Below are 72,089 nucleotides of genomic sequence, written 5' to 3' on the forward strand. Positions count from 1 at the left end.
AAGGTTTTTGTTCTGTGGAACCCTCACACTAATAAATGAACATCCAGATCTAAAACAAACAAAAAATTATATTGCAAATAAGATATCCTACATAAACAATTTTTCCAGATAATTGACATTTACTTTTTTAAGTATTAACCTTGAAAAAATAATCATTTTTGGATTTGAGTTTTTTTAGATGTATTTTTACACATTTCTGCACTGCCTTACACAGTAAATTAAATATGATTTTACTTTTCCCCCCTCATTTATCATTGAGAAAGTATGGTCAGACTGTCTTCCTGAGAGATAGAAAGGGGGGATACTTAGTTAGAAATAGAGTGACTAATGAATCCTGAAGCATATCTACTAAACACCAAAGGAATTTGCCCATTCCCCCCATACTCCCATCCTTATGTAGCTTATTCAGTATTGGAATACTTAAAAGTACCCGAGAGGAAGGGGGAGTCATTAGATGGTACAGTGGATAGGGCACCAATCCTGGAGTCAGGAGGAACTGAATTCAAATTTGACCTCAGATACTAAGCTGTATGATTCTGAGCAAGTCACTAAACTCCATTTACCCAAAGAACCTAATCTCTCCCTAAAAACCCTATCACCTGGGTCTGATCTAGAGTGAATATGTAAAGTAAATCATCTTTCTATACTCTCTAATCCTTCTTTTAATTTAATTTAATTTTTTCAGAGAAAACAACCCTGCTTTTCATCAGGGCTTTTGTCTCGAACATGGAGATGTCATCTTGGTCCTCTTCAAAGGAGAGACAAGACTCAACTATACCCATATCTTCTAAGTTCAATTTCTTCAATTCTATTCAACCCTTTAAGTATCCTAAGAGAAATAAAGTTCTCAAGAGTTAGAAGTGTTATATCTTCCTTTATAGGGTTGTATGCAATTTGATGGTCTTGACTAACATTTTTGTTTTGTTTTATCCTTCCTCTTTTCATTTACCTTTTTATGCATCTCTTGAGTCAGGTATTTGGCAACTGAATTCTCTTCAGTTCTAGTCTTTTTGTCAGGAAATTTTGGAACCCCTCTCTTCCATTGAACATTCATCTTTTCCCCTGACTGAAATTTTATGTTGAATTTTTCAGGGTAGTAAATTCTTGGTTGTAATTTCAGGTCATTTGCCCTCTGATATAAGGTATTCCAGGTCCTCAGGTTCTTCAATGTTGAGACTGATAAATCCTGTGTAAGTCTGATTGTGTTTCCTTTGAGTTTAAATTGTTTCCTTGTTGCTGCTTGCAGTATTTTCTCTTTTTGAGAATTATGGGATTTGGCTATGACAGCCCTTGGAGTTTTTATCCTGAGGACTCTTTCTGGGGGAGTTCTGTGTATTCTTTCAAAGGCTATATTGTTTTCTTGTTCTAGCAGATCTAGACAGTTTTCCCTGATAATATCCTGAAAGATGTTTTCCAAGTTCTTTTTTGATCTAGGCTTTCTGGTAGTTCAGTTATTTATAAATTTTCTCTCCTGGATCTATTTTCCAGGTCATTTGTTTTTCCTAAAAGGTATTTTAAATTTTCTTCAATTTTTTTCAACCTTCTTATTTTGTTTGATGGAATCTTGTGGTCTCATAGATTCATTGGTTTCTATTTGTTCAGTTCTAATTTTTTAGGGTTTTATTTTATTCAATTAACTTTTGTGGTTTTTTTTTCCAATTGGTCAATTTAATTTTTTGTAGAGTTGCATTTTTTTTCCAGTTGGTTATTTTTACTTTTAAAAGAGTTGATTTCTTTGGTCAATTTTTCATAACTTTCCTGAATAATTCTCATTTCTTTTTTCCATTTTTCTTCTTCCTCTTTTCTTTGGTTTCTAAATTCTTTTTAAAAAATTCTTCTATGAGCTTCTGGATTTGAGTCCACTCATAGATTCTTTTGAGACTTCCCCGTGAGTAATTTTTCACTGATTTCTTCTTCTAAAGTGGTATTGTTATCATCCTTATCTGAAAAGTAGTTTTCTATAGTGAGTACTCATTTAGTTTTTTTGCTCGTCTTTATTGTTTGAGCTCTGCTTCTGGGATATAGGAAATATAGATCCAAGCTTTTTATGCTAGGACTGGGGTCTGATCCCTGGCTTGTGGTCAGCCAGGATGTTGCCTATTCAGTCCAGGCCTTGACTTGGCAGAGTTTTATTTCCTCCTTTATGTCCAGGTACTTACATGCAGTGGTTTGTTCCCAACCCAGTCTTGTCTTTTGTCCCATGTTCCCAGGATTCAGACTTTGTTTGGGGTTGGGACTCTCCCTGATGGCTTACTCTCTAGCTTCTGGGACCTATAATGTTGTCAAGCTGTTGGGACCTGGACTGCACTGTGGTTAAAAGACTGCCACTGACTTTCCCATTCTCTGGTCTCACTGGGCTTTACTTCCCCTTCCCCCGCCCCCCCAAAGAGACAGACCTTTACTGAAGATCCTCTTTGTTGTCTACTAACTATTGAAAACTTCTTTGGATCTTCTCTTTTTGTTGAATGTCTGCAGCTTGAATGTCTGTGCAGAGTTTTCATCTAGCTTTGGTAAGGAAAAGCTCCTGGAGCATGCTAGTTTCACAATGGCACCTTGGCCCCACTCTGGAAATCTTTCTATACTCCTAGTCAGAGCTATTTATAAGGACAGGGCAACTGGGCTTTAGGACTGATAGCTTTATTATTACAGTGGATGGAAAGTACTGAGCTTAGCAACCAGTCAGCAAGAATAATAAGGAAAAATAGGAATCTACCAGACAGTCATTCTGTTGACTTTATAGGCATGGTCCATGGGATCTTGTTGTTCTCAAATCTGAGGCTTTTCCCTCTGATCCCAACGGAATTTGTTTAAAAACTTGATTTGAGGGGACAGTTATGTAGCACAGTGGCTAGAGCACCAACCCTGGAGTCAGGAGTTCAAATCCGACCTCAAACACTTAATAATTACTTAACTGTGTCAATTTGGGCAAGTCACTTAACTCCATTGCCTTTCAATAAACAACAACCCCTCCCCCCCAAAAAAAACCAATTTGAGTGTACCACTCACTTTGCCCTGGGCTCTAATATTGGGTATAAAAGAGTTTTAGTCTCAATTTTAAGTAACCACTCCAGTAAATCTGTAATCTTGATGTGATAACTCTTGTTTATATTCCAGAAATCTAAACAAAAAAGGACCCAAGGGTCTAGTAAAGATACAATTTTTTTAATATCAGTATATTATAATTGAGTTCCCTATAATTGTGAGCTATGTTTGTTTTCTGTAAATGCAAGCAGATTATAGTCATAATTATGAATGTCAATTATAGTGTATATATAGAAAGATAGACAGAAATAGAGAGAAAATGAGGGAGAGAGGAGATGGATAGATAGAGAAATACACAATATTGAAATATAAAATTCTGTCCTATAGCTAATGATTCAAAACTGAGAGACTTTGAGTTCTCTAAATAACTTTTCATAGTTATTTAGTTTCTTTCAATATCAGGGGGTTATTGCTCTTAGAGTCTTTGTCTCTAGCAGATCCCTCTTCCTGATTTGTCCTGACTAGCAAGCAATCAAGTTTATTAGAATTACATTTATCTCTTCCACATTGAGAGAGTTAAGGATGCAATGGAAAATCTACATATAATTTTTAGACCATCCCTTCATATCAGAGAAGATATATAAATTATTATGGTATTAAAAGATAAAAAAGGTTGATATTATACAATTCTGTTTGTTTGTATTTTTAGTTTTTGCAGGGCACTGGGGTTAAGTGGCTTGCCCAAGGCCACACAGCTAGGTAATTATTAAGTATCTGAGGCTGGATTTGAACTCAAGTACTCCTGACTCCAGGACCTGTGCTCTATCCACGTGCCACCTAGCCGCTCTGATATTATACAATTCTGTACATGTATTTATTTCTGAGTTTCTAAACTTTTTTTTTTTTAGGTTTTGCAAGGCAAACGGGGTTAAGTGGCTTGCCCAAGGCCACACAGCTAGGTAATTATTAAGTGTCTGAGACCAGATTTGAACCCAGGTACTCCTAACTCCAGGGCCGGTGCTTTATCCACTATGCTACCTAGCCACCCCATTTCTAAATTTTTTCTGTATTATCTGCTGATCTTAATATGTCATCTGTAGCTTCTGCAAAACTCCCCTCCCCACAAAAAATTCCCGATTAATTTCTTATGCCGCCCCATGATATATCAAAACCACAATGTGTAAAGGTGCAATGTGAAGGGATAACTGCATATGCAAACTTGAGACTGATAAAAACCTAGACATTCTTATTGGTAAAAATTTATCTAAAATATTTGGAAATTGGCATCTCAGAAACATTTTTATTTCTTTTCCAGATAGCTTGGGTTTGCCAAGATAAACTTGAAGATTTAAAATCCTATGATTATACTGTTGTTGTGGAGTTGTTTTTAATCATGGCCTACTCTTCCTGATCCCATTTAGGGTTTTCAAGGCAAAAATACTGGAGTGGTTTGCTGTTTCCTTCTGAAGCTCATTTTATAGATGAGAAAACTAAGGCAAACAGTATTGAATGACTTGCCCAGAGTCACACAGTTAGTTAGTGTCTGTGACCTAGCAGCCCACTGTATTATGTAACCTGTTTGTTCATTTATTTGTTTTCCATAATTCATAGCATAATGAGAAGAGGATTGACAGTGAAATCTAAAAACTTTGGTTTAAGGCCTAGATTTGCTCCTTACTCATTGGTGAGTGTAGTATTCACAATGCTGAAATCATATTTATGTGAGTAATTTCAAGTTGGCAAGGCAGATAAAATCCCTCATGTTGATATTATTCGGTTGTGTCTGATTCTTTGTGACCCCATTTGGGACTTTTTTGGGAAAGATATTTAAATTGATCTGCCATTTTCTTCTCCAGCCCATTTTACAGTTGAGGAAATTGAGGTAAACAGGGTGAAGTGACTTGTACAGGGTTATATAACCAGGAAGTGTCTTAGGCCAGATAAGAACTTATGAAAATAAGTCTTTTGACTCCTGGCTCAGCACTCTATTTACCTAACCACCTAACCAAATTTTCAACTGTTAATGCTGATCTGTAAAGAAATTTTAGATATTTTATCTTTGAAAATATCTTTTCACACTGATATATATATACTGCTAAATATTGATATCAATTCAGGAGCATCTGGTTTTAACTGAGCATACTCACTGCTTGGAAGACATTCTTTTTTTTAGGTTTTTGCAAGGCAAATAGGGTTAAGTGGCTTGCCCAAGGCCACACAGCTAGGTATTTATTAAATGTCTGAGACGGATTCGAACCCAGGTACTCCTGACTCCAAGGCTGGTGCCTAGCCGCCCTGGAAGACATTCTTGATAATTGATTTAATATATTACATTAATTACATTGCAGATGAATCACTCCACTTGAAATCATTGACTACTTGATCATAGTCTTGAGAACAGTTTTTCATGTTCCAAAAAAGCCAATCTGAGCCTCCAGTTCAAAAAAATTATAATGAAATTGTTCCTCTAATTTTCTTGCTTTGGCATGATGGGTATTCACTGGTAATGAAAATAAATCAATCAATTATCTTGGTAAAGCAATACACTAAGTATTCAAAATGCTACCCAGTTATCACCTACCAAACAGTTGGAAGCGAGGAGAGACCACATATGGTCTCTGTCTCAATTAGAATTCTGCCATGGTAACAGTGAAAAAAACATAATATATATATATGGCTCTGCTCCAATTAAACTTTATTTCAAAAAAACCTATTTTAGTTATATATTTATTTTCTTATTACTTGTATATTTTTTATTTTAAAATCCATTTTCAGCTTGCAAGTCTGCAGGGCCTAGTTTGCTGCTCGAAGTAGAGAACAAGGTATATATTTATGTGACCACTAGAGGGCCCTCATTTTATTCACTGTTGAGTTTAACAGTGTTATAATTTTGATTCCAGAAAGCCTAATTCTGACTTGTCCTAGCTATGGCAAATATAACTTCCCTTGGGGAATTTTCTAAGACTTGTCTACTAAATTGTTGATAGGCTGACCGTAAACTGAAAAAGCCCAGTGTCATTTCACTTGTTTTTGGCAAAGAAAAGTCCTTCATTCAGCCTGTCTTCCCCCTCTACTGAACAGGTTATGCCTATACAGAGGCTTCTTGTATTTCTTGAAAAACCAGTTCCTAAATAATAAGAGGAATGCATATCAAAATACTTTCAAGATTTCATTCAATAACAAACATGCTAGCAAAGATGAGAAAAGATGTGGAAAGTTGTGTTGGAGGAGTTGTGACAAGAAAACTTCTGATACCCTGTTGGTTGAGTTGGGAAGCAATCCTGTCATTGGAAGGGGTTAAGAAGTGACCCCCGCCCTATCCACCTTGGAAGGCTAAAAGCCAGACTGGTGAAGGAGGGGATGGGAGAAGGACTGAGGTTGCTTTCTATTATCTCAGTGAATTTGAGAAGAGGATTAAAGCTAACAATGGAGGCAGAGTCAGAGGTCCATAGGAATCATCAGACAAACAGTAAATAATTCCTCAATATTAAAGGAGAGGTTAGGTAAATATTTCTCTAATATTTCTCCTTCAACAGGCCCACCATTCTGTAAAGCAACTTGAAATTATACTGGCAAAGTGAATATCCATACCCTATGATCCAAAGAGCCTATGGCTAAACTTGAGGTTGAAGACAGAAAAATCCTCCACACACCAAAATATTTATTGTAGCAATTTCTATAGTAATAAAAATTGGAAACAAAACAGCTGCCCATCTACTGAGAATGGTTCAACAAATTGAATATATTGGAATATTATTAAACCCAAGAAACAAAGAATATAAAAAAATACAAAGAAGCACAAGAAGACAATGTAATTCAAAATGAAGAAGCCGAACCAGGAAAACAATACCAAATAATTATAACATGTAAATATAAATAATAACAAAATGAAAAAAACTAAGCATCTGGGCATGGAAGAAATATGAAAGAAATGTATCCTTAAGTATCTAAGCATGGAAGAAACATGAAAACATTGTATCTCTCTCTCTCTCTCTCTCTCTCTCTCTCTCTCTCTCTCTCTCTCTCTCTCTCTCTCCCTCCCTCCCTCTTTGCAGAGGTGGGGGCAATAGGTGTACAATGTTGCAAAGAATATCTCTGGGCTTCTGGCACCGCCAACCCACCCAACCCCTTTTATTTTTTTCCTTTTAGTTAAGGGTGGTGGGTTCAATATGTAGAATGAGTGTAGTACCACCCCTAGGAATCCTTTCTCAATATACATTATATTTCAAAGGGAAAAAAATATTGCAAAAGTTACCCAGTACATACATATTTAAAATATACAGTTTCAAAGTTCAAGGACTCTTCCCTTTAATTTAGAAAAAAAAAACCTGATATGTTATTGTCTGATCTTGTTATCTCTTAGACTTTTTGTCTCTTCCTTAAGGATATGATTTCTCTCTCATCACACTCAATTTGGATCAACGTACAACATGGAAACACTGTAAAGACTGACAGATTGCTTTGGGGGGGAGGGAAGTAAGAGGGGAAAATTTGTAAAACTCAAAATAAATAAAATCTTTAATTAATTAAAAAAATGTACAGGTTCAGAATGTTTGACCTAAATGATATTTGGATACTGAGATGATTCACTGGATAGCGAGCTGTGCTTACAGACTGGAAGAGTTCAATTTCGACCCTCTGTGTGCCCGGGGCAAATCCCTTTGCCTCAGTTTAATCATGTGTAAAATGGAGAAAATAACAGCATCTACCTAGCAGGTTTGTTGAATCTGACATGAGACAATATTTGTATAATGATAATAATAAAAGCAATAATATTAATTAATGACATCAATAATGTTACTAATTAATAATAATAATAATAACAATAAAAATAATAATAATCTTGTTGATTCTCCTGTAAGATCTTGGAAGGGAAGCACCCTCTATGTCTCACAGAGCACCTAGCACATAATTAGCTTTTTTTTTTTTTAGATTTTTGCAAGGCAATGGGGTTCAGTGGCTTGCCCAAGGCCACACAGCTACGGAATTATTAAGTGCCTGAGACCGGATTTGAACTCAGGTACTCCTGACTCCAGAGCCGGTGCTTTATACACTACGCCATCTAGCCGCCCCTAACATAATTATCTTTCAATAAACGTCACATGAACGACAGAATCCAGATCTCAAGGCTGGCAGGTACCCACCCCCCCCAAAGTCAAGTCTCTCCTTTCTTTCCCTGCTTACTTTAAACTGGAAGGACTCAATTAGCACGTGAGAAAATAAGGCTGAGACTACATTTCCCAGCGGCCTGTGCATCATCTCTCTCCCCACCCCCTCACTACGGACGAGACCATTTGTCACAGACGCTTTTAGTAAAAGAAATGTTAAAATAAGGCAGGCTTCCAAAGTCCTTTAGTCTTTTAAAAGGTGACCTTTCTTCATTCTTCATATTTAGTGACTGGAGGACGGAAGTTAAAGGAATGAAAGATCTGCTTCCTCCCCTCGAAGTTTCTTCCTAGTGAGTTCTCCGACCTGACTTCCGTTACCAATCCGAGTCGGAACACCTCCTCCCCTCCTGCCTCTTTGACCCGCCAGACCCACCTTCAGCACACACTTCCATTGGCTCTGGTTTCCCTCGGGTCCCGCCTCCTATTCGTTTCCCCTCCAATGAGAACGAGCGGTCGTCCGTCAGAGGCGTCTCCAGGTAACGAGGGGCGGGGAGCGGCGTTCGAGGCTGCGAGTCTAGTCTGGTCGCGGCTGGAGGAGTCGCCGCATGGGGCCGGGACGGTCGCCCTCGGGGCCGGAGAGCATGACCACGGGCCCGAGGACTCCGGGAGAGGCGAGTCGGGGGCTTCTGGTGGGTTCCTCCATTAGGAACCTGGGGCTTCTGATCTTGAATATTCATGAGGCCTCATGGTTATTCATTGGGAGCCCCCCCGCTGGGCCGGGGTGGAGTGGGGGTGGGGAGGAAATGAGCCGAGCTGTCAGTTCGGTGCCAGGGCCTGGGCTGGGTCTGAAATGAGGGGGGGCCTTAGTTTCTATCACTAGCTGCGTCTTTTATTTTATTTTATTTTATTTTGTTTTATTTTATTTTACTCTATTTTATTTTGTTTTATTTCATTTTATTAAATAAATAACCACTGTTTAATAAACGCCTGCTACAATATGTAACAGCTAGCCTTCATGCTGCGCTTTAGGGTTTGCTTTTAAGGTCATCTCAGTTCGAAACCCACAACCATCGTGGGAGGTGGATGAAACGAGGCCCCCGAAAGTTAAGGTGATGCGTCTTTTTTAATAAGTGCCCCCAAGTCCTGGACCAAGTGGATGAACGAAATAATTTGCTGAAGTCTATTCTAAAATATTAACTTTGTACATAGATTTGTAAATATGTTAAAACTTAATTTTTAAAATTATTATTTATGTTTTAGCATTTTTTTTTTGTTTTGAGTCCTTCCCCCCCCCCCCCATTGATAAGGGCATCAATTATATCCTGAACTCATATAGACTTTTAGGTTGGAGTAAGTTTTATATGTACCTTTTTCTTTTGCAAAGGTTTAAGAATGAGAGGCAGCCAGTTGTTTCTGATTGAGTATTTAGTAGGGATAGAACATTATCCTGAGGATGTGGGCAGGAAGTAAAATTAAGGAGTCCTTTGTCCTAGAGATATTCATACACATTGGCTAAAAATGTCAAAATATAGTAAATTTCCTATGTACCTCGTAAAAGATTGATTTCTTTTAAGAGTACTCAGTCTTCACATATCAGTAAGAAATTAAGACGGGGCAGCTAGATGGTGCAGTGGATAGAGCACTGGTCCTGGAGTCTGGAGGAACTGAGTTGAAATTCTGTCTCAGACAATAATTACTTAGCTGTGTGACCTCGGGCAAGTCACTTAACCCCATTGCCTTGCAAAAAAAGAAATCAAAAAAAGAAATTTAGACTTCTGGGTATCTGTCTCCCCCTAAATTAATTACAAATTGGTAGATTTGTCCTGCCAGGAAGAGACAACAAGAGATCAGATAATAGTGTACAATAATGATAGTCTTTAAGGAACAGTTTTGGCAGAGATATTGTTCAATCTTCATTGCCAGACCACAAAAGAGGTTAATAATTTCCCCTATTTTCTGTTTTTGCATAAAAGTTTCCCTCTTTACCAGCTTGGGCATGATCATTATCCTTAATAGCCTCCACCTTAAGGATTAGATGGTAAATCACAGAGAATAAAACTTCATGTCTAATCTTTACTTTCTGTGAATTTTGTTTTAACCCAGTTTTTAAAGGGTTAAACAGAAGATAATGCTAGGAGGACTTACGGAGCAGGTAAAGATTAGTTTGACAGTATATTTACCAGTCACAAGAAGAAACATTTATCAAGTTAGTATGTATTGCGTGCTGAGGATGCAAAGACAGCAGTGAAAAAAACAGCCTGCATCTTCAAAGAGCTTGCATATTCTTGGGAGTATTGCATTCATACAGATTTCTAAGTACAAGATAACTTACTTGAAAACAGTTTGTAAAGGGGGTAATGTGAAATAGAAAAGGACTTCCAGTCACCCAGAATTGAAACCTTAGAAGCATCTCTGCCATTTCCCTCCCTCTCTCTCAGTACCCATCTCTGCCTCAGAATCTTGGTTTCTCAAGCTATAAAGTAAGCGAGTTACATTCCATGACCTTGATGTTTCACCTTCAAGCTCTAAAAGTCTGTGATTTGTTTTGTGTAGAAATAAAAGGGGCTGTTTCTTATTTTAACCAGACCAAATCTTTGTTTGGAAGAGAGAATAACTGGGAGGGAGAGCCCCAAGTTTTGCAGACTGGGCTAACACCTTTGAGCAAACTTAGGACAGTTATTTTAAAATTTTGCAGACCTTGCTTGGACAGGACTCTTAATCAAATAGTGTCAGCTTGAGTTGGGAGGAACCTGGGTTTGAGTCTTTTGACATATCTGGGGTATGCCCCTTGTCTTCAGGGACAAAATAAAATAATTAGGGGCTCTGACCACATTCAGATCCTGATCACAGTCTAGGCCCCCCATAGAACAGCAGGGCCCCCCCCCCACCTCAGCCCTGTGGCAGAGGGGGGCGTATATGGTCATTCACAGACCAGGAGGGAGGACAGAGGGTAGAGCCTCACACACTGAGACCCTTGTGGGAGTGTCCCAAAAGCTCAGGAAGCACCCCAAAACCAGGCTCAGGCTGGGAAAATGAGCAAGCAGAGAAATAAGAGGAACACCATTGAGAAATATTTTGCATATGAGTCCAAGAAGGATCAAAATACTCAGTCTGAAGATGAGGAAGCACAAGCTCCTGCATCGAAAGACTCCAAGAAAAAACAGAAATTGGGCTCAGGCTATGACAGAGCTCACAAAAGACTTTGAAAATCAAATGAGGGAGTTAGAAGAAAAACTGGTAAAAGAAATGAGAGAGATGCAGGAAAAACATGAAAATGAAGTCAGCAGCCTAGTCAAGGAAATCCAAAAAAATGCTGAAGAAAATAGCATGCTAAAAACCAGCTTAGGTCAAATGGATAAAACAGTTCAACAAGTTATTGAGGAGAAGAATGCTTTAAAAAGCAAAATTGGCCAGATGGAAAAAGAGATAAGAAAACTCTCTGAGGAAAACAAATCCTTCAGACAAAGAATAGAACTCAGGGAGATTGTTGAATTTACGAGAAACCAGGATTCATTATTTCAAAACCAAAAAAATGAAAAATTAGAAGAAAATGTGAAACATCTCATTGAAAAAATAACTGATATGGAAAATAGACTTAGGAAAGATAATTTAAAAAATTTTGGAATACCTGAAAGTCATGATCAGGAAAAGAGCCTTGACATCATTTTCAAAGAATTACTACAGGAAAATTGCCCTGATATTCTAGAAGCAGAGGGCAAAATAGAAATGGAGAGAATCCACTGATCCCCCAGAGAAAGAGATCCCAAAAAACCAAGCTCTAGGAATATTATAGCCAAGTTCCAGAACCCCCAAGTGAAAGAGAAAATATTACAAGCAGCCAGAAGGACACAGTTCAAATATCGTGGAGCTGCAGTCAGGATCACACAGGACTTAGCAGCAACTACATTGGAAGCTTGTAGGGCTTGGAATATAATATACTGGAAGGCAAAAGAGCTTAGAATGCAACCAAGAATCAACTACCCAGCAAGGCTGAATGTCCTCTTCCAGGGAAAAAGATGGATTTTCAATGAACCAGGGGAATTTCAAATGTTCCTGTTGGAATGGCCAGAGCTGAACAGAAGGTTTGATCTTCAGATACAGGACTCAGGTGAAGCATAGAGAGTGGAGGAGAAGGGGAAAATATGAGGGACTTAATGATGATGAACTACATGTATTCCTGCATAGAAAAATGACACTGATAATACTCTCATGAACCTTCTCAATTAATAGAGCAGGTAGAGGGAGCTTTTATAGTTGAAGCACAGGAGAAAGCTGAATTTGAAGATAAAATATGGTGTAAAAATGGAGTCAATAGAAAAAAAGGGAAATGTAATGGGAGAAAGAAAAAGGAAAGGGGAAATAGACCAAGATATCTCATATAATAAGTTTTTTCTTTATTACAATGAGCTATTGCAATGATATGGAAGGGGGAAGGCAAGGGGGGATGAGGGAATCTTCGCTCTCATCAGAGGTGGCTAGGAGAGGAAATAGCATATATACTCAATGGGGTATAGGCATCTGGAGTAAGAAGGTGGGGGACAGGGGGAAGTGGGGGATGTGAGTGATGGAGGAGAGGATGGACCATGGGGGGGGAGAGTGGTCAGATATAACACATTTTCCTTTTTACTTCTTTCAAGGACCTGGGATTGGATGGCCTGTCCAGGACCATAGGGCCAGGTGGATGCTGGGCCTAAGGGGTGGGAGGGGGGCTCGGGGTCTCTTGGCCCCAGGACCAGGGATCTGTCTGCTGTGCCACTCAGATACCCTACAGCAGAGTCAGAGTGAAAGGAGAGAGAAAATATAGTACATGGTAGTGGAGAAATACAAAAGGAGGGAGTTGGGATCAGCAATGGCAACAGTGGAAAAATGTGGAAGTAACTTTTGCGATGGACTTATCATAAAGAATGTGATCCACCCGTGACAGAGTTGTTGGTGTTGGAACAAAGACTGAAGCACATTCTTTATTATTATTATTTTTTGGGGGGTGCAGGGCAAGTGGGGCTGGGTGGCCTGCCTGGAGCCGAATATCAGGGTGATCGTTGGGTGTCTGAGGCTGGATTTGGACCCAGGTGCTCTTGGCTCAAGGGCCAATGCTCTATCCACCACCCAGCCACCCCTACTATTATTACTATTTTATTTTATTTAGGGTCTTTTTTTTTTCTTTTTTTGGTTTTTGCCAGGGCAGTGGGGTTGGGGTGGCTTGCATGTTACATGGCTGGGTGATTGTTGGGTGTATGGGGCTGGATATGGGCTCGGGTGTTCCTGGCTCCAGGGCTGGGGCTCCGTCCATTGTGCCACTTGGCCATACCTACAATTATTACTATTATTTTTTTTAATTTTAATTTTTTTCTCTCCCCTTTACTTTATTGCTCAAGCAAGTCTACATTTATTGGGGGGGGTATTTCATTTACTCTTAAACAAGAATATTTTATTAATGTATAAAAAAATTTGTATGAAAAGAGAATAAATAAATATAAAAAATAAAATAATTAAGCATGTGGACTTCTATGATAAGCCTTACAACATTTCATATCTTTAAAAACTTTATGTAATATGTCCCCCTAATGCTAGAATCACATTTTATATGATTTGACTTTGAGTTCACAAGATTTTGACACATATTCCTTAATTATCATGAAACCATACTCATCACAATGAATATGAGGTGAACCTTTGACCAATAGTCCATTTTCCCTAGCTAGCCTTGATTATTGTCCATTGGTTTTCAGTCAGGTGAGTTCCCTGATTAATGAAGCATATTTATCTCTTATCTCTTGGAGAAAGTGATTAACCTTTGGTACATGTTGGTGGATTGTAATAATCTGTTTCCATTGGGTAATCTTTATAATTTAGTCTGTTAAAACTGGAGTTCATAATTTTTCAAGAGAGGTCAGAATTCCAGGCCCTCTGAAAGTAAAAAAGTTATTAGGGCCACATTGTATTTGCTTTTTGCAGTCTGAGGATGATATTCAGCTTGTATTGGCTCCCATTGGCTCCCAAAGCCTTGCTTGCTTTCTTAGCATTAATTAGACTCTCTTTGTCCTTTGTTGTGACTGATTCTTTGTTGAGATGAGTTTGAAACTTTGAACTTGAATCCTTGAAACCCTTGATCTTTCCTTACTTGCAACTCTGCAGCGTTGCTTATGATCGGTACTGTGGACTTTTTAAGATCTAAGACAAGTCCACAAGCATTTTTTTAAGCCTCTACCTTGTACTCAGGTACTGCTGAGCTAAGGGGCTGAAGCTACAAAGAGAAGCCAAAAAGACAGTCCTTGCTGTTGAAACTCCAGTCTGATGGGGAGATACCATACAAATATGTACAAACAGGATAGATTCAGTATAAACTGGAGAGGGTCACAAAGGGAACCACTAGCATGAAGGGGGTAATCAGAAGGTAGGATTTGTACTGGGACTTAAAGGAAATCAGGATATGGAGAGGAAGAGAATTCTAGACCCAGGACAGTGAGGAACCCCCCCCCCCCCCCCCCCCCAGTGTGTGGCCTCGACTGTGACTGGATAGAGGGGAACAAGAGGTAAGTAGACTGGAAAGGCAGGGAGGAAGAGGTCTGGTGATTCAGGGATTTTAAAACCAATTGGAATTTTATTTTTGATCTGGAAGCATCAGGAGTTGGCTTGAGGGTTACAGCATAAGTCTTGTGTTTTAGGAAGGATTCTTGGTGGGTGAAGAGCTCCAACTTTTCCTTGGAGCAATGATGTTATTGAAAACAGTAATAGTGGTGAAACAAACATGCGGCATTATATCCAACATTTGAGAGCTAACTAAAGGTGGAAAAGCGTGTTTAGTCTAGTTTCTATCAGTGCAGGTCACTATTGTAAGTAGAAACACATATTTTTGACTGCTGTTATTCTAAGAAAATCAAGCCATTACCAAATTCTTGCCTGTTTGGAGTAGTTCAAATAGCAACAGACTAAGCAGATGACCATGGGGAAGCTGGAAGTCTCTCAGTTTCTTGACCTTGGTTGGACAGCCTCATCTGTAAAATGGGGATAAGGTAAGGTTGTTTTGAGTCAGTCAACTTGTATTTAAAAAGCAAGCTGTATGTCACCCATTGTGTTAGGTACTAAAGATGTAAAGAAAGACAAAAAAGAGAAAGGAAAAACTCCTGCTCTCAAATAGCCCAATATCTAATGGGGGGGGGCAACTAAGTAAAAACAAGTGGTATATTGTATAAACTTGGTAGTAATGTCAGAGGGAAGGAATGAAGATTGAAGAGGATTAGGAAAAGAAGGTGGGATTTTATTGGAAAATAGAAGGAAGCCAGGAGGCAAAGGTGATTAGGAAATGTTTCCAAGAATGGAGGACAGACATTCCTGTAGACGCTGTTTCTGAGTTAAGAGATGGAGTATCTAAAGTGAGGAATAGCAAGGAGACCAATGACATTGACTGGAAGAGTAAGTGTTAGGGACCAAGGGGGCCAGGATGCAGTGCTTTGAATGTAGAATAGTGTTATTTGATCCTGGGATTATAGAGAGCCACTGAAGCTGATTGAAAGGAATGGTGGGGGGAGTTGATTTTGCTTCAGTACGACTAATATGCTGCTGAATGAAAGATGAACTGAAGTGGAGAAAACCATACACAAACAGTCAAGAGAGGGGAGCAGGAGCCTGCCCCAGGATGGTAATGGTGTCGGGAAAGGAGACTCAGATATTGGAGAGATAGCGCTTTGATAATAGTATGCCCATAGAAAGAGTAGACATGAGGATCAGATGAGAATTGAATTGTGTTGAACTGAATAATTATACATAAGATACTTTGTAAATCTGAAAACCAATACATGTTAACCATGGCTGTATTGGGAGGTAAGTCTCATTTACACCTGATTAAAAACTCATTCTTTTTATTACCTTGGAGCAGAGTTAAATTACCCAAGTGGAAAGTGTCTATTCTTAATGGCTGGTCCAGAGGGACTTGGGGCTGATGGATTTTTAAAGTCCTTGGCTTGTAGTTCCATCTCTGCTTTCAAAGGAATACCCTGTTATCAGTGATGGGGGAAAGTATGAGTTGTCCTCTAGCCTCATCACTTGGCTACTTCCATTGTTTGTGTCTGTAGGAGTTAAATTTGACCACAATAGCTCCCCGCCATTTCTCTTTATTCATGTGTCAGAAATATAATCATCTTTTTCATTTCGCGAGTTGTAAACTAGGCAGTTTCTTTCAACCAATAGATGTTATTGACTTCATTTTTCTCCTGTTGTATTATATTAAATGAAGATTTCATGTTTAACGTCTCAAACTATAGACAAGTCACCAAATCTCTCTGGGCTTCTGTTTCCTTATCCATACAGGAGGGAGTTTGGACTAGATGGCCTCTCACAACTGCTCTCAGCTCTAGAACTACAATCATTTTTATTTTAGGTTTTTGCAAGGCAAATGCGGTTAAATGGCTTGGCCAAGGCCACACAGCTAGGTAATTATTAAGTGTCTGAGACCGGATTTGAACCCAGGTACTCCTGACTCCAAGGCCGGTGCTTTATCCACTACACCACCTAGCCGCCCCAAATTCTTTTTTTTTTTTGGCAAGGATTAAGTGACTTGCCCAAATCCACACTGCTAGGTGATTATTAAATGTCTGGAGCCCGGATTTGAGCTCAGGTACTCCTGACTCCAGGGCTGGTGCTCTATCCGCTGCGCCACCTAGCTGCCCCATACAATCAATTTTTTTTTAATTAAATTTTTGTCAATAAACAAGCACCTGTTTTTTCTTCCTCCCAACCCATTTCTCATTGAGAAAATAATAAAAGTGAAAACAACCCCCATGCAACAAATCGATATGATCAAACAAAAACACATTCATTCCTATATGTGCATATCTAGTCTGTCTCTTTTCAGTCAGGAGATGGACAGCATTCTAAATCCAGGCTTGAAATCTCATTTCATTTCCTAAGAGTTCCTAAGACTTTCAAAAATTGTTTTATAATGTTGTGATGCTATGTTATTCTAGTTCTGTTCACTTCACTCTGATTAGTTCAAAGTAAGCTTCAAATGACAGCCTGCCCTTCCTTCCCCTTCCTCATTTTAAGAGTTCTTGTTCATTCATGCCAGTTTGTCTGATTCTTTGTGATCCTTGTTAGGATTTTCCTGGCAAAGTTACTGGAATGGTTTGCCATTTCCTTCTCCAGGCCATTTTACAGGTGAGGAAACAGGTAAATAGGGTTAAATGATTTCCCCAGGGACACATAGCTTATAAATGTCTGAAGACAGATTTGAATTTAAGAAGATGGATCTTTGGGATTCCAGGGCTAGTGCTCTGTGCACTATGGCGCCACCTAGTGGCCCACTTGGATCTTTCCAGATGACCCATCGTAGCTGTTCTTTCAATATCCTGTTCACCACTCAGTCAGCTGTGTAGAAAATCGTTAATGGGAGCTTTGAAGGTGAGATGGAGCTGAGTCATCCTCTTTTTTTTGCCATCTTGGCTAGTCTTTGAGCTGTGATCTTATGGGGGAAACCCCCTCTTTATGTAGACTTTAATCCTGCATGATATCTGTCATCTCAAAAGTGGATGTTTCTTCCAACTGCATGAGTGGTAGCCTGCTGTGCATTTTATCCTGTGTAGCTCCTGTCCTTGTCATCTCATACACCAAGGACCTGCCCTCAGATTCTTGGTGTTATGTGACCAGATGCATTTTGTCAGAGGCATTCTGACTCCAGGTATGCTAATTGCCATATGTATAATGAATTAACTTTTTAATAATTGAGGGAAATTCCTCAAAGACTAATAAAATGCTTTGAATCAGGTCCATGTGGGAGTTTATAAAAAACTTGACTTAGAATCTTAGTTGGATATGGGGTCATCTGGCTCTCCTTCCCCCTGTCCCTCTGCCCTTATTCTATAATTGAGGAAACTGAGACATAAGGCAGCAGGTAGCAGAGGCAGGATTTGAACACAGATCCTTTTATTCTTGACTCCTATGATCCCACATAGAATGTATGAGAGCCTTAGTCATTGTCAGCCATGGGACCCTGGGCTTTGACCTTTTGGAACTTATATTTTCATATGAACAATGAAAATCATATTTGTACCATATATTTCACATATTTTTTGGGAAAGTGCTTTGCTGTCTCTCCCCATTTGACTGTATGCTCCTGGAAGGCAGGGACTGCTTTTTGCTTCTTTTTGTATCCCCAGCACTTAACACTTAAAAGTCTAGCACATAAGTATTTCCCATATGTTTATTGGCCGAATGACTAGAAGTGCTATATAAAGGGGTTGCTCTGCAAAGCACTTTCCCCCCCCCAAATTTGTGAAGTATATGGTGCAGAAGTTCCAGGAGGTTAAGACATGCCATATATAGGAGAAATTGGAAATACTTAACTAAGGAAGGCTTCCCATAGGAGATAAAATTTTAGCTGGGCCTTAAAGGAAGCTAGGGAAGGCAGTAGTTGGAGCAGAGGAGGGAGAAGATTTCAGGCATGAGGAACAACCAGAGAGAATGTCTGAAGCTGAGATATGGAGTTTCTTGCTTTTGGGATAACCAAGGTTTAGTGGCAGTAGATTGAAGAGTACTTGGTAGAGAGTGAGGTCTAAGAAGACTGGAAAGATAAAGGGGACTAGGTAATAAAGGACTTTGAATGACTAACAGCATTTTGTATTCAATCCTAGAGGCAATAGTTTCTCTGAAAGAAGATCCAGAAAAGGAAATGGAAAGAGTAGTCAGGTAGGAGGAAAGACTAGAAAGAATGTTCTCAAACCTAGAGAGAAGAGAATATTGAGGAGAGAGAGATCAAGAGTCAACAGACTGCAGAAAGGGCAATGAGAATGAAGACAGAGAGCAGATTATTAACTTTGGTAACTAAGAGATCATTGGGAACTTTGGAGAGAGCAGTTTGAATAGAACAGTAAGGTTGAAAGCCAGATTGTAAGGGTTAACAGAGTGGAAAGTTGAGGACACCTATAGTAAACAAACTTTTTGAGTTATCTACAAAGGGCCAAAGAGATACAGGGTGATAATTACTGGTGATGGAAGGATCAAGTGAGCAGCAGGGAATGAGTACCTAGATAAGGAGAAATTGAAACTGTTAAAGAATGAGAATGACAGAGGAGAAGTTTTTTTGGAGGAGACAAGATGGAAAGGGATCTCTTGAACAAGTAAAGTGGTTAACCCTGAAGTTAAGGAGTAAGACCACTTTTTCATATGAGACAAGGGTGAAGGAAGAGAGAAGGCACCAGAGTACTAGCAGATGAACTACTTTTCCCCTTTCCTCATAACAAATGGCCCCAGTATTTTCAGTAAAATATAAAGCAAAGTTCTCAGCTGGGAGGGTGGGTAGAGGGGAAGTCATGGGAGATTTGAGGAGGCATGAAAAGGGTTAGTAGTGTCACTGTGGAGAGTAGGATAGTGAATTGATAAGGGAAGTGTAGTGAGATTACTTGGCAGCAGTGAGGGCCCAGTTGAGGCTGTATACCATAAATTTGTAGAGGATCCAGTGAGAATTGTTGTGTGACTTTTCTTTGCCTTTGTTCAGCAGCACCTGAGTAGGCACTAAGGTCAGAAATGCAAAGAGTAATCTTAAGACTGAGGCTTGCTGGGCATAATCAGTTTTACAAGGGAATTCAAGAGAAGAAGATAGTATAGAGTTGAATTGGTTCACCAATGGGTCAAGATACGGAAAAAAATAGAATGGCTAGTGTACATGAGATGGCTTGGGAGAAAATTGAAGGGTTAAGAGATTGGATGTTACTGTGTGGACAAAAATAGGGTTTTGTAAGGCATGGCAGAAGGAGAAGTGAAAAGCCATTAGATTATGGAGGGATAAGGACATTTCGGAATTCATATAAAGAAGTGGTATATTTATAAGTGATAAGATCAGGGTATGATCATGTTTGTGTGTAACGGAGGTGAGACTCATGGCAAGTGGTTGAGAAACTAGTGGTTAGAGTATTTGAAGGATCAGTATGTATGTCAAAGTCTCCTAGTATGAGGGTAGGAAATGGGGAGGGGAAAAAAATTGTGAGCCAGTTATTGAATTTATTGAGGAAGGAAGGGGAGTGACCAGGGAGTCTGAAGCTAACAGCTACCAGGATTTTGATTAGGTGGAAGATATGACTATAATGAAGCTCAAAGGAAGAGAGATTACTAAGGAAGGAGGAAGGGAGAGAATAGAGAATGAGTGAAGCTGCAGCTAGTACTAGAAAGGGTGGCCAAAAAGGCTATGTAATCACAGAGCAGTCAGGTTTCAGTAAGCTAGGAGGTGGAAGGAGTGGGAGAGGAAAAAATTAAAGATGAAAGGGAGCTTTTTGCCTATGGAACAGGCATTCTAGAGAGTACAGTGGAAGGGGTTGGTAGTGTTTGATTAAAATTTTGGGGATAGAAGGATTGAGGGGGAATGGGAATGAGGGACTAGGTGGTAGGGGGTGAAGAATGGGGTTTAGATGTTTATTTACAGGAGTTCAGAGTCACTGACCAAATATGAGAATGTTCACCCGAGTGGAGATCACCACTCCTTCCTAGCAATGTTTGGAGGTAAGGTTGAAGGCAAGTGTAGTATGAGATAGGAGGCATACAGTGAGATGGGGGACCCTGTTTCACAAGTTCCCTCTCTTCAAAGGTAGAAAAAAGCATAGCTGAAGTTGGATGTTGTACCTGCACAAAAGGAAAAAGAAGTTCCATTCCCTACCACTTTTCCTCTTCTTCCCTTAGAGGATGCTTGTTCCTCTTGGCACTGGAGGTTCTCCACATCCCAGCTGGGAGACTGGACTGGCAGGAGGTGATGGAGGTTGCCTTGTCCCAGCACAAATGGAAGTCATTGCTTTCAGGTAGATGGAGGATGTCAGCCTGACCCCTAGCGGCTTCCATCCAGGGATGCAGTGCACCCAGCAGGAGGTGGAAGGCATCAGTTGCTTAGCCCAGCTGAAGAGCTGTGACTCCTCTCATCACCTGAGGAGGTTGGCAAAGAGACCACAGCAGGAAGTAAACTTTAAGGTTATAGATTTATTATAGTTTTATATACATATACATATATTTATTTATACATACACACATCTTTATATATATATATATGTATATATACACATATACACATATACATACATACATACACACATACATACACACAAATAATGGTTAGGCAGTTCTGAAGTCAAAAGACCTCAGTTCAAATCCTGTCTCTGAGATGACCTGTTTGATTTTGGACAGGTAATTTAATTGTCCTGGGCAATTTTTTTATCTGTAAAATGATATGATGTTTTAAATATTTGATCCTCTGGAGGCTCTCTATAAAACTAAGGCCTTTTCTTTAAGTCTCTTTTTACCCCCCTGGATTATTTGGGTTCTTTTAGAGGGACAGCTTTTGTTTTGGCAGAAGAACTTGGAATCAATCAGAAGATGCTATTCATTGATTGATTGGGCTATTTCAAAGGGAATGGCAGTGGTAGATTTAGGAATTCAGAGATAATGGTTCTACTTGAATGTCCAGGAATCCCTTAAGTATTCCACGGTCAGGAAGGAATGAGTTTGCAGTTAACTTTGGAATTTGGTTGGACTTTGGAATCTTTGCCTTCCCTGTGGAAATTAGTTTGTATTCACTTTGTACTCTCTCTCTCTCTCTCTCTCTCTCTCTCTGTCTGTGGTATTTCTCGTAGAATATAAGCTTATGTGTGTGCATGTGTGTATAGTGTTTCTCATAGAATATAAGCTTTTTGAGGTCAAGTGCCATTTTGTTCTTTGTCTTAGCATCCCAAGCATCCAGCACAGTTCCTGGCACATTGCAAGGAATTACCAAATACTTGTAAAAGGAATGAAGGATTATTTGTATCAGAGATTGAATGTTTCTAAAAATGTCCATATTTATAAGTATCAGTGTACTAATTATCACAGGTGGTGCAAGGGATAGAGTGCTAGACCTGGAATCAGGAAGATTCATTTTTCTGAGTTCAGATCCGATCTCAGCTGTGTAACCTTGGATAAGTCACTTTACCCTGTTTGCCTGAGTTTTGTCATCTGAATTCAAATGAGGAAAACTGGCAAAATCAGGAAATGCTTCCTGTAGATGTTGGCATCTGAGTTGGACTTAAAAGGAAAATAGCCATTCCATTGGCAGAGTTGAAGGGAAAGACAGTTGGCACCAAAGCATGTGTGTGGAAGAGGAATAGAAGGCTATGTGGGAGTAACAGGAAAGGGAGGTGGTAGCCAAGTTATAAAGGGTTTTCAAGTCAAATCAAGGAACTCATGTTTAATCTTAGAAAGAATGGGGAGCTAGAGGAGTTTATTGGGTATGAGAGTGGCATGGTTAGACCTGCCCACCTGTGCAGAAGAGTAAGAAAAGATAAGGTAAGGTGGCCATCCATATATTATAGTGATTCAATCTAGAGATAATGATTTGGCCTGAGTGGTTGGGTGTATGAATAGAGAAAAGGATAAGTTAGATAGACTCTGTGGAAAAGTCGTTTCCCTTTTTGAACCTCAGTTTATTTCTTTGTAAAGTGGGGATAATGGTGCATTATCCATACTACATAATTATGGTGGGAGTGTATCAAGTGCAATGGAAGTATAAGTGATTATTACTATTTCTTTTACATAAAAAATAAATAATTCTTTAAAAAAATTTCTTTTGCACAAACTAGACCAATATTAGAAGGAGATCAGAAAATTGGAGGAAGGAAGGGAAATTTTTACAGCAAGTATCTCTGATAAAGCCTTCATTTCTCAAATACATAGAGAAATAAGTCAAATTTATAAGAATACAAGTTGGAGGCAGACCTAAAGTCAGGAAGGCCAAGATTTGAATCCTGATGAGCAGAAGAACCAGGACATCATTGTACAAAGTAATAGCAACACTTTGAGATGATGAACTTGAGTGACTTAGCCATTATCAGCAATAAAATGATCCACGACTGAATCCAAAGGACTTTAGAAAAATGCTGTCTACCTCCTGGGAAAAGTATTGATGAAGTCTGAGTTTAGATTGAATCAATATACTATTTTTCACTTTATTTGTATGTATATGTGTTTTTGGAGGGTAGTCTATGCCCTTTTTCACAGTTTGACTATTATGGAACTATGTTTTGCATGGCTTCTTTTGTATAATCTGTAGAAAATTGCTCACTCCCTATTTCAGGGAGGTGGAAGAAGGAAGGGAGAGAGAGAAAATATGTAACTCAAAAATTAAAACAATGTATGGTACAAATTGGGGAAAAATAAAATATTATTTTAAAAAGACACATTTCCTGTTGTCATCTTTTGTTTATCCACAGGTGGATAAGCCGTCCTTCCCCTTTTTTGCTGGAATGTCACTTCACTGAACATACTCTCTCCACCTCCCCAGTCATTTTATCTGGTAAGGAGATCTTTTTTTCATCTTCTTTGCCAACCTAGAAATGTTTTCCTTTGCTTGTGATCCTATTCCTGTTGTAGCCCTTGATTAAATTCCAGAGGATTAGAGAAGTGACTTCATGGAATAAGGTTCTCTCCATGTTTGGAAGGAAGGGGAAGGCAAGGAAATCAGAAAGTATTTACATGGCCCCTACAATGAGCCAGACACTGCTGTGTGCTTTATTAAACATGATCTTATTTGATTTGATCCTCACAATAACCCTGCAAGGAAGGGACTGTGGTTATTTCCCTTTAACAGTTGAGGAAACTGAGACAAAAACATGTCCAAGGTCTCATAGCAAGTAAATATTGGAGTCCTGCTTTGAATTCAGGTCTTTCTGACTCTAGACTAGCTCTTTATGGTTTAGCCATACACATCCACACACTTATTTCTAATAATAACTGCCCTTAAACTACAGATCTGCAGATATATTTAAATGCAGTTTGGCCTTGGCTGAATGAAAAATGACATCTCCTCTGGCACTGAAAATTGTTCAGGGCTTTGAGGTATTGTCAACTTGTCTGTGATTATATAGCATAAATATTATCATCAGGATTCAAATCTTGGCCTTCCTGACTTTAGGTCTGCCTCCAACATATGTGAACGTGGTTTGTATAAAACCCAATTTTTTCCATTTCCATTCCAAAAAAATCATTTTTAAAATTGAACTGTTTTTAGGGATGGCTAGGTGGTACAGTGGATAGAGCACCAGCCCTAGAGTCTGGAGTACCTGAGTTCAAATCCGACCTCAGACACTTAATACCTAGCTGTGTGGCCTTGGGCAAGCCACTTAACCCCACTGCCTTGCAAAATTCTAAAAAAAAAAAAAATGGACTGTTTTCCAATGTTGGAATTAATTAACATGACCTTTAATTTATACATTTTAGAAAACTGATTTAATCCATTTTAGCAACATTTCACTGTTGAAAATGGCTATTTTCAGCTTGGTTATATTAGTGTAATCTTTTCCTATTTCCAACTTTATATCTTTCTCTTCTTTTTCTTATAGGATTCCATCATAAGTAAGAAAAGATGGGAAATAAGCAAGCACAATGCTGTCTCAATTACTTCCCTCAGTTTTTACCTGAAGAACAGGCTGAGATTGATGGATTGTTTTATGCCATAACAGGGGGTTTGGAGTCAATGTCCTGTGGAAAGAGCAAAAAATCTTTTCCACCTCCTATCTCTTTGGAAATGTTACAGGCAAGAAAAACAACTTTGAATATTTTAAGATGAAGTTTTTCAATTTAATGCATTACTTTGAGCCATGGTCAGATGGCTCTGACCCATAGATATGGCAGTTGATGTGTTTTGTCTTTGTGTACAGTTTTGTCTTTGTGTATAGTTACTTTTGACTAGAGATATGTCCTGATAATTTCACATAAGTTCCAATGAAATAGTGAAGCAATATATTTTAAAACCCAACTCAGGAATGACTAAAATTCTATCATCTGGCTTCCTCATTTTAGTCTCTGTGGCTTTAAGTTCCTCATCTGTACGGTAAGAGAGTTGGACTAGTGATGACCTCTACAGTTCCTGCCTGCTCTAAATCTAGGGTCCTATAACTAAACTGTATCATTTTAGGAAATTAGTCATTGATTTTTCAATCTCTGCCTGATCAAATGTGTGATATTTAAGTTATTCTAATAAGCCTAAAGCCTGACTAGTAACTAAAATACTTAAGAAATATCAACTTTGGCTGATAATCAGCAGTATTTCTAAAAGACATTTTTAAGTTTGAATCAATTCTATTTCATAAAGAAAAAAATTGTTTAATAATTGATATTTTTAAAACCATCATATTGGGGTAATGGTAAAGTTATTTGATATTGAATTTTACCACTTTGGTGTACAATGAGAAAGCAAACTAAATTTACTGAGAAGGATACCTAATAAAGGAAATTCTAATCAAGAGTAAGACAAATAGAAAAAATTGTAAAAAAAGATGGCCCTAAGGAAGTAAAATTTGTGTGCACTTTCATCAGTGGCTGTCACTCCATGAAAAGCAGAGTAGGTAGTATTACAGTGATGATGGCATCACATTGGGCATACGGAGACCATTTCTAGGTTGTGATTACTGGCTGAGTAGTCCAGGCTCTCCAGAGTCATCTGCACTTTCAGGCCCAACCTTATTCTCCCTTTTGGGATTTCTTTAGCTTCCATTGCCAACGAAGTCAGAAGCCTAGGTATATGATGACATTGATTTTGGTTAGCAGCAGTGACTAGAGGAAATGGATGGGTTGTAATTAGCAATGAAAGAGACATATAATTTTGTCACCTTTGTAGCCCTTGGTGATATTGTAAAATTTTCTCATGTAAGTTTAGCTACTTTGATAATTTCATAAAGCTTGGATCTCTTCATTGTGAATACTTATCAGAAGTCAGCCCATTCCTTCCATTTTCTCTTCAGTGTTATCACTCACTAATCTTCTCAATGGAGTTCCCCATAACTTGTAAAGGATCTTCTTCCAAATCTCTTGACATTAGAGCACATGGGATCTATGTTGTTTCTCCTTTGTTTTTATTGAACCCACCTTCTTTTTGTCTTATACCTCTGACTTCCTGCTCCTTCTTTTGAGCAGTTCTTTGTAAGTAACAGGATGTAGCCTGCTCCTGCTCACTTTGTGCCTCTCTGTTGCCCTTGGGCCAACCTATAGCTTTGTTGCTGGCTATAATATTACATCACCATTTGAAAGAATGTTTATTTGAAAAAGATGGACCTTTGTTTTGAGGAAAAACTGTACAATTTCCCAAATGCAGTCCAGTCTCTCTTCCCATCTTATTTGGTTCAGGGCTGTTCTTCATTTATTTTTTTTGTGAATCTAGACCAAGAGGTATAGATTCATGAATGAATGAACTTTGTACACTTTCCATGCAATTTGAATACCTTCTCTGGACAGTAAGCATTCTTCTTTTTTTCCAGAAAAAATTATAAATGGTAAGTGGAATTACTTTGGGTGATTATGCATCTCATTTAGGAGACTTTGCAGTATTTTGGTGCTGTGTTGATCAGTACAATGTCTTTTATAAATAGGAAAATATTGACAGTTTCACCATCTGGGGAATCCATTTGTAATTTAGAAACCCCCTGACAGTGGTAAGCATGTTAAGCAAATTTTCATTGGAAGCAGTCAGCAATGAGCAAGCACCATGGGAACTTGAATTCTCTGTAATATTTTCTTCTATTGTGAACCTTTAGTGATATGGTCTGCCACAAAATACTGTTCATGAAACCCACCTTATTCTTTCTCATAACTTTCTTAAGGATGGATTAAGTAAGTATATGAGTCAAGACCATTTTTAAAAGCAGTAATAACATTGATTTTTTTTCCTGGAGTTTTATATTTGGTATTGTATGTAGGCATCTTACAGTAGTCTAACTTCTTTCCCACCTTCCTTTTCTTTAGTATCCTTTCTACTTCCTCAAACAACAACTCAGGGACTCTATTGTCCAAATGTGGTAGTTCCACCATCATTAACTGAGAAGAAAATTAGTCATAGAAATAAATCTTTAGGGCAGCTAGGTGGCGTAGTGGATAAAGCACCGGCCTTGGAGTCAGGAGTACCTGGGTTCAAATCCAGTCTCAGACACTTAATAATTGCCTAGCTGTGTGGCCTTGGGCAAGCCACTTAACCCCGTTTGCCTTGCAAAAACCTAAAAAAAAAGCTCTTTATAGAGTTTTTCCATTTTTAGATGTTTTGTCTTCTAATTTCTTCCAGGGCATTTTTAAATTCTCTTGGGTTGATCCAGTGTAATTAGATCTCCAATCAAACTTTCTTTAAACTTGTTAGTTTTTTTTCCCATACTACATCTTTGATATTTTTACAATTTGAGATGATCTTTGTCACAATCTCAGTAAATGAATGTTTATTAATTAGCACTGCCAACATTTTCCTCCCTAAGATTTTATAAACCGGCTTCTCTTCAAAGTCTTACCTGCTTATCTCACTTGGAAAGGTGATAAAATTAATTTCATTTTATTTGATACTTTGGGCTTGTCAATTCTAATGTCTCCTGACTTTCTTCTAAAACAAAATGCTTGGTAATAGGTAGTACATGATCTTTATATGTAGTTCAAAAATCTTAGCTCTGTCTTTATTTCTTACCTCAGAACCTTGTCTAATTATCCATACCTAGTCCAGAAATGCAATACAGTGATGATTTAACTTCCTACAGTATTTACAGAGAAGTGTTATGCAGAATGAAAAAAAAAACCCCAAAACAGTATCTGATCTCATCCTAAGGAAGTTTGGAGTTAGATTGAGTGGACAGCTTTTGTAAGTTAGAAGTCTCATTAGAAGGCTCTATGAAACAGAATAGACTTAAGTACCAAAATAAAACTATTGTGGAAGGTGAACTGATGGTGAGTGAGATGAGCAGAACCAGAAAAACACCGCACACCCTAACAGCAACATGGGGGTGATGATCAACCTTGATGGACTTGCTCATTCCATCAGTGCAGCAATCAGGGACAATTTTGGGCTGTCTGCAGTGGAGAATACCATCTGCATCCAGAGAAAGAATTGTGGAGTTTGAACAAAGACCAAGGACTATTACCTTTAATTTAGAAAAAAAATGATATCTTATTGTCTGATCTTGTTATCTCTTCTACTTTATGTTTCTTCCTTAAGGATATGATTTCTCTCTCATCACATTCAACTTGGATCAATGTATACCATGGAAACTATGTAAAGACGGACAAATTGCCTTCTGTGGGGGGTGGGGGGGAGGGAAGTAAGATTGGGGGAAAATTGTAAAACTCAAAATAAATAAAATCTTTAAAAAATATATTATGGAAGGTAACAAAGGGAAAAATTCCATAAAGTTCTTCTTCATGGAAGAAATTCCTGAAAAGATGAGCAGTGTAAGAAATGGGGTGGTAGAATTCATTTTAAGTCTGTGACCCAGTTCAGGGAGGAGTAATCCATGAAGGCCTCAAGGTCAGTGAAGAGAAAAGGCGGATGGAGGTGGAAGGTACTTGGGGATATATAAGGATAAACAAATCAGGAAGGGTGAGGTTAAAGAAGACTTGGAAAAGGAATTTAGAATTGATCCTGTAAGTAAGGAAGAACCATTTCAAGTTTTGAACAGGGAGAATGATAGCACTTCATCTATTTTAGAAGTTTATGAAATGACTCTGGCAATGGGAAGTTAATGTTATGGGACTATATTGTCAATGGGAGAGCAGCCAAAGACCCAATACATTAGGGTATTGAAATTTACATTGAAGATTGCTTATATTAAGGATGTTAACTGGAAAATTATTTTTGGTTAAGACTGTTAATTTGTACCTGTCAAATATGTTTTTAAAAATCAATTTTGATGCTATAAAGTATTTTAACATTTCCATTTTTCAGTGTTAAAAACATCTTTTTTTTCCCCTTCTCTTCACCCTACATAGACTTATCTGGGAGATGCCTTACCCACACAAATGATAATCAGGTTCTACGAAGGAATGAGGAATATTGACCTGGTGGGGAAAAACCCTGGTTCTAATGACTATGCCGTCAAAGATCAGTTTGTAATTTTTCTGTCAGAGCTATTAAAAGGAACTGCAGGGGGGAAGAGCACCATAATCACGAAGATGTTACTTGTACCTGGGGAAAATGCAAAAGCAAATCCTATACGAGAGGTAAAAGAATGATAAAGAACATTCATGTACATTTTCTTTTTTTAATATCAGACATAGAACCCCAAGCTGTGTGACTTTTTAGTTCAGGTTAGAATTTTAATTTTTTTTTAAGATTATATATTTAAGGCAATAAGTGACTTGCCCAAGGTCACACAATTAGGTATTATTAAGTGTCTGAGGCTGGATTTGAACTCTGGTTCTCCTGACTCCAGGGTCACTGCTCTATCCACCTACCTGCCCCATTCTAATGCTTTTGTCAAAACTAATAGAGCAATCTTGAGAGTAAACTAGGAGGGGGGGGGTGGCTAGGTGGCACAATGGATAGAGCACTGGCCTTGGAGTCAGGAGTACTTGAGTTCAAATCTAGCTTCAGACACTTAATAATTACCTAGTTGTGTGGCCTTGGGCAAGCCACTTAACCCCATTGCCTTGCAAAAACTAAAAAAAAAAAAGAGAGAGAGAATAAACTAGGAGGTTCAATTATTGATTTCATAGTTTATCAAATCACCAGACTAAGATAATAATTTTATTTGTTGCATATGATTTGGCTATCAGTATAATAAAGTCCTCTTTCCCCCACCTCTATATGTATATGTTTACATATATATGGATATATGTATATATATATATCATACACACACACACACACACACTCATAGGGCTGTGGTGTATATCAATAGTAGGAGAATCTTCTTTGATGATGATGATATATATATATATATATATATATATAAATAAATGTATACATACATAGATTCATATGCATATAAGGCTGTAATGTATATCAAGAGTGGGAGAATCTCTTTATTGATAACGAATCCATTAGAACAATGTTGTCAAATTCAGAAACATTTGTATTACATATGTTTTGTTGTATTTGTAAAATTTTCTTAAATATTGCCTAATTACATTTTAGTCTTGAGGAGTGGGATGGCCTGCATGTTTCACCTCTTAACATTATAGAGTATGGAGATTCCTGCATTTGTTTTGGTATAAGTTTTTTTCCTAGTCTCTTCTGGGCCAAGAAATGCTTAGATATCAGGAAAAACAAAAATAGGATCTAATAGGATCATGGTATAGGACAGTAGAGAAGACCATTTGAAACTGAGGGGTAGCCACCTAAAAATTGAAGTGGGTAGAAAGAAGGGAAGAATTTGGCAAAAGCAGATCTCAATTCCCCTTCACTGAAACAAATGTATTCTTTTCCTTTTTGCTAAGGCTCAGTCCAGCCAGGTCCTTGCCACCTATACTTGTCATTATTTTTCTTTTGCATGCTTTCAGCCATTTTTCTTCTCTGGCTTCCCTATTATTTCTTCTGCTTAAACTGCAGATTAATATGCACTATTTCAAATGTCCTTCCTTATGAAATTTCCTTTGTGTCTTGAAATTCACTCATGATAACTATTGTTCGTTGTTTTTAAACTGTCATAGAGTTAGAAGAGGCCTAACAGCTCATCTGGGCAGCCCTTACTTGAAGCTTGGACCCCTTTTAGAATATTCCTAACAAATGATCATCTAGTTGAATACCTATAATAGTGAGAAAATCACTTATTTGTCAAATTAGTCCATTCCATTTTTGGATTTTTCTAATTGCTATTTTATATCAAGTCAAAATCCTCTTCCTTATAACTTCTGCCCATTAGTTTTAGTTTTCTCCTTTGGAATCCAGTAGAACAGGTTTAGTGCTTTTAATATCCCCTGAAATTTACATATCCCTCAACTTCTCTTTCTTTAAATAATTTATCAATGTTGTTATTGTTTTTATTAATTATGAGGTTGTCATAATTTCAGGGACCCAATTCATATTAAGTTTCCATAACAGAGATAGCTAGGTGGTACAGTAAATTGAGCACTGGCCCTAGAGTATTTGAGTTCAAATCTAGCCTCAGATACTTAATAATTACCTAGCTATGTGACCTTGGGCAAGTCACTTAAACCCATTGCCTTGCCAAAAAAAAAAGAATTTCTATAGTCACTGGCAATAATGAGGAGCAAAGCTTCCTCTCCTCTTTATCATGCTGAAATGAAACTTATTCTTCACCTACAGTGAAAATGTTATTAATGATCAAATTTTGATCTTAAAGTTTACAGAAGATCTGATTACCTCTGCAGTACATGTGCTTGAATACAGAAATGAACTGAAAGGTTGGAATGTAAAGAAAACTCAAGATATTCCTCCTGGTGCAAAGGCATTGGCTAATCAGCTGGTCTCAGTGATCAAAAAATGTAAGTTCCCTTTTAACCCCAACCTTGGAGATGCATGGTTAGACACAGGGCTAAACATGAATCAGACACTCACAAGTTCCCTGTTAACTGAAAATCAGCTGTATGGGCACTTCTGAGGCCATCTGGTGCAGCTACTTCACTTTACAGATGAGAAACCAGAGGGCCAGGAAAAAAGAAAGATCAGAGTCCAGATGAACTGGGGTTTGAGCTTCGACTCCAAAAGCAGCATCCGGGTACCAGAGAAGGAGTGCTGGTTCTGTCTGTTCTTTGAAAGTGTTCAGGCAGGAGAGTCATACAAGAAAACTTTTACAGTGGAAGGGAAAATGGCTTGAACCTCACTCTCATTGGAATTGATTCAAAGAGGGAAGAAAAAAATAGATATATGGATCACACACACACACACACACACACACACACACACTTGCACTCAGTTGTGTACAGAAATGTAATTTGCCTGATAAAGAAAAAGGAGGGGAAGGAGAAGAGATAAGGGGATGGTGGTGATAATATGAGGGTGGATTAAGGAAAGCCATGTTAGAAACAAAAAAGACTTTCAAGGAGAAACGGAATTTTTAAAAAAGCGGAAGGAAAGGAATTTACTGGGATAAAGGGAATTGTAATCATAACTTCAAATGTGTGGGATGAGCTGACCCATAAAACAGAAATAAGTAGCAAAATAAATTAGAAACCAGAATCCAAAAATGTTTTGGATTCTGAGACTCACTTGGAACAGAAAGACACATCAAGTTAAAAGGAAAGGGCTGAAGCAGAATCTAAGTTGAAAAAGGTAGGGATAGCAATTGTGATCTCAGACAAATAAACCTCATTAAAAGTGATAATCAGAAAAATTACATTTTGCTAAAAGGAACCATAGACAATAAAATCTCTAAAATTTTTACCCCATGTTTCTCATCTCTCAAATACTTATCAAGAACAGAACTGAGTCAAATTTATACAAATAAGAAACATTCTTCAATTGACAAGTGCTCAAAGCAAATAAATAGGCAATTTCAGAAGAAATCAAAGCTATAGTCACATAAAAAATGCTTTAAATCAATATTGATTAGAGATATCCATAATAAAACTCTGAGATACTACTTCACACCCATCAGATTGACTTATATAACACAAAAAGGAAAGTGATAAATGTTGGAAAGGGATGTGAGAAAACTGGGACACTAAGGCATTGTTTGCTGGTAGAGTTGTGAACCGATCCATTCATTCTGTAGAACAATTTGAAACTATACCCAAAGGGCTATGAAACTGCAAACCCTTTGATCTAGCACTATCATTACTACATTGGACCCCAAAGAGATCAGAGAAAAAGGAAATGAACCTATATGTATAAAATATTCATAGCAACTCTTTTTGTGATGGCAAAGAATTGGAAACTAAGGGGATGCCCATCAGCTGAGGAATGACTGAACAAATTATAGCATATGACTGTTGCTGTAGGGAATGCAAGGGAAGTGGTTTCAGAAAAATGTAAGACTTACATGAACTGAAGCAAAGTGAAATGAGAAGAACTGGGAGATCATTGTGCATGGAAACAACAATGTTGCATTGATGATCATCTGTGTAAGATTAGGCTATTCTAATCAATATGTGATACAAAGGACTGAATCTGCGTGTTCTTGTATCTTAAAACTACAGTGGGGTTGGTTGTGGTGATTACTTTGAGAATGGGACTCTCTATCCTAAGGTACAGCAACCACTTACAATATTGGAGTGGAAGGTTTTTTTAAAATTATTTTTAAATTTTAAAGATTTTTTTTATTTTTGAGTTTTACAGTTTTTCCCCTAATCTTATTTCCCTCCCCCACCCCTCACAGAAGGCAATTTGCCAGTCTTTACATTGTTTCCATGGTATACATTGATCCAAATTGAATGTGATGAGAGAGACATCATATCCTTAAGGAAGAAACGCAAAGTATAAGAGATAGCAAGATCAGACAATAAGATTTCAAGTTTTTTTCCTAAATTAAATGTAATAGTCCTTGGTCTTTGTTCAAACTCCAGTTTTTTCTCTGGATACAGATGGTATTCTCCATTGCAGACAGCCCCAAATTGTTCCTGATCGTTGCACCGATGGAATGAGCGAATCCATCAAGGTTGATCATCACTGCCATGTTGCTGTTAGGGTGTACAGTGTTTTTCTGGTTCTGCTCATCTAGCTCAGCATCAGTTCATGCAAATCCCTCCAGGCTTCCCTGAAATCCCGTCCCTCCTGGTTTCTAATAGAACAACAGTATTCCATGACATACATATACCACAGTTTGCTAAGCCATTCCCCAGTTGATGGACATCCCTCGATTTCCAATTCTTTTGCCACCACAAACAGGGCTGCTATGAATATTTTTCTACAAATGATGTTCTTACCCATTTTCATCATCTCTTCAGGGTATAGACCCAGTAGGGGTATTGCTGGATCAAAGGGTATGCACGTTTTTGTTGCCCTTTGGGCGTAGTTCCAGATTGCTCCCCAGAAAGGTTGGATGAGTTCCAGCTCCACCAACAATGTAATAATGTCCCAGATTTCCCACAACTCTTCCAACAATGATCATTATCCTTTCTGGTAATATTAGCCAATCTGATAGGTGTGAGGTGGTACCTCAGAGAAGCTTTAATTTGCATTTCTCTAATAATTAATGATTCAGAGCAATTTTTCATATGACTATGGATGGCTTTGATCTCCTCATCTGTAAATTGCCTTGGCATATCCTTTGACCATTTGTCAACTGGGGAATGGCTTTTTTTTTTTAAATTTGACTCAGTTCTCTATATATTTTAGAAATGAGTCCTTTTTTCAGAAACATTAGTTGTAAATATTGTTTCCCATTTCTTTTGATCTTGGTTACAGTAGTTTTGTCTGTGCAAAAGCTTTTTAATTTAATGCAATCAAAATCATTTAGTTTGTTTTTAATGATGTTATAAATTGCTTAGTCATAAATTGCTTCCCTTTCCATAGATCTGACAGGTAAACTAGTCCTTGATCTTCTAGTTTGCTCATAGTTTGTTTTTTATGTCTAAATCCTGTATCCATTTGGATCTTATCTTGGTATAGGGTGTGAGGTGTTAGTCTAATCTAAGTTTCTTCCATACTAACTTCCAGTTTTACCAGCAGTTTTTATCAAAGAGAGAGTTTTTATTCCAATAGCTGGACTCTTTGGGTTTATCAACCAGCAGATTACTATAATTGTTTCCTGCTATTGCACCTAGTCTATTGCACTGATCCACACCTCTATTTCTTAGCCATTACCAGACAGTTTTGATGACTGATGCTTTATAGTATAATTTTAGATCAGGTAGGGCTAAGCCACCTTCTTTTGCACTTTTTTTCACTCAATCCCTAGAAATTCTTGACTTTTTATTTCTCCATATGAATTTACTTAGAACTTTTGCTAACTCATTAAAGTAATTTTTTGGAATTTTGATTGGTAGGGCACTAAACAGGTGGTTTAATTTTGGTAGAATTGACATTTTAATTATATTAGCTCGACCTATCCATAAGCAGTTGATTTTTGCCCAGTTACTTAAATCTGATTTAATTTGTGTGAGAAGTGTTTTATAATTGTTTTCAAAAAGTTTCTGAGTCTGCCTTGGCAATTAGACTCCCAGGTATTTTATATTGTCTGAGGTTACTTTGAATGGGATTTCTCTTTCTAGCCTTTACTGCTGTGTCTTGCTAGTCATATATAGAAAAGTTGAGGATTTATGAGGGTTTATTTTATACCCTGCAACTTTGCTAAAATTGCTAATTGTTTCCAGTAGGTTTTTGGATGATTTCTTGGGATGCAGTGGAAGTTTTGACCTCTATTTTTTCCCTGACCTGAGCTAGTTTGCCATCTGGGAGGCAGCCTGCCCTTTCTTTCATGGCAACCTCACCATAATATTGATTCTGTAGTGTGGAACACCAATCAGCACAGCCCACTGTAGCTCAAAATTCCTGTGCTCCAGTAATCTGTAAGACTCAATCTCCCAGCAGCAGGTACTATAAATGTGCATCATTATGCCTAGCAAAACTCTAGTTTTTCTTTTCTTTTTTTTTTTTTAACATTTTATTTGTTTTTCAATTATATGCAATAGTAGTATCTACCTATCATTTTTTGTAAGGTTTTAGATTTTACAATCCCTCCCTTTCCCTCCCCTCCCCCACAGAAGGCTGTCTGATAGTCTTTACATTGTTTCCATGCTATATATTGATGTAAATTGAATATGTTATAAGAGTAAACATAAGAATAAACATACCCCCCCCAACAAGATGAGAAACCTCAAGAATATATATAGAGAAAAAAATGTACTTCAATCTGTGTTCAGATTCCGATGGCTCTGTCTCTGGGGTGAGTTGCTTTCTTTGTCATAAGTCCACCAGAGAAGTTGCTTCAATATTTTTCCCATAGTTGCTATTATAGCTGTATCTCCACTCTATTCCTCCCCACTCTCATTAATTCTATTGTCTCTCCCCTTTCATCTTGGTTCTGTCCAAAAGTGTTGTATCTGAGTACCCTCTCCTTTGAGCTTCCCTCTCTTCTATCACCTATTCCCTCCTTCCCTCCCCCCATTCCCCCTTACCCCGTCCCTTTCTTTTCATTTTTCTCTATGGTAAGATTTCCTCACTCTATTAAGTGTGTATGTTATTTCCTCTCTGAGCCATTTCTGATGAGAATGAAGGGTCATTCATTCCCCCTTGCTTTCCTCCTTTCCACTCTATTGAAAAAGCTTTTTCTTGACTCTTATGTGAAATTTCTTAGCTTATTCTTCATCTCCTTTCCCTTCCTCCCAGTACTTCCTTTATCACTCATTAACTCCATCTTTTTACTATGTTATACCATTATATTCCGCTCCTTACTGTGCCCTGTCTATATATGCTTCTTCTAACAGCTCTTATAAATGACAAAGTTCATATAAGTTATCAATATCTTCTTCCCATGCAGGAATACAAACAGTTCAATATCAAGTTAGTCCTTCTCTTCCACCCCCTCTATGGTTCACCAGAGTCCTGTACTTGGAGCTCAAACTTTCTGGTCAGCTCTGGGTTGTTTTAATAGGAAAGTTTGAAAGTCCCCTATTTCATTGAAAGTACATTTTCCCCTGAAAGAGGATGTTCAGTTTTTCTAGGTAGTTGATTCTCAGTTGTAAACCAAGATCTTTTGCCTTCCTGAATATCATATTCCAATCCCTACAAGCCCTTAATGAAGATGCTGCCAGATCCTATGTAATCCTGACTATGGAGCCTTGGTAGTTGAATTGTTTATTTCTGGCAACCTTTAGAATTTTCTCTTTGATTTGGGAGTTTTGGAATTTGGCTATAATATTCCTGGAAGTTTTTTTCTTTTGGGATCTCTTTCAGGAGGTGACCAGTGAATTCTCTCGATTTCCATTTTACTCTCTGCTTCTAGGATCTCAGGGCAATTTTGTTGTATTATTTCTTGAAAAATGAAGTCTAGGCTCTTCTGATCATGGCTTTCAGAGAACCCAATAACTTTTAAATTGTTTCTTCTGGATTTGTTTTCGAGGTTGGTTGTTTTTCCAATGAGATATTTCACATTTTCTTCTAATTTTTGGCTTTTTTTGGAAGAGTTTTATTTCTTCCTGATTTTTTTTTTTTTTTTTTTGCAAGGCAAATGGGGTTAAGTGGCTTGCTCAAGTCCACACAGCTAGGTAATTATTAAGTGTCTGAGACCAGATTTGAACCCAAGTACTCCTGACTCCAAGGCCAGTGCTTTTCTTCCTGATTTCTTGCAAAATCATCAGCTTCCTTTAGCTCCATTGTGCATTTGAAGGAGTTATTTTCTTTTTCTTTTTCCTTTTTTTTTAGGGTTTTTTTTTTTTTTTTTGCAAGACAGTGGGGTTAAGTGGCTCGCCCAAGGCCACACAGCTAGGTTATTATTAAGTGTCTGAGGCCGGATTTGAACTCAGGTACTCCTGACTCCAGGGCCGGTGCCCTATCCACTGCGCTGCCTAGCCGCCCCAAAGGAGTTATTTTCTTCAGAGAGCTTTTTTATCTCTTTATCCAGCTGGCCAATTCTGCTTTTTAAGGCATTCTTCTCCTCATTTGTCTTTTATTTTGCTTTTTCCAGTAGGCCTAAACTGGTTTTTAACATATTTTCTTCAATTAATATTTTTTTATTTTTATTTTAATTTTATTTTAATTTTATTTAATTTTAATTTAATTTTAATTTTAATTTTTAATTTTTTAAATTTAAATGAATATTTTTTTGTATATCTTTCACCAAGCTGTTGATTTGGTTTTCATGATTTTTCTGCATCGTTCTCATTTCTCCTCCCAATTTTTCCTCCATCTCCCATTGCTTTTCAAAGTCTTTTTTGAGCTCAGCCATAGTCTGAGCCCATTTTCTGTTTCTCTTGGAAGTTTTGGATACGGAAGCTTTGATTTTGTTGTCATCTGAGTATGTGTTTTGATCTTCCATGGGACTAAAGTAATTCTCTATGGTCAGATTCTTCTTTTTCTGTTGTTTACTCATTTCCTCAGCCCAAGACAGCACCTCCAAGGCTTTGGGTTTTTTTGGGGGGGGGACACCCCACTGAGACTTTTATTCCTCCAAGGTCTTATGCTCTCTTGCCTGTGCTTTGATATGTAGATGACCACCTCACTTCCCTCTGCCCTGGAGCTATAAGGTGGGATCCTGCTTGGTTACTTAGTATGGAAGTCCAAATTGCAACCTGGATCTGAGTGTAGGCTAACAGCAGAGTCCTACCCTGAGGGAGAGCATAGAAATTTCTGCAGTCTTCCCTGACCCCCTTACTATCTCTGGGGGTGCAGGCTGCTTTCTCTAGATTCTCACTGCAGATTCTGCAGCTGGTGCTCCTTACTCCACACTCATTCTGGTGTAGCAGAGTTCTCTCCCTGCCCCTTCAAGCTGTTGCTGGTGATCTCTGGGCTGGGCTGGGCTGGGCTGGGCTGGGCGTTTTTCTAACCCCCAGTCCTGGTGAAACACACCTTTCCTGTGGAACTTCTAAGTTTTCTTGGACTGGGAAAATGTATCACTCAGTCTTTCTATGGGTTCTGCCCCTCTAAATTTTGGCTAGAGTCATAATTTGTTGGCTTTTGGAGTTTTGGGAGGAAGGAGTTCCCAGGAAATGCTGCATTCACACCCCCCCCCCTCTAGTTTTTCTTAGAGTGAAATGTCTGTGTTAGAATGAAAGAATGTAGAGTATCAGAAATTCTTAAGGAAATGATAGACTAGTGGGCCAAGTAGGCCTGTTCATAACCTTACACTTTTCCATTTGCCACTTATTCATAGATGAACCAGTCTTCCCTCTGCTTCTTTACACATCCATCTAGCTCTTTGATGCTAAAATAAAATAGGTAGTTAAAGCTCAGAAGGATAAGAGTTAAGCTTGCTGTTTATTCCATTGCTTCAGTAGTCTTGCTAGTCCTTCCTTTCCTTCTCTGCCAATGAAATGGCTGCATATTTCAGGTGCTATCCAGCTCTAATACTCCATGGCATCTTCAGAAGTGATTTAGGAAGTGATTTTCATTTCTGTTTGAAGATTTCAGACAAAGTAGTTTTTGGGTGCCAGTCCTTGGGTGTTTGGAGTTTACTGAAATACAGATTGTTAAGGAGTTGAGGGCCTAGGCTTCCATGAAATTAAGTTATAACTATCATGTCTGTAATGAATTTTGATACACTAGTAGAAGTTTGAATAATCTAATGGGAAAATTTTGTGAAACTTATTATCTGTGCTATCTGCTTCCCTCCCTCCAGACCCCCAACTTGAAGATAAAGATGGTAAATGCAGTGACGAAGATGTGATTGAACAGTGGCTGCTTAAAGTGCCCCAGATCTCCTCACTTTTAAATGTGGTCATCAGGAGAGGATTCCTTGTTTTGAATTCTCATGAAGAGCTTGCCACTTTCATTCCAGAATGTAAAGTTGGCAAAGAATTCACAAGTCTCCTTAACATTCCTGCCATTGTTTACATCAACTCCCATCTGCCCCTAAAACTACGGTACACATGGAGACTGATTTTTTCTTCTCAAATTCATGGCTACAGCTTTGCAAAACTTTGTGGGAATATTATAGACAAAGGTCCCTGTGTATTAGTGTTAAAGGACAAAGGTGGCTTTGTATTTGGAGGCTTTGCATCGCACTCCTGGGCAGTCAAGGGCCAATTTCAAGGTAAGTCTCCATTTGATAATTCTTTGTAGTAGTGAACCCTGTAAAGAAAGTGATGTTCTTTAACCAAAAGATTTCTTTTCCTGATGATATGTCCTAACATTTTGTGGGGATAATAATACATCATTTTTGCTTAGATCTTATATCACTTGTAAAAAAGGGATGGCTGCCATAAAGTGAGGACTAGGCTAGACATGTAGACTCCCTTCTGTCTGAAAAGACTCTGAACCCCAGAGCAACCCTTGGAATGTGGTAGAAGCAGGCAGGTCAATGAGAGTTTTTTATCATTTTCAAGAGAATTGAAGAGAGGAGAATTTCTTTAGATTCACTTTTTCATCTTTCATGCATATTCCATAACTTAGGCTGGATTTGATACCCTTTGCTGGAGTATCTACATCTTCTGTCATATTGGTAACATTATTAATCTTTTTTAAAACATTCCATCATCCATTTAGTCTGGTGGAAGGAAGGTAGAGGAGGCCAGTTAGTTTATATTTAAATTCCTAGAAAAAAGTCCAGTAGAGGGCGACTTTATATTAAGGCTTACATTAGGGCTGAGTGTGTATACACACACACACACACACACACACACACACACACACACACACACAGAGACAATACTTAATTGGAAACTTATAGTCCAAGACAATAGTATAGTAGCCAGACTATGACAATAGCCAGAATCATTTATCCTTTCAATGCTGAATTCAAAACCTACCAAATCTTTCACTTGCTTCTCCATGAGAAAGAACAACTAAAAGAAACACTTAATATGTCATCAGTTATAAATCACAAATAAGATTGCCTCTTGTTTTGGGAAATTTATGTTTTGGGCAGATTCTTTTAATTACAAATTAGTGATACAAACATGTTTTAACATTTGGCTATTTTTAGGGGACTCTGGATCCTTCCTGTTCACTGTTTTTCCCAGAATTGCAGTATACACCTACAGTGGATACAATGATAATTATATGTACTTGAATTATGGACAACAAACAATACCAAATGGTTTGGTAAGTGACAAAGAATTTGTAGAAAAATAAGATTATGTGCTCACCTCTCTGCCAGTCAACAGCTCATCCTTAATGAAAATCTGTCCTCTCCTTTCCTTGATGCTTAAAGGTAATCATGGCTTCTGAAGTGCCGGTGAAGTCTAAACTTTGGCAGATCCTACCAGACTGAGAAGACTGATGTCATAAGACTGGGGACAAACAGTGCCTAATGTTTAAGGAACAGCTTTGGGAAGCATGGAATAAGTCCCCCTTGGGATGATGACCAGTTTAGTTCTCTGAGCACTGATTGCCTATTCTGGGTTCAGTGTTGGGAGCACAAAGGCCAAAACAAAATAAAACAAGGCTTCCCCACATGGAAATTACAATTTACTGGGAGAAAAAAAGAATTTACATGCAAAAAGAATATTACAGGCTGTATTTTAGTTTCTAGTGAATGGGACACAGGGAAAAGAGCAGTAATAACTAGGGAAATCAAAATCCTCCTATAGGGAATGACACCTGCGCTTTTCTTTAAGAATTTAGTGAATTCATGAGTTAGAGGTAAAGAGACAAAGTATTCTAAGCATGGATACAGTGTTTGCAAAGACTTGGAGGTGGGAACAGTAAGTTAACTGGATTGGCTGCAAAATTGAGTGTGTGAAGAGGAATAAAATGAAATTTGTAGGGAAAGCTAGAGCCAGATCAGAAAGGGTTTATTTTTATTTTTAGATGTGTTGGCTTGTTTACTCTTTTTGTCCTTTTATTTTCAGTTACAAATTCTTGTCCTTCTTTCACCCAAAGACAAATATGAAGTCATGTAAAACAAATTTCTTTAGTAGTTGTATTCTGAAAAAAAGAAAAAAATGAAAAATAGAGACTAAAGCCATATTTCATTCTGAACCTTGAGGCCTTTAATTCTTGATCTAGAGGTGGATAGCATTTTTCATCATGAAGCTTTTGGGATTATCTTGAATCATTGTGTAAATCAGAGTTACTAAATCTTTCACAGTTGATTATCTTTACATAGTTGGTGATACTATGTAAACTGTTTTCCTGATTCTGTTCACTTCAGTTTTCTGATTTTCACAAATCTACCTAGATTTTTTCTGAAACCCTCCTGCTCATTATTTCTTATAGCACAATAGTAGTACATGATATTCATATACCACAGCTTATTCAGCCATTTCTCAATTGATGGACACCCCCTCAGTTTTCAATTCTTTCCTACCACAAAAAGAGTTGCTATGAATATTTTAGTATGTACACATGTGTCTTTTTCTTTTCTTTGATCTCTTTAAAATACAGATCTAGTAACAGTATCACCGGATCACATGTCATTTTTTGCGGGGAGGAGGGGCACAGTTCCAAACTTCTTTCCAGGATGGTTGAACTAGTTCACCCCTCCACCAACAGTGCATTACTGTCTCTGTTTTCCCACATCCCCTCCATCATTTGCCATTTTCCTTTTCAGACATGTTAGCCAATATGATGGGTATGAGATACTCAGTTGTTTTAATTTTTATTTATTTATTAATGATTTGAACATTTTTTAAATTTAAGAACTCCCTGTTCATATCCTGTGATCCCCCTTATAAATTTGATTTGGTTCCCTATTTGATTTAGAAATGAGACATTTATCAGAGAAATTTGCTGCAAAGATTTTTTCCTACTTTCTTGCTTTTCTTCTAATTTGATTTGCATTGGTTTTGTTTTTTTATGTAACCAAGATTTTCTATTTTGATACCTGTTTCCCTTTCCTATAGATCTGACAAGTAACTTCTTATATTATCCATTAATTTGCTTATTATACCACCATTTATATCAAAATCATATGCCTATTTTGAATATATCTTGATTTATAATATGAGATGTTGGTCTTTGTCCAGGTTCTACTTTTCCTAGCAGTTTTTGTTAAATAGTGAGTTCTTTCTCCAACAGTTATGATTTTTTGGGTTTATCAAACACTTAGTTACTACGCTCATGTGCTGGTATATATCAAATGTCTAATCTACTCCATGGACCAATTACTCAAATTCTTTTTTTAAAAAAAAATTTTGTGGCCATTCTCATTGCTTTCTGATATATGATAATATGTTTACCCAGAAAAACGATGGGCACTTAGGCCCAAGGTAGGCAGTTTTGGGGAATACACAGAACATTGCACGATTATTGTGGGAAGAAAGTATGTGTTCTGGGATTGGGGTGAGAGCTTGCCTTCTCATTTCAATGATTCAATCTTTTCAACTTTTGCCCTCCAACTTTCCCCTCTCCAGATCTCGTTTTACTCTTACTTTGAATTTACTTTTCTATTTTCAAGTATTGAAACACTTCTGGGAAAATCAGTAAACTACACTGACTGGTGCCATTATAAATTTTTGATTTGAGCTGCATTCTCAGTTCTTTAGGATTATTGACTGTCATATTTGACATAACAATGGTTCCATATCTTGTCTTCTCCTCAGTATACCCATTTAACCCTTAATTCCTTGTATTGACCTTTGTTTTATTCTCTGATTTGTTTATTATGCATGAGTATTATTTCCCCAAGTAGGGATTTAAGGGCATGATAGAGCTGTAACCTTCCTCTCCTCTAAACTTCCCCAGTTGAAAATGATCTTTGATCTTTCCCTTCTCACTTACTTGTCATTACACTTTTCTTGGACTTCTCCATTGTATACTCAGCTTGTATCATTATTATGGCTGTACCTTATTCCCGCTGTTCTAAGTTTCTTAAAGAATTGGACAGTGGATTTTTTTTAATTGTTCAAATTCTAGGGTTTGGTATAGTTAGTCAATAAACATTTATTATGCCAGCCACCATGCCATATTTTGGAGATAGGAAAGGTAAGAGTCAGTTCCTGTTCTCAAGGAACTCCCTGTCAGTTGAAAGAAACAATATGCAAACAACTATGTATAGACAAAATGTATATGAATAAACTGAAGATCATTCACAGAGGGAAGGAATTAGCATTAAGGAAGATCTTGAAAGACTTTATAGAAGTTGGGATTTTGGGGGGGGACTTGAAAGAAGTCATGGAAGCCAAGGGGTAGAGATGAAAATGAAAAGAATCTCCAGGCATTGGGGGCAGGCAGTAAAAGTGCCTGGCATCAGATTGGAGTGGGGCAGGGTTTTCTGAACAGCAAGGAATATCAGGGTTATTGGGTTGCAAAGTATGTGAGAAGAGTGAGGCATAAGAAGACTGGCAAAAGTGGGGTGAGAAAGCAAAGTATGAAGGGCCTTTAATATCTAACCCCAGATTTTTTATTTGACCTTAGAGGCTACAGGTTGCCACTTGAAGTTTGGGGTGACCTGGAGTTCAAACAGAAGTCTTGCTTCAGTGAAGGTCCAGTTGAAATAATTTTGCGTAACTTTTGCAGTGCATGTAGTTCCATAATTTTTCTTCAACTTCCATTCAGCATTACCAAAAGTCTAAATGAAAATAGCTGATGAGGCTCAGTAATAGGATGTGGACGCAAGAAACTCAAGAGAAGAAGGCAGTGTAAAATTAAGCTGGTTTACCAGTGTCAAGCTGAGGAAGGGAAGAGAATATATTGAGGCAGTCTAGGGGAATAGCCTGGGATAGAATGAAGGGACTGAGAGACTGGAGATAATGATGAGGATGAAAAATAGGGTTTGGGGTTGCAGGGCAAAGGGAGTATTGGAATAATGACAAATTATGCTAGAAAAGGGAATTTCAGATTTCATGAACATGCAACTGGTACGTTTGTGTATAATGACCAGATGAAGATATGACCATCTGTGTTAAGCTGAGCTAATATAGAAGAGTAAGTAATGGAAAATTAGTAAACTGAGGAAGTGGGAAGTTAAGATGTTTGAGGGATTATCAGTATTTATAATAAAGTGTCCTAGTATGCAGGGTAGGAATTGAGAAGGAGACAAACATTGTGAACCCAGGCCCTGAATTCAATTGAGGAAAGAGGGGGAGTTTCTTGGAGGTCTGTGGACACCAGCTACCAGAATTTGATTGAGTAGTAGAAAGGAATTAAGTGAACCTCAAAAAGCAATTTACTAAATGATGGTAACAGAAAATGAACTTGGAAATGACAGTGGGAAGTAAGAAGCATTCCAACTCCCCCCACCTCAAGCCAGCAAGTTGGGGGATTAGTCTCTGTCTTCATGCAGGTATGGAGAGACTAGACTAGGCAAGTGGCATGCCATTGAATCATCATAGTGCCTTGCACATTGGAGGCTCTTAAATTGGTTGATAGATTGAAAATAACCTCTGATTTTCTTTGTTCCTGGTCTTACTTAGTATTAGCCTATCTAATTTTGTCTATTTTGGATAGCCCCTTTCCCAGAATGAATTGCAGTGTCTCAGTATCTCAGTAGATGGCCCTTCTGAGTTGTTGACCTTGAAAATCCTCCACTGTGGCCAATGAACGGATAATGGGTCTTTTAGGTAGATCAAACTTAGACCTTTGGCAGATTCATTCTTGGACTTTTCCAGTATGGTGTAAGCTTTGAGAACTTGAGTTTATCTACATGCCATGAAGAAACAGTGGAGATTCATTTATAAATCTAGTTTTTAAAAAAAATCTGGGCTAGGTGACACAGTGGATAGAGCACCAGCCCTGGAGTCAGGAGTACCTGAGTTCATATCTGGCCTCAGACACTTAATAATTACCTAGCTGTGTGGCCTTGGGCAAGCCACTTAACCCCATTGCCTTGCAAACCCCCCCCCCCCAAAAAAAAACAAACCTAAGAGAAAGATCTAAATAATTATTGCTTTTTTAATAAACATTTTATTTTTTCCTAAGTTTTGAGTTCTGAATTCTATTTTTCCATCCATCTCTTCTTCCCTCTCTGAGATGATAAGCAATTTGATATAGGTTATGCATGTGTAGCCATATAAAACATTTCCATGTTAATCATATTTTGCAAGAAAACTCAAACAAAAAAAGAAGGAAGTGAAAAATAGTATACTTCTGTCTGCATTCAGATGACATTAGTTCTTTGGAAGCAGAATTTTTCATCATGAGTCCTTTGGGATTGTCTTGAATCATTGTATTGCTGAAAATAGATAAATCAATCATAGCTTATCATACAGTATTGTTATTACTGTATATGATGTTTTTCTGGTTCTGCTCATTTCATTTTGTATCAGTTCGTGTAAATCCATGTTTTTCTAAAATCATCTGCTTGTCATTTCTTACAGCACAATAATATTTTATTATGATCATATGCCAAAACTTGTTCAGTCATTCCCAATTGATGGACATCTCCTCAGTTACCAATTCTTAGCTACCACAAAAATAGTTGCTATAAATATTTTTGTGTAGACCGGTTTTTTTCCCTTTTTGAAAAGTCTCTTTGGAATATAGTATTATCGCTGGTTGAAAAGATTTTTGCACAGTTTTTTAACTCTTTGGGCATAGTTGCAAATTGTTCTCCAGAATGGTTGGATCAGTTTACAACTCCATCATCAATGCATTTAGTATCCCAGTTTTCCTCTCCAAAATTTATCATTTTCTTTTTATGTTACATAAGCCAATTGATGGGTTGGTACTTCAGAGTTGTTTTAATTTTCATTTCTCTAAGTGATTTAGAGAATTTTTTCAAATGACAAAAGATAGCTTTTCTTTGACTGAGAATTGCCTGTTTATATACTTTGACCATTTATCAATTGGGAATTCTTATATTCTTATAAATTTGTCTCAGTTCTCTATAGATTTGAGGATGAGCCCTTTATCAGAGATACTTGTTGTAAATTTCTTTTCTGGTTTTCTGCTTTCCTTCTAATTTTGGTTGATTTGGTTTTATTTGTGAAAATCTTTTTATTTTCATATATATTTTCATATAATCAAAATTTTAAACTCTCTTCATCTTGTTTGGTCCTAAATTCTTCCCTTATCTACAGATATAATAAACCATTTCATGCTTTCCTAATTTGTTTTGATATATTATGACTAGATCTGTACCCATTTTTGACATTATCTTGGTTTACAGTGTAAGATGTTGGTTTATACCTTGTTTCTACCACACTGTTTTTCAGTTTTTGTCAAATAATGAGTTTTTGTTCCAAAAACTTAGATTTTGGGTTTATTAAACACTAGATTACTGTGGTCATTTACTTCTATGTATTGCAAATCTATTGCACTGATCCACCACTTTAATTCTTAGTCAATAACCAGATAGTTTTGATGATCACCACTTTGTTATTGCTCTTTTCAAGAAAAGAATGACAGGACTAAGGATAATGTTGTTTTGTGTTTTAAAACTAAGTAATAACATGTCTTTCTGGAATGGACTCATTTATATGAATTTTCTTGCCATTCCATTTCCTTTTTAGGGCATGGGAGGTCAATTTGATTATTTTGGACTTTGGATTGATCATGATTTTGGGAAAGGACACAGCAAAGCAAATCCTAGATGTACTACTTATAACAGCCCTCAGCTATCATCCAAGGAAAATTTTGAGTTGGATTGCCTAGAGGTATGGGCAGTTGGAGATTTCATATGTGAGAAGGTAAATAACTGAAACTCTGTAAGTATGTAGCCATTATCTTGCACATATAACCATCACCCTATTTAATAAATTTAATTTATTCTTCTCCTCTCCCTCCTATATATCAACTGAAGCCAGGGATAATGTACTGTAAATCTTCTAATGAAAGTGGTTGGAAGGAGAGACCAAGGGAATCATAGTCTTTAGAGCTAGAAGTGATCTTGGAGACCATTAAACACCCTTATTTGCAGATGAAGAAATGTTGACCTAGAACAGGGAAATGACTTGCCCCAAGACACAGGTGACAGAGCCAGTTTCTAAATAGTGGTCCTTCAGTTTTAAATACAGAGCTTCCTTTTGGACCTCATTGCCTTTCAACTACTACTCAGCCTTTTCATGTTCTCTGCTCACTATAGAGAGAATTCCCAGTGTTAAAACTCCATTCACTAATACAGCTTGTCAACTTCTAGCCCCACTTGTTTGAGGGTGGTGAATAGCTTAAGTGGTCACACAGCTAGAAGGTGGCAGAGACAAGAGTTGAAGCCTGAAAGTCTTCCTGACTCCATGGCTTGACTTTTCCTCTGGTCATTTTAGCATCTTGATTTCTGTGGAAGTGTTTATTCAGACATTTTTGGTTTGGGAGCTAGCTTCTTAAATTTATTCCTTTATCTCTGTTAGCTTTTAACAAAATCATTTTAATTTATTTCATTAAAAATTTCACAACAATGTATAAAAATTTTATTAAAGATTTTTAAAATTTTGAGTTCCAAATTCTCTCCCTCCTTTTCATTCCTCCCTCATTCAGAAAGCAAGCAATTTGATGATTTTAAATTTGAAGTCACACACAATAGATTTTCATATTATCCATCATATTATCCAAAGATACAAACCAAACAAAATATTAAAAATAGTTTTAAAAAGTATGCTCAATCTGCATTAAGAGTTCATCAGTTCTCTCCCTGAAGTTGGATAGCATTTTACATAATGGAATTGTTCTTGGATCATTGTCTTGCTCAGGATAGCTAAGTCTTTCACAGTTGTTCATCCTGAAAATATTTCTGTTATTGTGTATAGTGTTCTCCACTCACTTCACTTTTCATGAGTTTATATAAGTCTTTCCAGGATTTTCTAAAACCACTTTGCTCATCATTTCTTATGACCCTATAGCATTCCATTACAATCATATTCCACAATTTGTTCAGACATTCCCCATTTAATTGGCATCCTCTCAATTTCTAATTCTTTACCCCCACAAAAAGAGCTAAAATTTTTTTGTGCATATAGGTCCTTTTCCTTTTTCTTTGAACTCTTTGAGATACAGACCTAATATTGGTACTGCTGAGTCAAAGATGGTATGCACAATTTTATAACCTTTTAGGTGTAGTTCCAAATGGTTTTCCAGAATGGGTGGGCTAGCTCACAACTTGAACAGTGCATTAATGTATTAATAATGTATATTTTTAATGTATATTATTAATGTATAATTAATGTATTAATGAATTAATTTTTCTACATCCTCTCCAGCATTTATCATTTTTTTTCCTGGCATGTAAGTCAATCTGATAGGTGTGGGGTATCTCAGAGTTGTTTTAATTTGCATTTCACTAATCATTAGTAATTTAGAGTATTTTTAAAAATTTTATTTATTTTTCATTTAAGGCAATGGGGTTATGTGACTTGCCCAAGGTCACACAGCTAGGTAATTAAGTGTCTGAGGCCAGATTTGAACTCAGGTACTCCTGACTCCAGGGCCAGTGCTCTATCCACTGTGCCATGTGGCTGCCCGATTTAGAAGATTTTTAATGTAACTATTGATAGTTTTGATTTCTTCTGAAAACTACCTGTTCATATCCATTGACTATTTATCAATTGAGGAATGACTTCTATTTTTATAAATTTGGTTCTGTTCCCTATGTATTTGAGAAATTAGGTTTTTATCAGAGCCACCTGCTGTAAAATTTCCCCCCATTTCCTTCTTTCTTTCTAATTTTGAATGCATTGGTTTTGTTTGTGCAAAAACTTTTTATTTCATATAACCAAAATTATCTGTTTCACTTCCCATGATCCCTTATATCTCTTGTTTGGTTATAAACTCTTCCATTATCCATAAATCTGACAGGTACATTTCTCCATGCACTTCTGATTTACTTTTTCCATATACTACTAAATTTACTAATTTATTATTTTACTTACATTCACCTGTATGTCTAAATCATTTATCTCTTTTGACCTTCTCTTGGTATGCAATGAGATATTGGTCTATGCCTAGTTTCTGTAAAACTGTTTACTAGTTTTCCAAGCAATCTCTTTTAGATGTTGAGTTCTTACTTCCAAAAACTTGACTCTTTGGCTTTATCAATGTAGATTATCATTAGCTTTCAAAGGAACAACCCAAACTTGCCTTTACTTAGGCCCCTTATTTCCTTAATCTCATTTTCCTTAATAAGTTCCATTTACAGTTTTAGCATGTGCAGGCTCATTTCTGTTTTAGCTGAAAACAGCAAATGTTTACAAAGATATTCTGATAGCAATTAAGCAGATTTCCAAGTTGGCAACTCTTTTCCTTCTTCTTTGGTTTCAGGAGGGTTGCTTTTTTGGCTTTTGCACCTGCCCTCTGTTTATCAGTTAGAGGGAAGAGAGCCTCCAATTTTGTAGACTGTGATATATGTGAGGAGATGAGGAGGAGGATGAAGTTTGAATACAGCTACAGTTTGAATGCAGGAGTAGAGCTGAAGGGGGTATCAGAAGCCATCTAGTTCAATTCCTTGTATTTTACAGGTGGGAACTGATTTGCCCAAAATCCCAAGGATTGAGATAGCACTCTAATGGCAGAGTTGGGAGTGTAATTTAGAATTTCCTTGACGTCCAAGTACTGTTAGAAAATTCTTTACTTTTTCTAGAGGACTGTACCTCCTCACCAGTTGGGAAGGAGGGAAGCTAACCATGATGGGCTTTCTCTGAAAATGTAAAGCTAGGTTTTTTAATAATGACTAATCCTTTATGATGTTTTTAAAATAAAAGAGGCAAAACAGATAATTTAGTAATAGATATTTAAACCTATTTTAATTACCTCAAGAATTAATATACACTGGCTTTTACATATTAATTACATGTACATCTGTATTGGTTCTACAGACATATTTGATCCTCTGCTTTTTCCTTAGTCAACCACTAAGAAGACTGTGCTTGCAAATAACACAGAGATGAACTGCATGTTAGAAATGATTGGGAAAATACGTCATAGTGAAGGACTTCATGATCCACATGAAGAAGAAGAAGAAGAAGAAGAAAAAGAAGAAAAAGAATAAGGCGTCATCCTCAGCTGTGTGTTCTTAATACCTGGTATCTCGGGACTAAGTTTTTATCCTACTCTATGTTAATTTAAGTATGCAGTAAAAAACTTTCCATTGGTGCCATATTTAGATTTAAATATGTCTGGAGTTGGGTAAGAAGGCTGTTGACTGGATGAGTAAAATGATTCTCTTTGTGTTTCCTCTGTATATATAGCCTATGGTTATTTCAGAAGTTTCTAAAAGAGATCTTAATTTTTCAAGTAATCTAGGAAAATTCTCTCATAAATAGGCTATATTTAAGTATTTAAGTATAAAATAAGTCCATTAGATGCTTAGATTTTAATATTTCAAGTAAAAAATTTGCTCTCAGTCCAAACTTTCTAACCTTGGATCAGTGTTAACAAGCACAGTTTGCATATCTAAAGAATTTTTACTCAGGGATAACATCAAGGTGGATGATGTTACTAAAGAAAATGTTCTAGAAACCCATTCAGCCTCTGAACCTAAGCTCTCTTTACTGAGAAATCAGAATATCAGAGCCTGAAGGGACTTTTAAGTCTAGTGTGTTCAACCTTTGTTTTCCTTATAGAATATGCTATTACTATATAGTAATAGCATATTTGGTATATTTTAATAAGCCTTTTTATGCCTTTTTAATTTTAATTTTTTCATTTTCCATATGGAAAAACTGAGGCCTAGAGAAGGGAAATGCCAATCAGGCAACATATTTCATTGTAATAAACTGGTAATGTAGACACAGGTGTAGAACAGTCTGGTCCCTTTCTGGAATGTGATTCACAATGGCATGAAATTGTCCTGTTACAGAAGGTCTGTTTTGTATTCCAACTAAGCCATTTAATTACTGGAAGCAACAACAGACCTTCCCTATATGTTGGGCTCAGCTATCACTTTTGGATCCTAGATATGGTTTTATATATATGTCTCTGTTGCTGAACTGTGATACCTGCTTTTCACCTCTTCAAATTATTATATAAGGGCTAAAGGTTCATATGAATAGGCAGTTCTCAGAGGAAAAAATACAAGTTATCAGTAACCATATAGAAAAATTATCTAACTCACTAATAGAGAAATTCAAATTAAAACAGTTTAAAGGTTCCATTTCACACCTATCATATTGACAGATTTGGGGGGGGAAAGGGGAGAATTATAATTTGAGAGTACAAACTGAGCCTCTCCTTTGATCTGGCATTACTGCTACTAGGTCTATAGCTCAAATAAGTCAAAAGAGAAAAAGGACCCCTATGTACAATAATGTAGCAGGTCTTTTTGAGGTGGCAAACAATTGGAAATTGGAGGAGTATCCATCAATTGGGGAAATTATTGAACAAATTATAGTATATAAATATAATGGTACTATTGTATTGTAAGAAGCAATAAAAGGGATGTTTCAAAGAAATCTGATGCAGAGTGAAGTAAGGAGAACCAGGGTAACAGTTTATACAATAATAAAAATATTGTGAAAATAAACAATTTTGAATTAGAAACTCAGATCAGTGAGATCCATGGCAAAATACCTTGCTGAAATATCATGAATGTCCCCTCTTTGAGATAGAGAGGCAATGGACTCAAGAATAGATTGTGTTTCTTTTTGAACATGGCTAATGCTAGAATTTGTTTTGCTTAACTACACGTTTGTAATGGGTTTTTTCCTTCTTGCTTTCTCATTGCAGGGTGGGGTGGGGCAGTGTATGAGAAGAAGAGAATTTGGAACTGAAAATAAAGTTGAATTAAAAAAAGATTTATAGGGATATTTTAAAAAATCATGGGTAAGATTAATGATCCAGTGATTAGCTAAACCACCTAGAAAGTGAAGGAATTTAGGATTTATGAGCTCCTACATATGATTTCCTTACTTTAGATCCCTTCCACAAAGGAGCCAGGAATATCTTCATAGTAGTGTTTTGAACTGTATTAACAGTGTGTAAGCTGTTTCTCTCTGGGGTAGCCAATCATCAGTCTTGGAAATAGAAATAACAGCTTCAGTGGAGTGAGAAGGTGTCTCTGAAAGGAGGCAGAGGCTGAGGTTTTTACTAGCACACAGACTCCTTGGGACTGTATTTTGTGTTTTTGAACTCATGTAGTTTCAATAAAGTATGTTAAGGCAAATGTTTGCAAATGAAAATCTAAAGATTACATTCTGACTCTGGTTAAGGTATCTTTTGGCTAATAATGTGTACACAATTACCTTAAATTATACAATTAAATGGCATAATAGGGTAAAAAACTTTGTGTATTGTTTAACATTATTCAGTGTTACTTTTTTTAAAAAGTCAGAAGAAAATTATACTAGCAGTGCTCGGTTGCACATAGAGGGCTAAGACTTCCCCTTTCCCCTATTCTGTTAGCTTCCTAAAATTTCTTCTGTGCTTTCTGTTGGGGGGAGATCACCATCTGCCTTTAACCTCAACAGGGCCCCAGGCCAGGATCAATTCCAACTTGAGCTGCCCTTTAAGAAAAGACTAATTTCTTCTTTTGCCCCTCAAGACCTTCTCTAGGACAAGCAAGACATCTTGGCCCCCTGTGTGGGTGCTCATACTTCTACTTGCTTCTTTACTAAGACAGACATCCCTGGGTCTCAGAAGATAAAACTGCCTGGTTTTATCTGCCAAGAGGCTGGACGTCAAGGGAAAATGTTGTCTTGACTCACTACAGTGGTTAGCAAACTCTTGTCCCCTTATAATCCCTCCTTCCCAATTATCCTGAACCCCATTCTTGTTTTGTTTTTCCCTCAGGTCTATCTACCTCACTCATTGCCCCTATTGTTCCTATTTACTTATCTACACACCCCTAGACATCTTTCTTTCTCAATGCTTTCATCTTCTATCCCTCACTGAAGCATGCCCCCCCCCCCAATACTGCTTCCCTTACTAGTATTGGTCACAAATTCTTAAATACCTCAACTCAATATGGGGTCAGAATACTCCTTGCTACACATTGCCATTTCCAGACCTCCTCTTGAATGTCTTCATCAAGTATTCTGTCATACTTTGAGGCCCATGATATTCAAATTAATCACCCAATCCAGATCTAGATGGTAATTATCTATTTAAATTCCTTCTCCACCAAGACATTGCTGATTATACTTTACCAAGCCCTGAATCCTAGATTACTCCTATCATTTCCCTGCTTTGTTCTTAAATCATATTGGTTCGACCCACCTCAAATGTCTACTTTCATCTAGACCCTCACTGCTACTAGGTAAGTATTCCATTTCTCTGTATTATAGCTACAGTGGCTGTTCCAATCCTCACATTTCATACAGCCTCCCTTGGGATCACTTCCATTCTCTGAGCTGAAGACTTTGCCTTCTACTTTACTGAAAAAAAATTGATAGTTTGTCATCTACCTCTTGTTCCCTCCTTCTCACCCATCAGTCACACCTCTTCCACTGTCTTATTTTTGTCAGGTAAAAAATGGCCCCTTGTCCTTGCCAAGCCAAACACTTCTTCATGGCCCCTTGATACCATTCCTCCTGAACTCCAGAAGATCACTCCTCCTTCTGCCCATCTTCTTGCTTATCTTCAGTCTCCCTCTGTGCCTTTGGGGAGCTGGAGGGGGGCACAAAAGATTAAGCTCTGGGCTTGGAGACAGGAAGACTTGAGTTCAAATGTGACCCAAGTCATTTATTAGCTGGGTGACCCTAAGCATGTTCATTGAACCTCTTTTTTCTTCATTTTCCTCATCTGTAAAATGGGGATGATAACAGCACTTTTAATAATAATAACAAACTAGGGTTGTCATGAGGATAAAACAGGATCATTATACAGTACTTAGGACAGACCTAGCACAATCTAAGCATTATGTAAGAGTTCGTGGCTATTAGGATTACATCCTTAAAAATCCCTCATTTAATATTATTGTTCCAGTTGACTTTTCCTCTAGCTCTCTTCTCCTTTATGGTTAAATTGGAGAAAACCATCTGCACTCAATATCTCTATTAACCTCACTCCTCTTTTCTAAACCCTCTCCAATCTGGTTCCCATTTTCATCATTCAATTGAAGCTCAAAGCTACTGTTGATCTCTCAATTCCCAAATCAAATGGCCTTTTCTTAGTCCTGTTCTTTCTTGACCTCTCTGCAGCATTTGTCATTGCCATCTACTATCTCCTTTTGACTCTTACTCTTTTAAGTTTTCATGATGATGCTCTCTCCTCATTTTCCTATCTGATTTCTCCCTCTAAGTCTTCTTTGTTTCTTCTCCATCCATAACCTCTAATGAAAGCTTTGTCCTAGTTCTCCTCTCTAATCTTTCATCAGTTCCCACTGGATCAGTTATAATTTCTAAGCAGACATTTCCCAGATCTCTCTCAGCTCCAACTGTCTCTTGGAATCTAGAACTAGAGGTCCAAATGTTAATCCCAAATTCAACATATCCAAAACAGTACTCTTCCCTCCAAATCTTCCATACCAGCATCAAAGACACCACCACCATCCCAGTTACTAAGCCTGGGATGACCTTAATGTCATCCTCCACTCCTCTCATCTTACATATTCCACCCATCACCAAATCTTGTCACGTCTACCTTCATATCTTGAATATGTCCTCTTCTCCAATCTTATTTCAGGCCTTCATCACTTCATTGGCTCTACTGCAATAATAGTCTTTTAACTGGCATCTCTGCCTTATCTCTTTCTCCACTCTTATCCTGCCCCTCCCCATTAACAAAGGAGTGATTTTTCAAGTGTAGATTTGATCATGCTCTCCCTGCCCCACCTAATGTCACCTCAGATTAAATATAAAACCCTCTGGTATAACCTTGCTGCTTCCTACCTTTCCAGCTTTCTTACACATTGCTCCTCTCCTTGTTCTCTACAATCCAGCTATACTAGCTTATTCCTCAAACATTGGCACGTGATTGCACTGGCTATTCCCAGTGTATGAAATGTTCTCCCTTCACTTCTGTCTCTTGGTTTCCCTGGTTTTCTTTAAGGTTCCACTCAAATCCCACTTTCTGCAGGCCTTGTGCAGTCTCCCCATAACTTGTCTATACCTAGTTATTTACATATTATTTTGCTTTTTTAGAATGGGATCAGAATGAGAGCAGAAAATATTTTTGCTTTTCTTTGTTTTCCTAGCACTTCACGCAGTATACTAAGTGACTAAATCTGGACAAGAAATACTAAATTATAGTGCTAGAAAAAACATGGAGCTTACCTGTTTCCATCAGTAAAAAATGGGAACATTTGCCACACATTAGAGACTCAAATAGGATTACCATCCTAATGCAAGAAATGTCTCTTAAAAATATGTAGGAATCTTGCTGTACAGGTGTAGTGTGATTTGGAAAAACCCTGTCTTTTCTCAACAAGCATGACAGCTAAACTGTGTAGCTTTGTTAAGCAGAAGGACATACTTTGTCTCCAATAATAATAATAATAGTAATTGAGATATACTTCGATTTATACGGGTTATGCCTCACAGCAGTCCTGTAACAGATTCTGTAACTAATAAATGATGTTGAACTCCAGTTTGGACTTCTTGTTCTAGTCTTCAATATCCAAATCTTAACCTCTTTCTGGCTCTAAAAGTGGTCTTCATTCCAACCTTGTTTTTTCAGGGATCTGAGTCCTGATGTAATTTAACACTGACTGAAGAGTGAGAATTTAGACCAAGATGGTGGATTAGGGGCAGGCACCCAGTTAATTTCCTCTAACATTCCACTCCAAAGAACTTTAAAATAACTACTCAAATGAAATGTTGAAGCAGCAGAACAAACAAAAAGTTGGGATGAAACATTTTTCTGGCCTAAGAAAATTCAAGAGGTCAGCAAGAGAGGTCTGTGATACAAAGGTTGAGACCTGTCCAGAGCCCACAAATGCATCAGCTATAATAGTGGCAGCAGTAGCAACAGGAGTTCTTAGCCCAGAGATGGTAAAGGGATCATGTGATTGGTCAAAAAGAGATTACAGGGGACCCTTTGCTGGCTTTCACTGACTGGCAACTCTATTACTCATACATACTTCTAAGTCAGGTTCTAGGGCAGAGAGGAGCGGTGGTTGAAGGGAACAAGGGCACTGGTCACAGTTCTAAGTCACAGAGGAGTACTAGTGCTTGTAGCTGTTGGGGACCGGGAGCTTTTCCTGGGTAAAGATCAGAGTATAGACCCTAGATTACAATACCTTGGAAGCACCAAAAACTTGTAGATCACCAAAACTAGCTCTGAAAAGAGCAGCACAAAAAAGCCTGAAGCTCAGCACAATGCTATCCTCTCCCCCCATCCCCTTGCCCACCCACCTGAAGTAAATACAACCCAATTTTAACATAAGGTTCAAAGTCAAGAAATAGATTGGAAAAATGAGCCCAAAAAAAGGACCATAAAAAAGATATTGCAGTGATAGGGAAGAACAAAACATAAACTAAGAAGAAGGCAACAATGTAAAAACAACTACCCAAAAACCTCAAAAAGAAATGCTAATTGAACCAAAATCCAACAAGAATTCTTGGAAGAGTTAAAAAATGAGTGGTAGAAGAAAAATTGTGAAAAGGAATGAGCGTGTAATGCAAAAAAATTATAAAAAGAGAAATAGCAACCTGATAGACAAAAATACTGAAGAAAATAAGGCTTTAGAAAACAGAATTGGCCAAATGGAAAAAGAGGTAAAACAATTTCTTAAAAAATTAGAATTGGACAAGGGGAAACTCCATGGGACATCAAGTAATAATAAAACTTTAAAAAATGAAAATACAGAAGAAAATGTAAAATATTTCATAAAAATAAGTGACCCAGGGGCGGCTAGGTGGCGCAGTAGATAAAGTACCAGCCCTGGAGTCAGGAGTACCTGGGTTCAAATCCAATCTCAGACAATTAATTAATTACCTAGCTATGTGGCCTTGGGCAAGCCACTTAACCCCATTTGCCTTGAAAAAACCTAAAAAAAAAGTGACCCAGAAAATAGATTGAGGAGAGCTATAAGAATTATTTGATTATTTAAAAACCTTGATCAAAGAGTGAGCCATAATTCAAGAAATTATTAAGGAAAACTGATTTGGTATTAAGATCCAGAGGGAAAAATAGAAATTGAAAATATGACCCAATCACCACTTGAAAGTGATCCCAAAATGAAAACTCAGAAATAGTATAGCCAAATTCCAGATCTTCAAATATCATGGAACCATAGGATCACACAAGATTTTAGTAATATCCTTTAAAAAAGTGATGGACAACTTAGAATATGATATTCTGAAAGGCAAAGGATCTAAGATTACAAACAATCACCCACCCAGTAAAGCAATGTAATCTTTTTTTTGGGGGGGGGGTATTTAATGAAATAGGGGAGTTTCAAGTATTCCTAATAGACCAGAGCTAAATAAAAAATTTAACATTCAAACAAAAGCATTAAAAAGGTAAACATGAAAAGAGTATAAGGATCTCAAGTAAACCTGCTTACATTCCTATATGAGAAGATGGTTCAGGTATCTAAGAACTTTATCATTATGAAAGAGGGTATGGGTGTTTCAGTTATTGCTGGAATGACATTCAAGGGGGGAGATGAGAAAGGGGTGCACTAAGAGAATAGGGAAATTTTCTCACATAAAAGATGCAAGAAAGATTTATGTATTATGTAATTTTGCTATCTTATTTTTTCCTTAAGGATATTTTTCCCTCAACACATTTAATTTTGATCAATGTACAGCATGGAAACAATGTAAAGATTATCAGACTGCCTTCTGAGGGGGGAGAAGTGAGGGAAGCAAGATTGGGAGGGAAATTGTAAAATTCAAAAAAAAAGATTTAAGAAAGAACTTTTACAATGGAGGGGAAAATGGGGGTGGTGGCGGAAGGAAATGGTTCAAATTGGTTTGAAGGGAACAATATACATACATAAAAATATATATACATATGTACAGTTTAAAGAAATGTAACTCAATAGGGAAATAGGGATAGGGAATAAGAGAAAGGGGGGAGGATGATAAAATGGAGGGAAGATTAAGTGAGGTTAGAGAAATGGTCATTATATTGGAATGAATAGGATGAGCTCACCCACAAAACAGGAGATGGCAGAATGAACTGGAAATCCAACTATATTCATATGAAAAATACTTGGAACAGAAAGGTACACCTAAAGTTAAAGGATTGGAACAAATTATAATATGCTTCAGCTGAGGTAAAAAAAGTCAAGAGTACTAGTCATGATCTCAAAGCTAAAGCTAATTTAAAGAGATAATTGGAGATTTACACACTAAAAGGTACTACAGACAGGTAACTAGGTGACCCAGTAGATAGTGTATTAAGTTTGGAGACAGAAAGACTCATATTTTGAGTTCAAATCTGGCCTCAGACATTGTGTGACCGTGGACAAATCACTTCACCCTATTTCCTATCTGGAACTTGAGCTGGAGAAGGAAATGGCAAACCATTCTAGCATCTGCAAAGGAAACCCCAAATGGGGTCATGGAGAGTTGGACACAGTTGGAAATGACTTAAAGCAATAGACAATGAATCCATATTTTTACAGCAAGTTTCTCTGACAAAGGCCTCATTTCTAAAATAAAAATTGAGTCATTCCCCCATGAATAAATGGGCAAAGAATATAAACAGGCAGTTTTCAGAAGAAGCCAAAGCTGTTTATACTCATAAAAGAACTTCCGGCTAAGATGGCAGAGAAGACAGGCACTGTGTTAAGGTCTCCTGATCTTCCCTCATATATAGTGTGATACAAACCTCTTAACAGAAATTCAAGCCACAAAACTAGGAAAAAGAAGCTAGGAGAACATCTACCTCAAAGTTTGTCTTCAGGGATTGTGGATGAACTGGGGGCAGAGAGAAAAGAGCCAGTGGGGGCAGGGTGAGAGCTGGATTAATCTAAGATCAGCTGTGGAGGTATTTACTGTGGGAGCCACGGTCCAAGAGCCAACTGCGGTAGGGCTGACAGTCTGGGGTGCTCTGGCAGGGCTGGATGGTGAGTTCCAGGCTGGAGAGTGATCCACTGGGCTCCTCTGGTCTGGAGGACCTCAGACTCCATACTTTCACAGAGTCCTCTTCCCAGGACAAACACAATTATAGGCCCCCCACCCCAAGTCAAGGACAACAGAGCTCCATCAGCTGCGAATAGGGAAAGTAATTACCTCGCCCCAGGGCCCAGCCCACATTGTGCAAGGATAAAAGTATCCAGCAGCACCACCATCCCCTCCAGGCCAAGGGGAAAGAGTCTCAAATCAGGGTCACAGACACTCCAGAGAAAGCAATCAGCACCCCCTATAGACCAGCCCACTTGGAGTTATTAAACTCAGCGAGTAAAGCCTCTAGGGATCTCAATTCCAAACTTCTGTGAACCAGCCCGTCCCCCAACACAAGACCTCAGGAAAATGAAGAAAGACCAGCAGAAAGGGGGATCCATAGAAAACTACCTAGAAGGTGAAGATCCTAACTCAGAGAGATCTAGAACCTCTGAGGAGAATATGATTTGATTCAAGGAAGAAAGACTTCCTTGAAGAAATCAGGAAGGAGTTTAAAAATCATTTGGAAAATTTAGGAGAGAAAATTAACACCTTGTAACAAGAAAACAAATCTTTGGAAAATACAATTGGACAAATGCAAAAAGAAAATAATTCTCTCAAAACCTCAATTGGTCAAATGGAAAACCCTTTCAAAAATAGAATTGACCAATTGCAAAAGGAGTTGCAAAAGGTAAATGAAGAAAATTCTTCTCTAAAAAACAAAATGGAGTCTGTGGAAACTAATGACTCCATGAGACAATAAGAATCTGTTAAACAAAACCAAGAAATTGAAAAAATAGAAAAAAATGTAAAATACCTCATTGGCAAAACCACTGACCTTGAGAATAGAACTAAGAGAGATAACTTAAGAATCACTGGAATTGTTGGGTGGCTAGGTGGTGCAGAGCACCGGCCCTGGAGTCAGGAGTACCTGAGTTCAAATCTGGCTTGAGACACTTAATAATTACCCAGCTGTGTGGCCTTGGGCAAGACACTTAACCCCATTGCCTTGTAAAAACCTAAAATAAAAAAGAATCACTGGGCTCCCTGAAAATATTGAAGAGAGAAAAAAAGCCTGGACTTAATATTACAGGATTTAGTGATGGAAAATTGCCCTGACATCATGGGACCAGGGTAAATAGTTATTGAAAGAATATATCTATCCCCTCCAGAAGGGGATCCCTAAATGAAAACACCAAGGAATATTGTGACCAAATTCCAGAACTATCAGATAAGCTGGCTGCAAGCAGCCAGAAAGAAACCATTTAGATACCAAGGAGCCACAGTAAGGATTATACAGGACCTGGATGCATCAACATTAAGGGATCAAAGGACCTAGAAAGTGATATTCCAAAAAAATCAAAGGAGCTTGGAATGTAGCCAAGAATTCACTATCCAGCAAAACTGAGCCTTCTCTTCCAGGGGAAAAGATAGACATTCAATGAAATAGGAGACTTCCAACTTTTCCTGATGAAAAGACCAGAGATTAATAGAAAATTTGGACTTAAAACAGGAGACTCAAGAGACACATGAAAAGGTAAAAACAAAAAGGATAAAGAAACAAAACTGCTATCCAATAAGATGAAACTGGCTATATCCCTACCTGGGAGAGAGGCACTAATAACTCTCCAGAATTATAACTCTATTAGAGACAATATACTTAGCCTGAAGTGATGGACACTCATGACTTTTCTGTGACTTAGAATGATTTAAAAACAATACGTCCTTAAAAAGGAGGATAGTAAAGAGACAGAAGAATGGAGAATATTGAATGGGATACATCTCATTACATTAAGAGGTACAAAGGACCTATTGCAATAGAGGGAAAGAAGGGAGGAGGTGAGAACTGCCTCAATCTTAACTCTCATCAGATTTGACTTAAAGTTAACATATATACACTCAAGTTAAGAAACTTATCTTACCTCTCACATATGAAAAGGGGAGGGGAGAGAAAAAGGGGAATTAACAGAAGGAAGGGAAGGGGCAAAGGGAAAAGGGAAAGGGGAGAGGGGGTGGATATAGGAGGGCAAACACACTAAAGGTGGTGGTATTCGGAAACAAAATAATGGGAAATATGGATTAAGTGAAAAAAAGGGGAAAATACAAACAGAGGGAAGATAGCATGGAGGGCAATAAAGAGTAATTATAACTTTGAATGTTAGTGGGTTGAACTCTCCCTTAAAACATAAGCAAATAGCAGAGTGGATTAAAAACCAGAACCCTACAATATGGTGCTTACAAGGAACTCATCTGAAGTAGAGAGATACATATAGAGTAAAGGTAAAAGGTTGGAGCATAATATATTTTGCTTCAGCTGAAGTGAAAGAAGCAGGGGTAGCAATCCTTATGAATGATATGTAATAATATCAATGGATATCATTACAATACTAAATATGTTTGCACCAAATGGTATAGCATCCAAATTCTTTGAGAAGTTGAGGAGTTACAGGAAGATTTAGACAGCAAAACTTTACTGGAGGGAGACCTCAACATCCCGCTCTCAGATTTAGATAAATCTAACCATAAAATAAATAAGAAGAAATTTAAGGAGGTAAATAGATTGTTAGAAAATCTAGACATGATAGACCTATGGAGGAAACTGAATGGGGATAGAAAGGAATATACTTTCTTTTTTGCAGTACATGGCACTTACACAAAAATTGACTATTGTATTAGGGCATAAAAACCCAATAATCAATTGTAGAAAGGCAGAAATAGTGAATACATCTTTCTCAGATCATAATGCAATGAAAATCACATGTGATATTGGGCCAAGGAGATACAGACCCAAAATTACTTGGAAACTAAATAACCTCATTTTTTATGAGTGGATCAAACATCAAATTATAATAAGATTTAATGATTTCATCCCATATTATGACAATAATGAAACAACATACCAAAACTTATGGGATACAGCCAAGGCAACTGTCAGGGGATATATTATATCTTTAAATGCTTACATGAATAAATTAGAGAAAGAGGAAATCAATTAACTAAATATGCAACTAAAAATTTAGAAAAGGAACAATTCAAAAACCCCCAATTAAATATCAAATTAGAAATTCTAAAAATTAAATAAGAAATTAAAAAAATCAAAAGCAAGAAAGCTATTGAACTAATAAATAAAACCAAGAGTTGGTTTTATGAAAAAACCAATAAAATTGATAAACCGCTGGTTAATTTGATTTAAAAAAGGAAGAAGAAAACCAAATTGCTAATATTATAAATGAAAAAGGTGAACTCCCCACCAAGGAGGAAATTAAAGTAATAATTCAGAATTATTTTACTCAACTTTATGCCAATAAATTGGATAATGTAAGTGAAATGGACAAATATTTACAAAAATATAAGTTGCCCAGCTTAAATGAAGAGGAAATTAAATACCAAGATAACCCTATCTCAAAAAAAAGAAATTCAACAAGCCACTATTGAACTCCCTAAGAAAAAATCTCCAGGGCCAGATGGATTCACAAGTGAATTCTATTAAACATTTAAGGAACAATTGGTTCTAGTTTTATACAAACTCTTTGGAAAAATAGATGAAGATGGAACTCTGCCTAACTCTATAACACCAATGTTGTATTGACACCTAAGCTAGGAAAAGTTAAAACAGAGAAAGAAAATTATAGACCTATCTCCTTGATGAACAGAGATGCAAAAATCTTAAATAAAATCTTAGCAAAAGGATTACAAGTTATCATTACAATAAGATACCATGACCAAGTAGGATTTATCCCAGGAATGCAGGATTGGTTCAATATTAGGAAAACTGTTAGTATAATTAATTATATCAATAACAAAGCTATCAGAAATCATATGATTATATAAATAGATGCCAAAAAAGCTTTTGACAAAATACAGCACCCATTCCTACTAAAAAAAAAAATAGAAAATATAGGAATAAATGGATTGTTCCATAGAATAATAAGCAATATCTATCTGAAACCATCAACAAGCATTATATGCAATGGGGATAGGTTAGAGGCATTCTAAAGATCAGGGGCAATACAAGGATGCCCATTATCACCACTACTATTCAATATCATATTAGAAATGTTAGCTTCAGTAATAAGAAAAGAAAAAAGAAATTGAAAAAATTAGAATTGGGAAGGAAGAGACAAAACTTTCACTCTTTGCAAATGACATGATGGCATACCTAGAGAATCCCAAAAAATCATCTAAAAAACTACTGGAAATAATTGACAACTTTACTAAAGTCGCAGGATATAAAATAACCCTCATAAATCCTCAACATTTCTATATGACTAGCAAGATAAAGCAGAAAGAACTAGAAAGAGAAATCTCATTCCAAGTAACTTCAGACAGTATAAAATATTTGGGAGTCTACCTTTCGACAGACTCAGAAACTTTTTGAAAATAATTATAAAACACTTCTCACACAAATAAAATCAGATTTAAGTAGCTGGGCAAATATCAACAGCTCAGGGATAGGCCAAGCTAATATAATAAAAATGACAATTCTACTTAAATTAAACTACTTATTTAGTGCCCTACAAATCAAAATTCCAAAAAATTACTTTAATGAGTTAGAAAAAATTGAAAGTAAATTCATATGGAGAAAGAAAAAGTCAAAAATTTCTAGGAATTTAATGGAAAAAATGCAAAAGAAGGTGGCTTAGCTCTATCAGATCTAAAAATATATTATAAAGCATCAGTCATCAAAACTGTCTGGTATTGGCTAAGAAATAGAGTGGTAGATCAGCGGAATAGACTAGGTACAATAGCAGGAAATGATTATAGTAATCTGCTGTTTGATAAACCCAGAGTCCAGCTATTGCAATAAAAACTCTCTCTTCGATAAAAACTATTGGGAAAATTGGATGTTAGTATGGAAGAAACAGATTATTACACCAACACCTCACACCCTATATACCAAAATAAGATCCAAATGGATACAGGATTTAGACATAAAAAACAATACTATAAGCAAACTAGAAGATCAAGAACTAGTTTACCTGTCAGATCTATGGAAAGGGAAGCAATTTATGACTAAGGAAGAGACAGAGAACATTAAAACAAACTAGACAATTTTGATTACATTAAATCAAAAGGCTTTTGCACAGACAAAACACTGTAACCAAGATCAAAAGAATGTAGTAAATTGGGAAGCAATTTTTGCAACTAGTATTTCTGACAAAGGAACTCATTTCTAAAATATACAGAGAACTGAGTCAAATTTAAAAAAAAAATAAGCCATTCCCAAATTGACAAATGGTCAAAGGATATGCCAAGGCAATTTACAGATGAGGAAATCAAAGCAATCCAAAGTCATATGAAAAATTGCTCTAAATCACTATTTATTAGAGAAATGCAAATTAAAGCATCTCTGAAGTACCACCTCACACTTCTCAGACTGGCCAATATGACCAAAAAGGACAATGATCAATATTGGAAGGGATGTGGGAAATCTGGGACACTATTGCATTGTTGTGTGAGCTGTGAATTCATCCAACCTTTCCGGAGAACAATTTGGAATTACCCCCAAAGGGCAACAAAAATGTGCATACCCTTTGATCCAGCAATACCACTACTGCATCTATATCCCGAAGAGGTAAGGGGTAAAAGGAATGGAAAGGGGTAAAAACATCTCTTGTACAAAAATATTCATAGCAGCTGTTTGTGGTGGCAAAGAAATGGAAATTGAGTGAATGTCCATCATTTGGGGAAATGACTTAATCAACTGTGGTATATGTATATGATGGAACACTATTGTTCTAGTAGAAACCAGGAGGGATGGGAATTCAGAGAAGCCTGGAAGGATTTGCATGAACTGATGCTGAGCAAGATGAGCAGAACCAGAAAAACATTGGATACCCTAACAGCAACATGGGGGTGATGATCAAACTTAATGTGACTTGCTTATTTCATCAGTGCAACAATCAGGCACAATTTTGGGATATCTGTGATGGAGAATACCATATGTATACAGCGAAAGAATTGTGGAGTTTAAACAAATACCAAAGACTATTACCTTTAATTTTTAAAAAAATGTTATCTTATTATGTAACTTTGCTATCTCTTATACTTTATGTTTCTTCCTTAAGGATATGATTTCTCTCTTATCACATTCAACTTAGATCAATGTATACCATGGAAACAATGTAAAGACTAATGCTGCTTTCTGTGGGGGGTAGGGGGAGGAAGTGAAATTAGGGGAAAAATTGTAAAATTTAAAAATAAATAAATAAATTTAAAAAATAAAATAAGGGGAAATAGAAAAAAAATCACTGTTAAAAATTCAAACAGCTTTTGAGGTACTACCTTAAACCTATCAGAAATGACATGCTAGAGGGAAAAATAAACACACTAATGATTTGCTGAGGGAGTAATGAACCAGTTCAACCATTCCGGAGAACAATTTAGAACTATGCCGAAAAGATCATAAAACTCTGCATACCCTCTGAACCATTGCCTTCTACCACTAACCCCATTTTCTCCTTCATTGAAAAAGTTCTTTTAACTGACAAACTTTTCACCAATCTAACTCTCTTTTCCCTCTTCTCCTAGTATATCCCACTTTCTCATCACCTTCCTTTTTGGTCTGTATCCCAAAGAGGTAAAAAGACCTGTATGCAAAAATATTTGTAGTTGATCTTTTTGTGGTGGTAAAGACTAATAATACCAATGCTGTCATGATCAACTATGAAAGACTTAACTGATACTCTGATCAGTACAATAATCTAGGACAGTTCCAAATGGCTAATGATGAAAAAATGTTCCAATAAGAGAGAACTATCGAACTGAGTGCAAAATGAAGTATACTTTTCTCATATTTTTTGTTTTTTTTTTAACAATATGGTTAATATGGAAGTGTTTTGCATGATTTTTCATGGACAATTGATATATTACTTGCTTTCTCAGTGGTTGTGGGAGGGAATGGGAAGGAGAGAATTTGGAACTCAATTAAAAAGAAAAGAACATACAAAATAAATAATAAATTGGATTTTTTTTAAAAAAAAGAGTAAGAATTTTTCAGAGTATCATGAGGGGCTGAGTTAAAAGTATTATGATTCTTTGTAGAACCTGGTGAGACCTTCTCTTCCCTCCCAACCATCTCTCACCCAAAGACTTTTTTAAAAAAAGAAAGATATATTCTTTGAATAAAACAGGAATAGAATTTATATGTCCCAGCTCCTGGAAGTTCTGTCTTAGGTGTGAAAACTCTGAGATACTTATCACTTTGAATGCCTTTTTAGAGGGCAACCACATGTTACTTGAAAAGCCAAGAGAATTATTTTAGTTTTACAAGTAACACCCTTTGTTTATTGAACCTATGATGTTTCCTAGATTATTGACAACACAATATTAGTTTCAGAATTGAGTAAATGGTCCAGTATTTTGGTTATAGGTGACTGTGATCTATTACCATTCTTTCTAGCACTTTAAATTTTAAACTCTCATTTTCACATACATTTTATTATTACTTTGTCAATTAGTCATGTCTGGCTCTTTGTGACCCAACTTGGGGTTTTCTTGGCAGAGATACAGAAGTGATTTGCCATTTCCTTCTCCAGTTTGACAGATGAGGAAACTGAGTCAAACAGGGTTAAAGGACTTACCCAGGGTCACACAGACAGGAAGTGTCTGAGGCTAGATTTGAATGCAGGTCCTCCTGACCTCAGGACCAGCACTCTATTCACACTGCACCACCTAGCTGTCACTTTACATATCTACTTTAACCCATTTTATCTTCACAAACCACCCTATGAGCCAGTTAAGGCCAGTGCTCTACATGATGTCTGATAAAGGAAGAACTAAGTTTGAGAAGTTCAATAAGACTACATAGCTAGGAAGTGGAAACAGTTAAGGCTAGGAGTCCAGCATTCTAATACTTTTTACTTTCTAATGACTCTACAGATATGCATCAGATGTAAAAGAATACATGTCAACCACCTGAAATCAGTCTAAAAATCCAGATTATTCATTAGAAAATGCTCTTATTCTCAGTTTAATATATTTTATTAATAAAAATCACTGTAATTTAATAAATAAATAGTGTGAGATTTCTCTGCCAGGCACAGTTCTGATTCCCAGAATGATAGCCCTTATATGTATAAAGTGAATAACACATTGTAGAAACAGAACCTTTGCCTGCTGTAGTTTGGAACCATCCAGGGTAAATGGATACAGATTATGGAAGGTTTTTCATAGGAGAAGAATCAAGTCTGGCAGCCAAAGGAGTCATCAACATAAGTGATGGTGTTATCTAAAAATATGTCTTTGTGTGCATTTCAGAAAAAACAGGTCACAGTTTCAGCAAAAATATACACTATTTATAAAAATGTTACACTGGTTGGAATCCATTACACTGCTTCGTGGTGAGTCTTGGCTTTCTCCATTCTGCAACAGTATTTTTCACATAATTTGATGAGCTCTGATAGAATGAACACAGATGAAGCCAAGCCCGTTAAAAACAACAAGTCTGCCAAGAAGTAAAAGAAGAAAAATCATGAATTGCACATTTCAGAGAAAAGTATAAAAAACTTTTTACTATTCAGAGGAACTATCTGTCTTAGTCCTTATCAAGGTCCTAGCAACATATTAAAATTCACAGGCAATTCACCTCTTCCCTTCATACTTCTTCATGAAAAGCAACCCAGAGAACACAGCCACCAGCTGCACAGGTTTATTTCAACTTGTGTTCCTTCCTCCAATAATCCTGAGGGATAGGTGATACTTTCATCCTTGTTAGGATGTTTTTGGGCTCTGTAATTAGACTCTTTTCCTCCTTTTTTTCCTTCCCACTATATTCTCACTTGATCCCATCAGCTCCCATGGATTTAGTTATGCAGACAATTCCCAGATCTCAATATTCAGCCCTAAATTCTTTCCTGTGTAGTTACACAATTCTTACCATCTTTGGCACATCTTAAACTCAGCATGTCCAAAATGGGACCCATTATCTTCTCTCCCAAACCATTATCAACAATGTCACTATTCTTCTGAGGCTCTGAAATCAGTGTCATTCTCTCCTCTCTACCGTGTCTCAAAAAGTGATGATATCCATTTCTATGGTTTCAGTTTTTAACCTCCATATAGATGGTTGCCAACAAGTGATATAATGAAAAGTGTACTGAAATTGGATTTAATCAAGATATTGATTTGAATCCTGGCTCTGCCACTTATCCTATGCCTATTAGCATGCCAATTTCTCATCTATAAAATAAAGAGTTTGGTTTAGATAATTGCTAAGGTTCCTTCCAACTCTACCTATTACTGTTCTTGACTCTTCTGCAGCATTTGACACTCCTGGCCTCCTATCTTCTGGAGATTCTCTAGGTTTTTTTTTTTTATTTTAGATACTACTTTCTTGGTTCTCCTTCCCATCTGACCCCTCCTCAGTCTTCTTTATTCATAATCCTTATCATAGCTTCTGTTTGAAGTCTAAGGCTCTGTCTTGGACCTTCTTCACAATTTACACTGACTTTTTGGTGATTTCATCAGATCCCATGATTTTAATTATCTTTGCAGATAACTATAACTAGCTCCAGTCTGTTCTACTTTCGAGTCCTAAAATTCCAATTTTGTGTTGGACATTTGAAACTCAATATATTCAAAACCCAACTCATCATTCTCAACCTACCCATCTCATGAACAACACTTCCTTCCTCCCCTACCTCAAATCCTCCTCCTTCTGTCCTCCCCCCACTACTTTCTAGTCACCCAAGTCTCATTCTGAGTATTGTTCTTGACTCCTCATTCTCCCTCACTATATATTCAAATAGTTGCCAAATCTTGTCATTTATACTTCTGAATCTCACTTTCACTTTCTTTTCCCTATCTGTAGAGTCATCAGCAGGGTCTTATCATCTCTTCTCTGAACTACTTCATAGTTTCCATGTCCCTAAACTGTCCCTCTCTAATCCATCCTCCTCACAGTTGAAGTGCAGACGATTTTCTACTCAAGCTTTGATGGCTCATAATCAAATATAGGCTCTCCTATTTAGCATTTAAAATCCTTCCCAACCTATTTTTTTTGTCTTATCATACACATGTGCTTTTATGTAGGGGTGTGTGTGTGTGTGTGCAAATGAACACTATCCCTATCAGGCTCACATTCAAGATTTTCTACTACTGAAAGAGGCTCAAAATTTTCTTGTGATTTATCCCTCCATGGCCCAATAAAACCACATTTTCAGCTATTTCTCATACATACTTCGCTTCCTGTCCTTCTGCCTTTGCACAGACTTCCTCCATTTTGGAAAGTATTCCTTCCTCATGTCTTTCTCTCAGAATGAGATTTTACCTTTAAAACTCAAAGCACGCACCAACCTATGAAGGCTTTTTCCTACCTACCCTGTTCCTTATTGCTGATGCTATCCCTCCAATACTACTTAGCATTTATTTTGTATGTACCTGTATATACACATGTTGTCACTCCTAATAATACTAGAAAACTTCCTTTCACTTCAATATTTGTTGAATGACTGATCCTATATAGCCCCAATCGTTCTCTGAACTATTTTCTAGCTGCCTGCTGGCCATTTCTGCCTGATTATATCTGGTTAACACTTCAAATTACCCATCTTCCCTTCAGAAATGTCATTTCCTCTGACATAATTTCTATTAAGACAGAATTATTCTAGTCACCCAGTCTCCAAAATCCTGGAGTCAACTCTTTCTGTTTTCTCATCACCCATATCCAGTCACTTGCCAAATCCTTAAATTTCTGTCTTCTTAGACTCTCTTAACTCTTCTTCCCTTCTACATTTAGTGTCATTACTCATTTTTCACTTTACCTGGACAATCATAGCCTCCTAAATGGTTTCCTTGCCTCTTCATCTAGATGTTAAAGTAGTATTCTTTTTTTTTTTTAGATTTTTCAAGGCAATGGGGTTAAGTGGCTTGCCCAAGGCCACACAGCTAGGTAATTATTAAGTGCCTGAGGCTGGATTTGAACCCAGGTACTCCTGACTTCAAGGCCAGTGCTCTATCCACTGTGCCACCTAGCCACCCCTAAAGTAGTATTCTTAATACAGAATACTAATCATATTACTCCTCCACTCATGCGCTCAGTTAACTCCATATAGAATGTGAGTCATCGTGGAATGGTGGAGACAATTGTAGCCTCAGGGTCAGGGAATCCTAGGTTAAATCCTGATGCATGCTAGTTGTGAAAACTTAGGTTAGACATATTATTTAATCCAAGACTTATCTGTAAACAGAGACAATGATAATAGAAATATTTACCTTACATAATTGTTGTGAAGAAAATGTTTTGTAAATCTCGAAGTACTTAATCTGTTTCCATTGTAATTTAATGGTTTTGTGCTAGCCATCTTGGATATTGGCTGTGCCGTGATTTTGGTCACTCCTACTGGCATACATTTCCATAGCCTGTCTCCTTTTACAACCTATTTTCATACTGGCATTACCGAGTAACATTCTGATTCAACATCCTCTTTATTTTCCTCATACCTCACTCACTTACCTAGTGCTCCCAAATTTTCAGTCTGAAAGATTTTCTGTAGTGGTGGAATATAGATCACAGCCAGCTGCCCCAGGATGGATCCTAGCACTGAATATAGAAACATGCGATTTCTGAAAAACCCGATCTCAAATATCAGCTTTGTCTGTATGGTGTAAGTAGAAAAACAAAAACAAAATAAACAAACACAATACTAGTTTTAGAATGTCAGCCCAAAATGAAAGGACCCTCACTGAAAATGTATCTATTTGAACCACAGAACAGCTTCTAGGAGCTGTAGAGTTATGAGAAACCAGAGAAATTATTTACTTATTCCCTCATTTTACAAATGGGGAACCTGAGGGCAAGTCATTTGAATGACTTCCCCAACAGCTTCAAACACAGACAGGTATTTTAAGTTAGATTTGGGGCTAAGTTCTTCTGATTGGATATTCAGTACTCTTTCTACTCTCCCGCTGTCTCCTGCTAAATCATGTTGTAATTTCTTTTGGGCACAATACATTTATTGCTCCATTGTCTAACAAAAAACAGTTAGAAAATACTGATTATATAGTTGGAACAATCAGACAACATCTGTCTCACCTGAGAACGGCACGTCAAGGCATTGAAAAGATCAAAAAACACAAAACAAGTGAATGTCATCGTCGTCGTCCTTGGTGTGACTTCCTTGCCATCAGGAATCTAGTAAAATGTATGTAAAATGGAATGTTGCAAAAGAGGAAAAGTTATTAGCCTTGAAGCAATTCATTAATGGAAGAATCCATCAGAATATTCCTGGGTAAGGATGAAGATGGAGACATTTCCCCCTATTTCTGCTCCTGAATTATACAGAATTGAGTTACTATAAGAATATACTATGCTGCCATAAAACTAATAGCTAAAGATGAAAAATCACTGGATCCAGATGGAATTGATTTATAAACAGTTAAGGAATTCTGGGGTGACAACATATGTTGGTCAAAACAAACAATGCTGCATATGGCTACTGAACTAGTAAACTGAAGCAGAAAACTATTATGACCACAACTTAGTTCAAAGATTAAAAATAACTGAAAACCAGAAGTCAATAAGGAATAGAATTCCTGCACCTACCAAAGGTAAGGCAAGAAATAACTCCTGACTAACCTATTTTAATTCTTTGAGGGAGTAAAGCATGGAATGGATAAAATGTGTATAAAATTTTGATGCTATATTATCTATGTAGATTTCCCAAGATGCCCATGCCAAGGAACCACCCAATTTTTTTTTTTTGAGAAAGAAACGCTGGACAACAATTCAATTTACAGACAGAGAAAGTAGGGATAAATTGGCTCTTCTTTAGATGGAGAAATGTAAGTAGTTGGTTACTCAAAGGAATAATCTTCATCTGACTATCGTCTCTCTACATATCACTATTTCTATGTTTACAATGATCTGGAAAAAGGAGTATAGGAAAGTCTCCAAGTCTATTGGTAACACTGAGCAATTCTAAGTAGTCAAAGAAAAGCATCAATGTGTACATG

The 72,089-nt window shown here is 37.2% G+C and overlaps 2 protein-coding genes across 6 annotated transcripts in view; one reads left to right on the forward strand and one right to left on the reverse strand.

The window, feature by feature from the left end:
* The first annotated feature begins 8,644 nt into the window (after positions 1 to 8,644).
* MEAK7 (MTOR associated protein, eak-7 homolog) lies at positions 8,645 to 50,383 on the forward strand. 5 transcript variants are annotated; one of them, XM_074201951.1, is made up of 10 exons: positions 8,645 to 8,779; positions 20,870 to 21,035; positions 23,306 to 23,388; positions 24,434 to 24,627; positions 28,827 to 29,057; positions 31,142 to 31,283; positions 39,014 to 39,427; positions 40,319 to 40,437; positions 46,728 to 46,904; positions 50,048 to 50,383. In XM_074201951.1, the coding sequence occupies exons 4-10, from the start codon at positions 24,457 to 24,459 to the stop codon at positions 50,189 to 50,191; spliced, it is 1,398 nt and encodes a 465-aa protein (XP_074058052.1). In that variant the 5' UTR covers positions 8,645 to 8,779; positions 20,870 to 21,035; positions 23,306 to 23,388; positions 24,434 to 24,456; the 3' UTR covers positions 50,192 to 50,383. The 5 variants fall into 5 exon arrangements, with proteins under 5 accessions (XP_074058052.1, XP_074058053.1, XP_074058045.1 ...); XM_074201952.1 differs by having other exon boundaries at positions 20,874 to 21,035; XM_074201944.1 differs by lacking the exon at positions 20,870 to 21,035.
* A 13,382-nt stretch (positions 50,384 to 63,765) lies between these two features.
* ATP2C2 (ATPase secretory pathway Ca2+ transporting 2) overlaps positions 63,766 to 72,089 on the reverse strand; it is a 112,111-nt gene continuing 103,787 nt past the window's right edge. Inside the window, exons 25-27 of the mRNA XM_074214015.1 lie at positions 71,170 to 71,268; positions 70,591 to 70,732; positions 63,766 to 67,581 (exon numbers count right to left, since the gene is read on the reverse strand). Of these exons, the coding sequence (XP_074070116.1) occupies positions 67,463 to 67,581; positions 70,591 to 70,732; positions 71,170 to 71,268 (360 nt within the window). The 3' untranslated portion in view covers positions 63,766 to 67,462. The remainder of the gene's footprint in view (positions 67,582 to 70,590; positions 70,733 to 71,169; positions 71,269 to 72,089) is intronic.

Source organism: Macrotis lagotis, chromosome 1 (assembly GCF_037893015.1).
Source record: "Macrotis lagotis isolate mMagLag1 chromosome 1, bilby.v1.9.chrom.fasta, whole genome shotgun sequence".
Lineage (NCBI taxonomy): Eukaryota > Metazoa > Chordata > Mammalia > Peramelemorphia > Peramelidae > Macrotis > Macrotis lagotis.

Bases quoted from the DNA above. Each gene is read 5' to 3' on its own strand.
- MEAK7 (XM_074201951.1), top strand. From the start codon at position 24,457: ATGGGAAATAAGCAAGCACAATGCTGTCTCAATTACTTCCCTCAGTTT. The intron at 29,058-31,141 runs GTAAAAGAATGA...TTGATCTTAAAG, and splicing joins AAGCAAATCCTATACGAGAG to TTTACAGAAGATCTGATTAC. The intron at 40,438-46,727 runs GTAAGTGACAAA...TTTCCTTTTTAG, and splicing joins AAACAATACCAAATGGTTTG to GGCATGGGAGGTCAATTTGA.